Raw genomic sequence first — 69,470 nt, forward strand, 5'->3', positions numbered from 1 at the left:
AACACAAGTGAGGAGGGGCAGAGTGGGAGGGAGAAAGGATCTGAAGCAGATTCCACACTGAGCACAGAGCCAACACCGGGCTCACTCCCATAACCTTGAGATCATGACCTGAGCTGAAACCAAGAGTTGGATGCTTAAACAATTGAGCCACCCAGGTGCTCTGTGAACATCTTTCTAAATGCACTGACACCATGACTGGTGCTCTGGACATAATGTGAACTCTTGTGGTTGGTAAAGGGCTAAAGTTAATCACACATACATGAGAGGCAGAGACACAGGCAGAGAGAGACTAAGATGAGTTAGCACGACTGTTACCCTCACCTGGGAGTGGAGAGTTCTGTCTGCTGGGGTGGGAAAGTTGCACTTTGTGAGAGCACTGCCCCTGTTAAACATAAATTATGTTCATGAAAACACTTCATTCCCAACTGTTCTCTATAGCTCAGAGGTACTGTTTATGTCACTAGTGAAAAGTATAATGTTCTTGTTGAAACTACTCCAAAAGCATAAGTTATTTTGACAGAGGAAAGATCATACTTCGCAGAAGGTACATTGACCAATACTCCCTGATTTCTCCAAGAAAGATATGTACTAACTAAGGGCTGAAAAGAAGGGTAAGGATTAGAATTTTCCCACATCCATTAAATCATGATGTAAAACATGCCTAATGATATATGTCATCTAAAGTAATGTCATTGTAAGTTTACAGAAATGCTTGTCTAAACGATCCAATATCTGTTTCCAGAATAGTTTTTGTAAGGTACCTGGATGGCTCAGTTGGTTGACCATCTGCCTTCGGCTCGGGTCATGATACTGGGGCCTGGATCAAGCCACACATTGGGTACCCTACACAGTGCGGAGCCTGCTGCTATATCTCCATCTGCCCCTCCTCCAACTCATGCTCTCTCTCTCTCAAGAAATAAAATCCTGGGGGATCCCTGGGTGGCTCAGCGGTTTGAGGCCTGCCTTTGGGCAAGGGCGCAATCCTGGAGTCCTGGGATCGAGTCCCACGTCAGGCTCCCGGCATGGAGCCTGCTTCTCCCTCCTCCTGTCTCTCTCTATCTCTCTCTCTCTCTCTCTCTCTCTCTCTCTCTCTCTATATATATATATATATATATATATATATGAATAAATAAATAATAAATATTTTTTTAAAAAAAGAAATAAAATCCTTTAAAAAAGAATAGTTTTAGGGAACTGGATGGCTCAGTTGGTTAAGCATCTGCCTTCGGCTCACATCATGATCTGGGGGTCCTGTGATTTTTTTCCTTTCTTCGTATATATTTCTTTTTTTTTAAGATTTATTGGGCAGCCCGCGAGGCTCAGTGGTTTAGCGCCGCCTTCAGCCCAGGGCGTGATCCTGGAGACGCGGATCAAGTCCCGCATCAGGCTCCCTGTATGGAGCCTGCTTCTACCTCTGCCTGTGTCTCTGCCTCTCTCTCTCTCTCTCTCTTTCTCTCTGTCTCTCATGAATAAATAAATAAATAAATAAAAGATTTATTTATTTATTCATGAGAGTGTGTACACACACACAGAGAGAGAGAGAGGCAGAAACACAGGAAGAGAGAGAAGCAGGCGTCGTGCAGGAAGCCCAACGTGGGACTCCATCCCGGGACTCCAAGAACATTCCCTGGGTGAAAGGCAGTCGCCAAACTGCTGAGCCACCCAGGGATCCCTGTATTTATTTCTTTCTTGAAGTACAATTTGCCAACATACAGCATAACACCCAGTGCTCATCCCGTCAAGTGCCCCCCCATCAGTGCCCATCACCCAGTCACTCCAACCCCCCCCCCGCCCACCTTCCTTTCCACCACCCCTTGTTCGTTTCCCAGAGTTATGGGTCTCTCATGTTATGTCACCCTCACTGAATAGTTCCCACTCATTTTCTCTCCTTTCCCCTTTATTCCCTTTCACTATTTTTTATATTCCCCAAATGAATGGGACCATATAATGTTTGTCCTTCTCCAATTGACTTACTTCACTCAGCATAATACCCTCTAGTTCCATCCACGTTGAAGCAAATGGTGGGTATTTGTCGTTTCTAATGCCTGAAAATATTCCATTGTATATATAGATCACATCTTCTTTATCCATTCATCTTTTGATGGACATTGACACTCCTTCCACAGTTTGACTATTGTGGACATTGCTGCTATAAACATCGGGGTCCAGGTGTCCTGTCGTTTCACTGCATCGGTATCTTTGGGGTAAATTCCCAGGAGTGCAATTGCTGGGTCATAGGGAAGTTCCATTTTTAACTTTTTGAGAAACCTCCACATAGTTTTCCAGAGTGGCTGCACCAGTTCACATTCCCACCAACAGTGCCAGAGGGTTCCCCTTTCGCCACATCTCTCCAACATTTGTTGTTTCCTGTCTTGTTAATTTTCCCCATTCTCACTGGTGTGAGGTGGTATCTCATTGTGGTTTTGATTTGTATTTCCCTGATGGCCAGTGATGCGGAGCATTTTCTCATGTGCTTGTTGGCCATGTCTATATCTTCCTCTGTGAATTTTCTGTTAATGTCTTTTGCCCATTTCATGATTGGATTGTTTGTTTCTTTGCTGTTGAGTTTAATAAGTTCTTTATAGATCTTGGAAACTAGCCCTTTATCTGATATGTCATTTGCAAATATCTTCTCCCATTCTGTAGGTTGTCTTTTAGTTTTGTTGACTGTTTCTTTTGCTGTGCAGAAGCTTTTATCTTGATTAAGTCCCAATAATTCATTTTTGCTTTTGTTTCCCTTCCCTTCATAGATGTATCTTGTAAGAAGTTGCTGTGGCCAAGTTCAAAAAGGGTGTTGCCTGTGTTCTCCTCTAGGAGTTTGATGGATTCTTGTCTCACATTTAGATCTTTCATCCACTTTGAGTTTATCTTTGGGTATGGTGTAAGAGAATGGTCTAGTTTCATTCTTCTACATGTGGCTGTCTGATTTTCCCAGCACCATTTATTGAAGAGACTGTCCTTTTACCAGTGGATAGCCTTTCCTGCTCTGTCGAATATTAGTTGACCGTAGAGTTGAGGGCCCATTTCTGGATTCTCTATTCTGTTCCATTGACCTAGGTGTCTGTTTTTGTGCCAGTAACACGCTGTCTTGATGATCACAGCTTTGTAGTACAACCTGAAATTCGGCATTGTGATGCCCCTGGCTCTGGTTTCCTTTTTCAATCTTCCCCTTCGGGGAAGAATTCGGGGTCTTCTCTGATTCCACACAAATCTTAAGATGATTTGTTGCAACTCTCTGAAGAAAGTCCATGGTATTTTGATAGGGATTCCATGAAATGTGTATGTTGCCCTTGGTAGCATTGACATTTTCACAATATTAATTCTTCCAATCCATGAGCATGGAATATTTTTCCATCTCTTTGTGTCTTCCTCAATGTCTTACAGAAGTGTTCTGTCGTTTTGAGGGTATAGATCCTTTACCTATTTGGTTAGGTTTATTCCTAGGTATCATACGCTTTGGGGTGCAATTGTAAGTGGGATTGACTCCTTAATTTCTCTTTCCTCAGTCTTATAGTTAGTGTATAGAAATGCCACTGATTTCTGGGCATTGATTTTGTATCCTGCCATACTGCCGAATTGCTGTATGAGTTCTAGCAATCTCGGGATGGAGTCTTTTGGGTTTTCTACGTACAGTATCATGTCACCTGCAAAGAGGGAGAGTTTGACTTCTTCTTTGCCAATTTGATTGCCTTTTATTTCTTTTTGTTGCCTGATTGCTGAGGCTAGGACTTCTAGTACTATGTTGAATAGCAGTGGTGAGAGGGGACATCCCTGTCGTGTTCCTGATCTTAGGGGAAAGGCTCTCAGTGTTTCCCCATTGAGAATGTTATTTGCTGTGGGCTTTTCGTAGATGGCTTTTAAGATGCTGAGGAATATTCCCTCTATTCCTATACTCTTAAGAGTTTTGATCATGAATGGATGCTGTCTTTTGTCAAATGCATTCTCTGCATCTATTGAGAGGATCATATGGTTCTTGTGTTTTCTCTTGTTGATATGATCTATCACGTTAATTGCTTTACGAGTGTTGAACCAGCCTTGCATCCCGGGGATAAATTCCACTTGGTCATGGTGAGTAATCTTCTTAATGTATTGTTGGATCCTATTGGCTAGTATCTTGTTGAGAATTTTTGCATTTGTGTTCATCAGGGATATTGGTCTATAATTCTCCTTTTTGGTGGGGCCTTTGTCTGCTTTTGGAATTAAGGTGATGGTGGCCTCATAGCATGAGTTTGGAAGTATTCCATCCCTTTCTATCTTGTGGAACAACTTTAGTAGAATAGCTATGGTTTCTTCTTTAAAAGTTTGATAGAATTCCCCAGGGAAGCCATCTGCTCCTAGACCTTTGTGTCTTGGGAGGTTTTTGATGACTGCTTCAATTTCCTCCCTGGTTATTGTTCAGGTTTTCTATTTCTTCCTCTTCCAGTTTTGCTGGTTTGTGGTTTTCCAGAAATGCGTCCATTTCTTCTAGATTGCCTAATTTATTGGCGTATAGCTGCTCATAATATGTTTCAAAAATCAGTGGTGTTTCCTGGGTATTGGTTGTGTCTCTCCTTCTTCATTTGTGATTTTATTAATTAGAGTCTTTTCTCTTTGGTTTTTAATAAGGCTGGCTAATGGCTTATCTATCTTATTAATTCTTTCAAGGAACCAACTCCTGGTTTTGTTGATCGGTTCTACAGTTCTTCTGGTCTCTATTTCATTGTGTTCTGCTCGAATCTCTATTAACTTCTTCTGCTTGGTGTAGGTTTTATTTGCTGTTCTTTCTCCAGTTCCTTTCGGTGCAAGGTTAGCTTGTGTATTTGAGTTTTTTCCAATTTTGTGAGGGATGCTTGAATTGTGATGTATTTCTCTCTCAGGACTGCTTTTGCTGTATCCCAAAGATTTTGAATGGTTGTATCTTCATTCTCATTAGTTTCCATGAATCTTTTAAATTCTTCTCTAATTTCCTGGTTGACCCTTTTCTTTTAGCAAGATGCTCTTTAACCTCCACGTGCTTGAATTTCTTCCAAATTTCTTCTTGTGATTGAGTTCAAGTTTCAAAGCATTGTGGTCTGAAAATATGCAGGGGACAATCCCAATCTTTTGGTATTGGTTAAGACCTGATTTGTGACCCAGTATGTGGTCCATTCTGGAGAAAGTTCCATGTGCACTTGAGAAGAATGTGTATTCAGTTGCGTTTGGATGTAATTTCTGTAAATATCTGTGAAATCCATCTGGTCCAGTGTATCATTTAAAGCTCTTGTTTCTTTGGAGATCTTGTGCTTAGAAGATCTGTCATTTGCAGAAAGCGCCGCATTGAAGTCTCCGAGTAAAAGTGTATTATTATCTAAGTATGTGTTTACTTTGGTTATTAGTTGATTGATATACTTGGCAGCTCCCACATTAGGGGCATAAATATTCATGATTGTTAGGTCCTCTTGTTGGATAGATCCTTTAAGTGTGATATAGTGTTCCTCTTCATCTCTTACTACAGTCTTTGGGATAAACTTTAGTTTATCTGACATGAGGATTGCTATACCTGCTTTCTTTTGAGGACCATTTGAATGATAAATGGTTCTCCAACCTTTCATTTTCATGCTGTATGTGTCCTTAGGTCTAAAATGAGTCTCTTGTAGACAGCAAATAGATGGGTCTTGCTTTTTTATCCAGTCTGAAACCCTGCGTCTTTTGATGGGATCATTAAGCCATTCACGTTCAGAGTTACTATTAAAAGATATGAATTTAGTGTCATCATGATACCTATTCAGTCCCTGTTTTTGTGGATTAGTTCTTTGGGCATCCTCTTTCTTTTACAGAGTCCCCCTTAGTATTTCTTGCAGAGCTGGTTTGGTGGTCACATATTCTTTCAGTTTCTGCCTATCTTGGAAGCTCTTTATCTCTCCTTTTATTCTGAATGAGAGCCTTGCTGGATAAAGGATTCTTGGCTGCATGTCATTCTCATTTAAGACCCTGAATATATCCTGCCAGCCCTCTCTGGCCTTTCAGGTCTCTGTGGAGAGGTCTGCTGTTAATCTAATAGTTCTCTTCATATAAGTTAGGGATCTTTTGTCTCTTGCTGCTTTAAGGATTTTCTCTTTATGTTTGGAGTTTGCAAGTTTCACTATTACATGTCGAGGTTTTGAACTTTTTTTGTTGTTGTTGTTTTTGGTTTTAGGGGAGGAATCTCTCTATCTCCTGGATCTGAATGCCTGTTTCTCTCCCTAAATTAGGGAAGTTCTCACCTATGAGTTGTTCAAATATGCTTTCTGGTCCTTTGTCCTTCTAGGCGCCCTCTGGAACCCCAATTAAACATCAATTTTTCTTCTGAGGCTGTCATTTATTTCCCTTAAGCTTTCCTCATGGTCTTTTAATTGTTTTTCTCTTTTTCCTAAGCTTCCTTCCTTGCCATCAACTTGTTTTCTATACCACTCACTCTTTCTTTAACTTAATTAACCCTCATCATGGGGGCAAATCACATTTCATAATAGTCGATTTTGTCCCTCAAAAGAGTAGTGGACCTCCAGTTTTGATTGCATCTCATTTAATTGATTTTTAATTTCCACCTGATTAGATCTAAATTCTGCAGTCATGAAGTCTCTTGAATCCTTTATGCTTTTTTCTAGAGCCACCAGTAGGTTTATAATTATGATTCTGAATTGGTTTTCTGATATCAAATTGTAATCCAAATTCTGTAGCTCTGTGGCAGAGAGTACTGTTTTTGATTCTTTCTTTTGTGGTGACTTCTTCTTTCTAGTCATTTTGCTCAGTGCCTAGTGGCTAAAAACGAGCTGTATTTGTTAGAAGCAGAAACTCTTCTCTCTGTAGCATTCCAGCTGTTCTTTCTTTAAATGTCAGGTCAAATCGTATGTTTTCAGGATGATTTGAAAGTTATCTATGTAAGTTGGTGGGGACAGGTGACTTGGGGACTCTACTCTCTGCCATATGCCCCGCCCCCACCTCTCTTTCTCTTTCTCTGTCTTTCTGTTTCTCTCTGTCTCTTGCTCTCTCTTAAATAAATAAATAAATAAATAAATAAATAAATAAATAAATAAATCTTTAAGCAGATGCATAGGTAGCAGCAGCAGCAAAAGCATATTTTTAAAGATTTTATTTATTTATTCATGAAACACACACACACACAGAGGCAGAGACACAGGCAGAGGGAGAAGCAAGCTCCATGCAGGGAGCCTGATGTGGGACTCCATCCTGGGTCTCCAGGGTCACACCCTTGGCTGAAGGCAATTAACTGCTGAGCCACCCAGGCTGCCCAGCAAAAGCATTTGGTAGGGTCCTCACAAGCCAAATATTTTTAAGAATGTGAAGTCATCATGCCACATAACAGCTCTTCATCCATATAAGCCCCTGCCTGATGGGTATATGTATTGCAGGGCATTATTCTTCCCATTGAGTGCTCTATAGAATTGCAGCCAAGGCCCAGTTAAGACACAAAACCAATGGGCACAAGGCAAGTGATATTGCCTGGGTCTAGCATCTGTCAGGCTTATATTGGACTTGAGACACACAATGCAATCTGGGAAACACAGATATATCCAGAAGGAGACAATGACTTAGGGTCATTTTAAGGAGGACCCCAATCTCATAATTCGACCCCTAAATGCTAACTGTTGAAATTTCCAAATTAGGAAAAATTTGGTTTGCATGTCAAGAAAGGAAATAGCACGCATGCTCCAAGAGTGTATTGATGGGTTTATCACACACACACTGAGGCTTTCTGGGATCAGGGCAGAATTCCCAAAATGGGAATTGAAATCTGTCAATAGTCAAACATTACAATGGAGTAAGATAGGGGAACCTGGGTAGCTCAGTGTTTGAGTCTCTGCCTTCAGTTCAGGTGACCCCAATACCTGGGGTCCTGGGATTGAGTCCCACATTAGGTTTGCTGCAGGGAGCCTGCCTATCCCTCTGCCTATGTCTCTGCCTTTCTTTCTGTGTTTCTCATGAATGAATAAATAAAGCCTTTTAAAAAATGGAGTAAGACACTTCATTTCAGATATTTTCTTGACAAACTCTGAAGTGGGAGTGCCTAGGGTTACACATTACAGATGAGAAAATAAGGCTTAGAGAAGTCAACACAGATGTTGTAAGTATCAACAATGGGATTTGGACACACATTTACTTTTTGTTAGTGACTGTGATATTGACTCATGCAAAGTAAAGTGGGGAACGTATGAACTAACATCAAGCTGATTTCCAAATTAAGGGAGCAGAGTATTCTTATCACGTCTGGATTCTTATAAATTAATGATGAATGCCACACCAATTATATGCAGTATATGATTACCCTTTAAATTTCAGGATGTTGCTGCTAGTATATTAACCCTGATTCCAATTGCACATAAATCTCACTTTTATGTCAGTGCCTCATATTGCATTAATAGTAATGTATGTTATTGCCTGAGGACTCACATGTACCTCTCTTCCACTGGAGATGAAGCAACACTGGAGATGAAGTCTGAAGTTTGGTGTGTATGTAAGCTATGGGATCTCGTAGTCTTGTACCTGACTCGGGGTAATGACTCCCTGGGCACCATCAGTTATCACTAGCATCAGTGCTTTAGGCTAGTGCTTCACCTGCCATACTGGTACCCATCTGGGTCACCGACAGACCTCAGGATTCCCACTCCTCATCACTGGAATTGAGCTCATGCATGGCTTCAAGGGTAGTTTCCTAGCATGCTGAGTTGTCCTGGCTAAGGTTCTCAATGGCAGATGTTGGAAGAACTTTCAGAATATTCTCTTGAGTGAACTCTAATAACTGTAGCCAAGGATGTGTCTGTTAGCCATGGTGTAGTGACCAGCTTGAGACCCAGGAGCCCTGTGTCTTTTGATACTGTGAGGATCATGAGCTTTGCCTTACCCCAAGACCTCTTCTTTGTAATTGGATGGAGAGGAATGGGACAGTGTCCTTAGGGAGTGAACTTTGCAGAAATTGAATATACATCCAACTGAGACTGCTTAAATCAGAGTTGACTGGGACATCTGGGTGGCTGTTGGTTGAATGTCCGACTCTTGATTTTGGCTAAGGTCATGATCTCAGGGTCCTGGGATTGAGTGCTGCATCTGGGTCCACACTCAGCAGGGAGTGTGCTAAGGCTTCCCTCTCCCCCTCTCCCTCTGCCCCTCCCCACGTATGTGTTCTCTCTCTGTAAATAAATAAATCTTTTTAAAAAATCAAAGAATTGACCAAGATGAATGCTGTAGCCTGAACACTCCCTACATGCTGGACACTGTTCTGAGTGCTTTCATGTTACTTTGTTAATCTTCACAAATCCCTAATGGAGGAGGTCTGGTTGTCATCCACACTTTCAAAGGGGAAACTGTGGATCAGAGAAGCTAAAGGACTTGTCCAAGGTCACACAAACTTGGATTGGAAATCAAACTGCCTGTCCCCCGAGCTTATGCTCCTAACCACTTCATGTAGCAGCATTTTACTTCTGTGACCGAGCATCAATCCTTGCAACTATGACCCAGCAGGATTGGGGTCCATCAGGTCAATTTATTTTGTGACAGCAGATAAAGATGCGACATTAGCTAGCTGTGCTTGACTTAGACCACAGGAGCTATTCTGAGTAGCCACATTTCCTCCAGGAGTAACAATAGGTCTGGAAAAAAGAGCAAAGGAGAAAACAAAAATTTCCTTTCCTTTTGTCCTCCTCTTTTTTCTAAGTCCCAGAGCCTGATTGGTTAAGTGCCCAGAGGAGTCATGGTGACTCACAATGGTTCTCAGACTTTGTGACCACATGTAATGGCAAGATATGGGCACTGGTTACCACCACCTGGGTGACTTCTAGGTCAGGGCTAAATATGGTGTGTTGGAGAGAGGCACTGGAAGAGGTGGAAGCTGGTACAGATACTTGAGTACCATCTCCAGACCTGCTCTTTGCATGATCGACTGTCTTGTCCCAGACCTCTTCGTGAAATGATGCGAAATCTCTCCATTAGCACTTTCTCTGTGGGGTTCACCGAAATGTCCTAACAGTGTTCATTGCATTTCAACAGGTCTACTGGGCAATGGTCAGTGACTCTGACCTTGAGATCCAATCACCCAGTGAAAGCTGAAAAGGAACTCAGTCCCAGGTAGGATTCTCCACTCTTCCCCAAACTCTGGATCATGTTGTGGCTGTGACTCTTAGAGTTCTGCTTTCTTTATGTACCAGTTCACATAAAGGGCATGGATAATTGCAGGAATTTCATCTGAGTAGTCTGATGGCCGTATCATTTTGAAAAATATTTTATTTATTATTCACGAGAGAGAGAGAGAGAGGCAGAGACACAGGTAGAGGGAGAAGCAGGCTCCATGAAGGGAGCCTGATGTGGGACTCGATCCTGGGACTCAAGGATCATGCCCTGGGCCCAAGGCAGGGGCTAAAGTGCTGAGCCACCCAGGGACGCCCTGATGGCTGTATCATTGACATTAAAGTATGACCCACGTGGGTGCCATCTAGAGGTAGGATATGGATTTTCACAGGATATTGGAGGACTGATGGGGAAGATGTTTTGTTTGCTATGGCACTACTCTTTTGAGGGACAAAATAGACTATTATGAGATGTGATTTGTCCCCACATTGGCTGCTCCACTCAGTCTCACATAACAACTGAGGACACTGAGGCACAGATGCCTGGAAGATGGCGCCAGTCACACACTCCTTTTCTTGAGTGTCAGGGAATGCTCAGTCATCCAGATCTCTTCCCATCTCAGATAGAAACATGTAAAACCACAAAGGTACTGTGTTCTGTTATCAAAAGAGATAAACGGGTGAGAATTGTTTCCTTGGCTTTCACGAGGATCAAGCGGAATCATCCTGAAGGGGTGGAAGGATGGGGCTCTGAAGCCAGACAAGTTGGGTTCATATCATAGTTGTGTCACATGCTAGCTTATGTGACCTTGGGCCAGTGACATACCATCCCTGGGCCTCAGTTCCCTGCCCTGGATAAATGGGCATGACAGCGGCACCCACCATAGATGTGAGAAGTTAAACAAGCTGTTGTGTAGGAGACCAGAGAGTGGGTGTCAGCACGTCATCTCTCCCTCCTGAGTAAAGCTTCTTAAAGCTACAGACAAGGGTGGAGAATCTTTCCTGGCTAGGTAAGCTCTCTTACCTTGAACTGCATTTACAGGTTGGTTCCCTGTTCCTTTGATTTGGGGTTTGGTACTTTTCTTCTGAACTCCAGTGCCTTTCCCTTGGAGGAGACAGGCAGAGCAAATGAATGTGGGCCAACCTGCCTGGGTGTTGGCACCTCTCTCTGTCTCAAATGTATGCTTCTGAGGAATCTTGTTTTACTTAAAGTATTTTGCAGAATTCACTTACACATATTTTTGCATTCTTGTTGGAGAAAATACAAGAATTACATTTATAGAGATCAATTCATAAGGCCCTCATTTACTCTGCTCCACCATTTTACACTCGTTACACCAGAAGAACCAACATTAGCAGTTTGCTGTAAACTTTTCAGATCTTCTTTTTTTAAAAAAATATTTAAATTTCAATTAATTAACATTTATTATTGGTTTCAGAGGTAGAGATCAGTAATTCATCAGTTTTATATAATATCCAATGCTCGTCAAATCATATGCCCTCCTTAATGTTCAACACCCAGTTACCCCCTCCACCGACCCCCTCCCCTCTAGTGACCCTCAGTTTGTTTTCTATGATTAAGAGTCTCTTATGGTTTGCCTCCCTCTCTGATTTCATCTTTTTTATTTTTTCCTCTCTTTCTCTATGATCCTCTGTTTTGTTTCATAAATTCTACATATAAGTGAGATCATGTGATAATTATCTTTTTCTGATTGACTTATTTCACTTAGCATAATATTCTCTACTTCCATCCATGTTTCAAATGGCAAGATTTCATTTTTAAAGGCTGAGTAATATTTCATACATACACACACACACACACACACACACACACTTCTTTATCCATTTATCTGTTGATGGACATCTGGGCTCTTTCCATAGTTTGGCTATTGTGGACATTGCTGCTATAAACATTGGGATGCAAGTGCCCTTCGGATCACTACATTTGTATTTTTGGGGAAAATATCCAGTAGTGCAATTGCTGGGCTGTAGGGTAGCTCTATTTTCAACTTTTTGAGGAACCTCCATACAGTTTTCCAGAGTGGCTATACCAGCTTGCATTCTCACCAACAGTATAAAAGTGTTCCCCTTTCTCTGCATCCTCAGCAATATCTGTCGTTTCCTGACATGTTAATTTTAGCCATTCTGACTGTAGTGAGGTGGTTCCATACAAATTTTAGGATTTTTTGGTCCAACTCTGTCAAATACATTGATGGTATTTTGATGGGAATTGCGTTGAATGTATAGATCACTCTAGGTAACATAGACATTTTAACAATTTTGTTTTTTAAAGACTTTATTTATTTATGAGAGGCAGAGAGAGAAAGAGAGAGAGAGAGAGAGAGGCAGAGACACAGGCAGAGGGAGAAGCAGGCTCCATGCAGCGAGCCTGATGTGGGACTCGATCCTGGGTCTCCAGGATCACGCCGTGGGCTGAAGGCAGCACTAAACTGCTGAGCCACCTGGATGCCCAACAGTTTTGTTCTTATAAATCCATGAGCATGGAACTTTTTCCTATTTCTTTGTGTCTTCCTCAATTCCTTTCATGAGTGTTCTATAGTTTTCTGAGACAGAAACTTTGCCTCTTTGGTTAGGTTTACTCCTATGTATCTTAAGGTTTTGGGTGCAATTGTAAATGTGTTTGACTCCTCAATTTCTCTTTCTTTTGTCTCATTGTTAGTGTTAATGCAACTGATTTCTGTGCATTGATTTTATACCCTGCAACATTGCTGAATTCCTGTATGAGTTCTAGCACTTTGGGAGTGGAGTATTTTGGATTTTCTATATAGAGTATCATGTCATCTGCAAAGAGTTTGACTTCTTTGCCAATTCAGATGCCTTTTATTTCTTTTTGTTGTCTGATTGGTGAGGCTAGGGCTGTGTTGAACAGCAGTGGTGATAGTGGACATTCCTGCTGTGTTCCTGACCTTAGGGGAAGCTCTCAGTTTTTCCCCATTGAAAATGATATCCGCTGTTGGCTTTTTGTAAATGGCTTTTCTGATACTAATGTATGTTCCCTCTATCCCTACACTATGAAGAGTTTCAATCAAGAAAGGATGTGATGCTTTGTCAAATGATTTTTCTGCATCTGTTTCAACTGCATCTGTTGAGAGGATCATATGATTCTTGTCCTTTCTTTTACTAATGTAGTGTATCACATTGATTTGTGGATGTTGAACTACGCTTATAGCCCAGGAATAAATCTCACCTGGTCGAGGTGAATAATCCATTTAATGTACTGTTGGATCCTATTAGCTAGTATTTTGGTGAGATTTTTGCATCTATGTTCATCAGGGATATTGGTCTGTAGTTCTTCTTTTTGGTGGGGTCTTTGATTTGATGATCAAGGTAATGCTGGCCTCATTGGAAGAGTTTGGAAGTTTTCCTTCCATTTCTGTTTTTTGAAATAGCTTCAGAAGAATAGGTATTAATTCTTTTTTAAATGGTAGAATTCTGGGAAGCCATCTGGCCCTGGGCTTTTGTTTGTTGGGAGATTTTTGATAACTGCTTCAATATCCTTGCTGGTTATGGGTCTGTTCAGGTTTTCTCTTTCTTCCTGTTTCAGTTTTGATAGCTTATATGTCTCTAGGAATTCATCCATTTCTTCCAGATTGCCTATTGTTGGCATATAGTTGCTCATGATATGTTCTTTTAATTGTATTTCTTCAATGTTGGTTGTGATCTCTCCTCTTTCATTCATGATTTTTTTTATTTGGGACTTTTCTCTTTTCTTTTTGATAAGTCTGGTCAGGGGTTTATCAATCTTATTAATTCTTTCAAAGAACCAGTGCTTAGTTTCATTCATCTTTTCTATTGTTCTTTTGGTTTCTATTTCATTGATTTCTGCTCCAATCATTATTTCTCTGCTCCTGCTGAGTTTAGGCTTTATTTGCTGTTCTTTTCCAGCTCCTTTAGGCATAAAGTTAGGTTGTGTATCTGAGACCTTTCTTGTTTCTTGAGAAAGCCTTGTAATGCTATAGGCTTCCCCCTTAGGACTGCCTTTGCTGCATCCCAAAGGTTTTGAATAGTTGTGTTTTCATTTTCATTTGTTTCCATGAATTTTTTTAAATTTTTTATTTGTTTATGATAGGCACACAGTGAGAGAGAGAGAGAGAGAGAGAGAGAGAGAGAGAGAGAGAGAGAGGCAGAGCACAGGCAGTGGGAGAAGCAGGCTCCATGCACCGGGAGCCCGACGTGGGATTCGATCCCGGGTCTCCAGGATTGCACCCTGGGCCAAAGGCAGGCGCCAAACCACTGCGCCACCCAGGGATCCCTGTTTCCATGAATTATTAAAATTCTTCTTTAATTTCCTGGTTGACCCACTAATTCTTTAGGAGGATGCTCTTTAGCCTCCATGTATTTGAGTTCTTTCCAAATTTCCTTTTGTGATTGAGTTCCAGTTTCAAAGCTTTGTGGTCCAAAAATATGCAGAGAATGATACCAATTTTTTGGTACTGGTTGAGACCTGATTTGTGACCCGCTATGTGATCTATTCTAGAGAACTTTCATGAGCACTTGAGAAGAATGTGTATTGTGTTTCTTTAGTATGGAATGTTCTGAATATGTCTGTGAAGTCCATCTGGTCCAGTGTCATTCAAAGCCCTTGTTTCCTTGTTGATATTCTGCTTAGTTGATCTGTCCATTGGAGTGAGTGGAGTGTTAAAGTCCCCTACTATTATTGTATTATTATTGATGTTTCTTTAATTTTGTTATTAATTGGTTTATATAATCAGCTGCTCCCAAGTTAGGAACACAAGTATTTGTAATTCTTAGATCTTCTTGTTGGAAAGATCCTTTAAGTATGATATAGTGTCCCTCTTCATCCTGTACTACAGTCTTTGGTTTAATATCTAATTTGTCTGGGATCCCTGGGTGGCGCAGTGGTTTAGCGCCTGCCTTTGGCCCAGGGCACGATCCTGGAGACCTGGGATCGAATCCCACGTCGGGCTCCCGGTGCATGAAGCCTGCTTCTCCCTCTGCCTATGTCTCTGCCTCTCTCTCTCTCTCTGTGTGACTATCATAAATAAATAAAAATTAAAAAAAAAGATTTAAAAAAATATCTAATTTGTCTAATATGTCTAATATGAGGATTGCTATTCCAATTTTCTTTTGAGGTCCATTAGCACAATAAATGGTTCTCCACCCCCTCACTTTCAATCTGGAGGTATCTTTGGGTCTAAAATGAGTTTGCAGACAGCATATTGATGAGTCTTGCTCTTTTATCCAATCTGATATGTTGTGTCTTTTGATTGGGGCATTTTGCCCATTTACATTCATGGTAACTATTGAAATATATGAATTTAGTGCCACTGTATTACCTATAAAGTCACTGTTTCTGTATATTGTCTCTTTTCCTTCTTGGCCTATGTTACTTTTGGGCTCTCTCTCCATTTAAAGGATCCCAGTTAATATTTCATGTAGGGTTGGTTTAGGGATCACAAATTTTTTTAGTTTCTGTTTGTCCTGGAAGCTTTTTAAAAAAGATTTTATTTATTCATTTGAGAGAGAAGGAGGGAGAGCAGAGGGAAGGGCAGAAGCAGAGGGATGAGCAGGCTCCCCCAATGAGCAGGGAGCCTGATGCATGGGTCTTAATCCCAGAACTCTGGGATCAAGACCTGAGCCTAAGGCAGATGCTTAATTGACTGAGCCATCCAGGCACTCCTGTCCTGGGAGCTTTTTTATCTCTCCTATTTTGAGTGACATCCTAGCTGGATAAAGTACTCTTCACTGCATATTTTTCTCACTTAGCACACTGTATATATCATGCCAGTCCTTTCTGGCCCACCAGGTCTCTGGGGTACGTCTCCTGCCAGTCTAATGTTTCTACCCTTGTAGGTTATGGATCCCTTGTCTAAGCTGTTTTCAAGATTTTCTATTTGTGTCTGAGATTTGCAAGTTTCACTAGTATATGTCGGGGTGTTGACCTATTTTTATTTATTTTTTAAAATTCTTTTATTTATTCATGAGAAACACACAGAGAGAGAAGCAGAGACACAGGCAGAAGGAGAAGCAGGCTCCATGCAGGGAGTCTGATGTGGGACTCAATCCCAGGACTCTGAGATCACATGCTGAGCCACAGGCAGATGCTCAACCACTGAGACACCCAAGCATCTCCTTTTTACTGATTTTGAATGAGGTTCTCTGCCTCCTGGACCTGGATGCCTGTTTCTTTCCCTGGATTAGGGAAGTTTTCTGCTATAATTTGCTCCAATATACCTTTTGCCCCTCCTCCTTCTTCTTCTTTAGGATCCCAATTATTCTAGTATTTTTTTACTTTATGGTATCACTTATCTCCCAAATTCTCCCCTTGTGAGCCAGTAGTTCTTTTTTTTTAAACTTTATTTTTGTTTATTTATTTATGATAGTCACACAGAGAGAGAGAGAGAGAGAGAGGCAGAGACATAGGCAGAGGGAGAAGCAGACTCCATGCACCAGGAGCCCGGCGTGGGATTCGATCCCGGGTCTCCAGGATCATGCCCTGGGCCAAAGGCAGGCGCCAAACCGCTGCGCCACCCAGGGATCCCGAGCCAGTAGTTCTTTATCTCTCTTTTTCTCAGCTTCTTTATACTCCATTGTTTTGTCTTCTATATCACTAATTCTCTCTTCTGCCTCATTTATCCTAGCAGTTAGTCTCCATTTTTTTAAAGATTTTATTCATTTATTCATGAAAGACAGAGACAGAGAGAGAGAGAGAGAGAGAGAGAGAGGCAGAGACACAGGCAGAGGGAGAAGCAGGCTCCATGCAGGGAGCCCAATGTGGGACTTGATCCCAGGACTCCAGGATCATGCCCTGGGCCAAAGGCAGGCACCAAACTGCTTAGCCACCAGGGATCCTTTTTATTGCATCTCATTAATAGCCTTTTGGTTTCAACTTGATTATATTTTAGTTCTTTAATTTCTCCAGAAAAGGATTCTCTAGTGTCTTCCATGTTTTTTCAAGACCACCTAATATTTCAGATCTTGTTCGTTGTTTTTACTTTTATCTGTATAGATGACCCTGTGAAGAAAAAACAGAGGGCATAAGATACATACTGTTTTTCAAGTTTCTTTCTTAAGTTACCACTTCTTGGAGATCATTTCCATGTTGGTGCATAGAGGATCCCTTTTACCCTTCTTTAAAAATTTTATTTATTTATTTGAGTGAGAAAGAGAGATAATGAGAAAGGGGGAGGGGCAAAAGGAGAAACAGACTCCCTGCTGAGTGGGAACCCAATGTGGGGCTCAATGTGGGGCTCGATTCCAGGATCCTGGGATCATGACCTGAGCTGAAGGCAGATGCCCAAGCGACTGAGCCATCCAGGGGCCTCCCTCTTACCCTTTTAAATAGCTGAATCTTATTTCATATTATTGAGATATAGAGCTTATTTACATAAGGAAATTTGAAAAATTGCCTGTGTCTTCTTAAGTCAATGTCTCTGGAATAGCCAAGTCATTCACTTAGATGTTTTACCAAAAACTAAGGTTAGATATGAATTAAAGACATAAAAAAAGATATTGCATACTTCTCCAAGAATAAAATATGAAATAATGGAAATAACATATCCAGTTCACACTGGCCACAAAACACATGTGAATTTCATATCTTATTTTAATTTTTTATATTATATATTTTTATTGGAGTTCAAATTTCATATTTTATTATTTAATTTTATATTTTAAGATTTTATTTATTGTGAGAGAGTATGTGTAGGAGGAGGGGCAAAGGGAGAGGGAGAGGGACAAGTAGACTCCCCACTGAGTGGGAGTCTGATGTGAGGCTCAATACTAGGACCCTGAGATCATAACCTAATCTGAAAACAGATGCTTAACTGACTGAGCCACCTAGGTGCCCCATTTTTTTTAATAGAGGGAAATATGCACGAAACTTTTTTATGAGTCAACTGTTTTGATGCTAAAAATACCATTTCTTGGGGATGCCTGGGTGGTTCGGTTGGTTGAGAGTCTGCCTCTTGGTTTCAGCTTGGGTTATGATCTCAGGGTCGTGGGATTGAGCCCAGCTTAGGGCTCTGCGCTCAGTGTGTCTGCTTGTCCCTCTCCCTCAGCTCTTCCTCCTGCTCTCTATCTCTCTCTCTCTCACTCTCTCAAAGAAATAAACAAAATATTTTTTAAAAATACCATTTCTTGCTGGAGTGGAACATTAATTACTGTGATCTTATAATTTTTTTTTGCAAAACAAATCCATGAATTCAGTGCAAGCACAGTCATGAACTGTACTAGGTTTTATTTTGCCATGAAATAAAATGAGCTGATTAGTCAATTAAATGATGGAGAACATATGTGGGAGTAGCTGTTGATGGTGAGCTTGCCATAAAAGAGATGAAAATCAACACTATAAGCTTAGCAATTAAAATAGGAATTGAAAATATGGCAGTGGAGCAGAATAGATTCTGACAGAATGGGAGATATGACAAGGTTGGTATTTCCAAACAGATTGTGCCCCAAAGCAACATTCTCTGACCATGCTGGAAAATGTGTGTGGTGAGGAGGTGGCAGGGGGAAGAGGCCCTGGGCCCAACTGGATCAACTGGGTTTCATCATCTTTTTCAGACTTCCTTGGTTGTATTCCTTCCAAAGCCATCTGTAGCATCAGCCAGTCATGGAGAAAGGATGCTCTGAAGTCAGTCCCAGCACACCCATACCGAGCATCAAGAGGAAGGCAGATGAATACTTAAAATCCATTTTGTCCTCCAAAAACGTGCTGAGCTTTCTACTTGGTAGGCAACTAGGGAGCCACAAAAATGATCTGGATCTGTCAAAGTGGCTATGGATGCTGACACGAGCCACACCAGGGTGGAGGTGACCTTTGCCAAAAAACCACATAACTTACCTGCTTACGCCTGCCAGCAATTTTGGAAAATGCATAAAAAAGGCTTAGAATAACAAACTCTTGCCTTGCTTCAGCTGTTAAAATAAAAGCTGCATTTTCACTTCTATGGTTTGATACGTTTTTATGCCCAAGCAGCTTTCTTGGGTTAGTTAAACCAAACAGGGAATTCCATTCAATGGAATGCAATGGAACCAATGCTAGAATTGTATGCAGGAGCTCTCAGTCTGGGAGGCTGGAAGATCACACGGCAAGTCACAATTCTTCCACCTTTAGCCTGAAACAAAAGCAAGGGGGCAGTGATGTGGAATTGGTCCCCCACCCCCACCCCCCCGGAACCTAGACTCCTCTCCCTAGGCATTTGAGGAGACACCCACTGTGTCTCCCTGGAAAACCTAGCTGCTACCCTGGTGAAAGTTTAAGAACGGGCCTCAAGCAGTGTGGGAAGTTTAGGATACCCATATTTTTTATTCTGAGGCTCATGAGAATATCATTTAGAAATTACAGCGTTATGTCTTTGTTGGCTCTATTTCATATAAAAAAATCAGAGCACAAGGCATTTTAACATGGGAACGTCACACTTTAACAGCTCCAACCAGTCTTTAGGGTAAACTTGCTTTAAGCTTATGTGCTCCTTGCTTGCTGACCTAGGTCCTTTGGTCTGTAGTGGAACTAACCTACTTTCCTTGAGATTTGCAGAATACTGGCCTTGAGGACTGGAGTTCCGGACTTTCCCAGAAGATAAGGCCTAACCGCCTTTGAAAACTGCCCCCAACTGATGCCAGCAAGTCTGTTCAAGGACATGTCAACATGTGGCTAACCACCTGGGCACCTGCTTCTCCTGTGCCCCCTTTTCCTGAGCCCTGTCTTTTAAAACCCTCAGGCCGGGATCCCTGGGTGGCGCAGCGGTTTGGCGCCTGCCTTTGGCCCGGGGCGCGATCTTGGAGACCCAGGATTGAATCCCACGTCGGGCTCCCAGCATGGAGCTTGCTTCTCCCTCTGCCTGTGTCTCTGCCTCTCTGTCTCTCTCTGTGTGACTATCATGAATAAATAAATTAAAAAAAAAAAAAAAAAAACCCTCAGGCCCCTCCAGACGTGGAAGATGGTCTATGAAACCTATGCCCACCATTCTCCCAGGTTGGTGGCTTTATGAACAAAGCAACCTTTCCTTTCCTACTATCACTTGTCTCTTGAGTATTGATTTTTCACTGGTGAGCAGCTGAACCTGAGTTGGGAAGCAGTTCTCTGTCCAGGACCAATACCCGCAAAGCCTTCTGAAGGTAAGGGCCCTTCTCACTGCCCTCAAGCCCTTCTCATTGCCCTCAAGCCCTTCTCACTGCCCTCAAGCCATTGCTGGCCAGGTCTTCTTCGGCCGGGTGCACTTTGTGGTGGCTGGCAGCGGAGAACTTATGGGACTGAGGGCCCCAGCCCCTCTCGGCAGGACGGGAGGGGGGGCCAGCTCCCCAGGCAGAGCCCTCCAGGAGCCTGCGGAGCGCGACTATCCCTGGGGGAAGTGAGCACAGTAGCGAGGACATGGGGGGGGCGCGTGGGGAAGCCGGGGAAGACACCACAAGGTTGAGCGGGGATTGTCCCCATGCCCCCCCCAACCCTCCGCCTGTCGGAGATGCTACCCTGCTACTTCCCTGCCCCTCCTGCCGGCACCTCAGGGCGCCGGCTCCTTCCTGCCCATCGGTTAGGTGGGACAAATCCGGCCCTCCGCATCCTATCCCCTGGTTCACGGGCCTGTCCCCTCGCTATGCTGGGGGCCATTGCAATGTGCCCTCTGGTGCTCGGCAGCATGGGCGTGCTACTGTGCACACAGGTCCCCAACCCGGCGCAGCAGCTGGCACCACCTACCGCTTATCTCCCAGGGGTGGCTGATGTCCATTGACACAAAAATTGTAAAACTGTTGATGAGGCACAATTTATCTATTTACTTTCTTTTGTTGGTTGTACTTTTGGAATTGTGCTTTTGTATGTAAAAAACCAGGACCAAATCTAAGGTCATAATTCACCTCTGTTTTTTTTTTTTCTAAATGTTTTATAGTTTTAGGACCTACATTTAGGTCTTTGATCCTTTCTGAGTTAAGTTTTGTATATGATGTGAGGTAAGAGGCCCATTTTATCCTTTTGCATGTGCCTACCCAGTTGTCCCAGGATCATTTGTTAAAAAAAGATGTTCTTTTCTTCACTGAACTGTGTTGGTGTCTTTGGCTAAAATCAGTTGATTATTCAAAGATCCAGCATATGTAATGAACCCTTACAACTGAATAACAACAAGTCAATATCCCAACTTAAAAATTAGTGAGGGAGGGGCACCTGGGTGGCTCAGTGGTTGAGCTTCTGCCTTCTGCTCAGGTCGTGATCCCAGGATCCTAGGGTCGAGTCTGCATCTGCATCTGGCCCCCTGTAGAGAGCCTACTTCTCCCTCTGCCTATGTCTCTGCCTCTCTCTCTCTCTGTATCCCTCATGAATGGATGAATAATATCTTTTTTAAAAATAAAAATAAAAATTGATGAAGGACTTGTATAGAAATTTCTCAAAGGAAATATGCAAATTGCCAACAAGCACGTGAAAAGATGTTCAACATCATTAGTTACTAGGCAAATGCAAATCAAAACCACAATGAGGTACCATTTCACACTCACGAGGCTAACCAAAACCAAAACCAAAACCAAAACCAAAACCAAAATAAAACAAAACAAAAGAGTAATTAACACATGCTGGAGAGGATATGGAGAAACTGGAACCCTCACATGTTGCAGGAATGTAAAATGGTGTAGAACTTTGCAAAACATCCCAGCAGTTCCTCACAAAAGTAAACAGAATTACCAATGACCTATCATATACCCAAGAGAAATAAATACATATGTCTACACATACACTTGGAGACGAATGTGAATCTTACCTTTATTCATAATAGCCAAATCGAAGAAACAAACCATATGTCCAACAAATGATTATTGGATAAACAAATTGTATATCCATATAATGGAATATTTGGCCATGCAATTGGATGATGTAGCAATACATGCTACAACATGGATGAACCTCAAAAACATTGTGCTAAGTGAAATAAGCTAGAAACAAAAGGCCACATTTTATATGCTTCCATTTGTAGGATAGGAAAATCTATAAAATATCCTTGTCTTGTTTCTGATTATGGGGGGAAAGCATTTAGTCTTTCACCATCAAGTATATTAACTGTAGGCTTTTTATAGATAGTCTTTACCAGGTTGAGGAATGAATTGAGGATATTGATGTTTACTGGAAGATTTCTCAAATTTCTTTCTGGTGCCAAATGAATATTTTTCATTAGAAACCATTGTGCGATGCTGTTGAATTTACCTAAGCCATACTCTCTGCACATGGACTGTGTATCATCATCAGGCAAGGGGTAACCTTAACATTTTTCTCTGGCAGAAGAAATGTACATAATCCACTCTTAGTAAGAAATAATATTATCAGAAAGAAATGAGGCTTCCTTTCAAGAAAGGAAGGGAATTTTCATTAAAATCACTTGCAAGTTAGATTGAAGGCCAAAAAATGTTTCAAAATATATGCATTTTTCCCCGTTCAACTGTTCTTGCTATTCTTGAGCTCCTGACATTCAGTGTTAGGAATTCTTTTATTGCTAAGAAATTTGCTAGTAGGTCTTCCTGTAATATATGTTAAGACTTAGCTATTTCAACTGCCTGTGAAATGTTTGGATAAGTTGTAACCCTTAAACCAGTAGTGGTGATTTTGCACATTCTAAAATTGTATGTTGATAGAGTGATTCAACAGTAATTTTTCTAACCTCTTCTTAAAAGGCTGATGAATCTAAAACCTCAAATTTCTGATTATGATGTACAGAGATCCACACATTCCTTTACTACTGCAGTAAAATATTTTAGATAAAGTGACTTTCTGAAAAAAAATCAAACATTGCAGTGATTTTTGTTGTTATAAACTTCCACTTCCCTGACCTAGGTCTGGTACTAGGGCTTTGTTTTCATTGTCATATAAATGTGCTACTGATTCTCTCTACCTAGGAGCCTTCTGCCATCCTCTCCTGCTACTGGTGCCACAGGGAGGTGTGGCTCTCCCTCGGGGTCAACCCATGTATCACAGATACTCTTTTGTGGCCCTGGGATCTTTATTGTCCCCAGCATCAACCTCACTTTTCTATAAAACCAGTTGAAATCTGTTCTGGTTTCTTTTGTGGGACTATTAGAGCATAAAAGTATGTATATGATGTAAAAATAGTAATATAGAAAACTGAGCTGTGCCTTCAGGAAGGGGCTTGGACCTGCTGTTTGAAATACAGCTACAAGAGAATGGGAGGTCATCAGTCCTGCCTTCCTGTCGCAGGCTATATTCCCTGAAAGTCCTGCCAGTGTTAGCTCACACTGACCCCAGGGCCAGAGACTTAGAAGAAAGGAAATATGCTCACTTTATCTGTGCACCATCGGCACACATGCATGTATGCACCAGGCTCTGTGCTGAGTGCTTGACGGGTGATGTTCCGGGTAACGCTGCCATCTCATGCAAGCAGCAGAGGATAGGTCGGCCTGTGAAGGTTGCCAGCAGGGGCGCAAGATTGGAGGCTGGATGAAGAGTTCTCCCATAGGATATTTTCTAGTGCCTCTTGAGTATCTGGGCTCCTCACTGTTCTAGGCTCAAGGCACAATGCCTCAGGGAAAAACACCATGTGGTGATGACAGGGGAAGATCTGCCTGGGGGAGGTGACAGGGTGGAGGAGAGGTGACAACCGGAAGCGTGGGTCTAATACAATAAAAAAGAGCCTAACTTCTGATGTGTTGATAGCAAATAGAACTACGTGTGACTGGGAAACTCCAGATGGAGGAAAAAAGATGGGTAAGCAGAAACGGATCTGAGGTCCAGAGGAAAATGAGGTAAAAAAAATCAAAACCCCAACTGGTGTGTGCTCTGCTCCAAAGACAAGCAGCAAATCCTCCCTCCACCACCAGCAGACAGACTTCAGACAAGCCCAGCGCCAGTTAGTGGGTATCTGGATCCCTCTCCATATCTGGTGCTCTGTGAAGGGGCTGGGATTGACTTTGGGTACTCCAGTAGCTGAAGAGTGACCGTGGAAGGGTGCATGGGTGGCTCAGTCAGTGAAGTGTCTGCCTTTGGCTCAGGTCATGATCCCAGAGTCCCAGGATTGAGCCCTGTATCAGGCTCCGTGCTCAGTGGAGAGTCTGCTTTTCCTTCTTCGTCTGTTCCTACTCTCTATCTCAAACAAATAAAATCTTAACAAAAAAAGAAAGAAAAGTGATGTGATGTGGAGACAGTGGAGACCGTCCCAGTGAAAGGAAACAGAAGCTAACTGTGACCCCTTGCTGAATCAGTGGCAATATTTTCACAGTTGTGACTCACTTCCTGTACATGATGCATGAAAGCAAATGGAAGGGTTGTTCTTTCTTCCCTGTTTTGATGTAGTTCTGATTATAAGGTACATGGGTCTTGTTTCATGAGGTCTTTGGATCCCTGGGTGAGCATGAACCATGATTTTTTTAAAAAGTCTTTCCCCAACTTTGGACAGTGCACAGTGTATACTCTCCACCAAACTCCATTGATTATTCATTTGTCATAGTCGATTATGGCATCCCTTGAAGAGAAACAAATGGGTATTCTACAAAATTCTTACTTGAGCTTATTTTTTTAATATTTTATTTTTATTTATTCATGAAAGACACACAGAGAGGCAGAGAAATAAATAGAGGGAGAAGCAGGTTCCTCATGTATGGAGCCCGATGTGGGACTCGATCCCAGGACCTGGGTTCATGACCCAAACCAAAGGCAGATGCTCAACCACTGAGCCACCCAGGTGCCCCACTTGAGGTCTTTAAATGGAAGAGCTCCTGGTGGAGGGCACTCAAGTCTAATCTCAATCGATTGATAGCCCCTCAATTGACTCCCAGATGTGAGCCAGTTTATAGATCTGGAACCCCTTGAATGAAGGGGAGGCCGGGTCCCCTGAAGAAAAATTTCACTACACTGCCAGAGATATATACTCTTGATCTTTCTGTCAGCCTTCCCCCAAAGGGACTTATGGCCTATTATCAGGGTGACTTGCATTAGGGGAAAGGAAGTAACCAGCCTTTTGTGGGGGGAGAAACGAACACTGCTTCTGAGCTGACATGAATTCCAAGGGGCTCAAAGTATTGCTGTGGCTCACCAGTCAGAGTGAAGCTCATGGAGATCAGGTGATCAATGGAGTTGTAGCTCAGTACTGACTCACGGTGGGCCCTTTAAGTCCCCAAACTTACCCTATGGTTATTTCCCCAGTTCCAGACTATAACTAGAACACATATACTCAGGAACTGGCAGAATATCCACATTAGTTCCCTGACCTGTGGAGTGACAGCTATTATTGTAAGAAAGGCCAAGCGGAAACCACTAGAACTTTCTTTACTTAGGCCAATAGTAATCCGAAAGCAATGCTTCATTCATCCAGGAATTTCAGAGAGTAGTGCCACCATCAAGGACCTGAAACATGCAGGAGTGGTGATTCCTACTACACGACAACTCACCTGGCATATATTTTTTCTTTTTCAAATCTTTATTTCTTTATTTAAATTCTAGTTAGTCATCTTGGATATTTAACCTGTGTAGAACACAAATACATCTCAGGGCTCTTGAGTGGTGCAGTTATTTAAGTGCTCCACTCTTGGTTCAGGCTTGGGTGGTGACCTCAGGGTCGTGATCTCAAGGTCAAGAGATCAAGCCCCCCTTGGAGCTCTGTGATGGGCTCAGTGCTCAGCGTGGAGACTTCTTGAGATTCTCTCTCCTCTCTCTCTCTCTCTCTCTCTCTCTCTCTCTCAAACTACATAAATAAATATTTAAAAAAAGAAAAGCAGATATATCTTGGAGGACAACAGTGCTTTATTGTAAACTTAAGGAGGTCGGGATTCAGGTTACACCCACTGTTTCAGATGTGATGTCATTGCTTGAGTGAATTAGCACAGCCTGTGGTAGCTGGTATGCAGCTCTTGATCTGGCAAATGTCTTTTCCTCCCACTCAATAACTGTTAGTAAAGACTACCAGAAGCCTTTGATGTCACCAGGCAAGGCCAGCAATACATCTTCATTGTCCTACCTCAGGGATTTCTCAACTGTCTAATCCTGTGTCCTAATTTAATTCCTGGAAACTTGATAGACTTTCCCTTCCACAGGATTATCACAAAGGACTATTACATTGATGATGCTAGGATGATTGGACCTAGTAAGCAAGAAGTAGCAACTACTCTAGACTTCAGGGCTTCCCTGAGTGATCACTGGCTCCAGCTAGAAGATCAGGGACCTTCATGCTGTTCCCTAAGGGAAAGTTTCCTTCAGAAGCATTTCTGTTCCTAGCCCATTGTTTCTGACCATAAGTCAACCTGCCATCACTTATCATCATAAAAGGGCCCAATAGCAAGAGAGATTATTACAGGAATCTGAGGGCCAACTTTCAATAGAGGAACACAGTTTGGAGGGCACCTGGATGGCTCAATCAATTAAGCTTCCGCCTTCCACAGGTCATGATCCTGGAGTCCTGGGATCAGGCCCTGCATCAGGCTCCCTGCTCAGTGGGAAGTCTGCTTCTTCCTCCCCCTCTGCTCCTTCCTGCTGCTTCTTCTCTCTCTCTCTCAAATAAAAAAAAATTTAAAAAAATAAACTACAGGGGTTTTTGAGTGTGAGTCTGTGATTGTGGAGGGGGTGGGGAAACCTCCTTCCCACTGCCACCTTTTCACATAGATCCTCCCAAGTACTGCATTCCCACTTATCCTCTCCACCTCTTTGGGGTGCTCCCCTTCTTCACTGCAACTTAAGCAAACCTAGGAGTGGGGTCCAGGGAGTGTGGCCTCAAAGTCTCAGTGCTGAGTTTGGGACAGATAGGGCTAGGCAGGGAAAGATAAGGAGAGGCCCCAGAGTCAGGCTCCTATAAATCCCAAGGACACTGAGATGCAACAAAAACAGAAGATAATTAAGAAGATCTGGCCATCTGGCCCTAAATGTTAGGGAACATCGTCCTTTGATGGCTACAAAGTAATCACAGAGACCCAGCAGACCCAAAACCAGCCATCTGCCATTCATTAGAGATGGCACAAGAAATCACAAGGCCATAAACTCCCTAGAAGGCCTCTCTATAAAAGGCCAAACAAAAAACCTTCAGTCCCAACTCTGTCCCTACCCCTCTCACTTCTGAGAACTTTCTCTGTATCTTTGCTTAAAAAAACTTCTATCACTTTACTCACTCTTCTTTGTCCACGAGATTCATTCTTCACTCCGAGAGACAAAAACCAAACATTCCTGCAACAGTGCCAAAATGTTTCCCTGAGCTCAGTGTTAAGTGAGACCGAGCTCTGCGGATAGGACGAGATCGCTGACCCCAAGGTAACAACCGCAAACCTTGAGTGTGTTTGCTCAGAGACCAGGTCTCCCTGTGTTGCCCAGGCTGGAGTACAAAGGCTCTGGACAGGCACGAACCCACTTCTGGTGCCCAGGCCAATTCTGACCTGCTCCATTTGCAACCTGGGCACAAGTCCACCTCTCCTCAGGCAGCCTGGAGGTCTCCTGCTTCGGGGAGGTTAGCCCAAGTGAAGGCAAACTTGGGAACGAACGTAGCCCGCACAGCCGACCAGCAGAGCGCACGCCAGCCCAGAACTCCTGGGCTAGGGCAGTCCTCCCGCCTCCGCCCCCGGCATCTCTGCATCTCTGCCGAGCAGCTGGGACCAGAGGCGCGGCCGCCACACCAGGAACGCTCAGCTGGAAGCACTAACTATCCACCACCAGCAGTGTCATCACACGGATGTGCTGATCCTCTTTGAGTCCTCCAAACCACCCCAGGAGCCGGTAGGCCCAAGGGGGAACAGTAACTTGCGCAGAGTTACACCATTAGTGGGCAGCCAGCAGAGCCAGCATGCAAACCCTTGGGATCCCAGTGGAGCGCACCCTGACGACCTCAGCAGGAACAGCGCCTCCCCGCGGAGACAGGTGCGCCCGGGGAAAACCTGCAGGATCCAAGTGGCAAAGGAAACCACAAAAGGTCACTTGCCCAAGTCAGGTCTCCCGGGACAATCAAGAATGTGAATGGGCAAGTAAGAGTCCATGGGCTCTCAGTCTTTCAGGCAACCCAGACCAGATAGGAGCCCGCGCTTACTCTCTCTCTGACCTAGTCCCTCGCCCCCAAGCTCTGCCTAGACTCTGCGAGAGGCACAGCTTCCTCGCAGCTCTGCAGAAGCAGCTTCTGCATGCGGCTGTGGATCTCCTGGGCCAGGAGGGCCAGGAACTGCTCGGACGCCAAGGGACCTAGGACCTGTTCCAGGGTGCGCATCTCAGGCCGAAGCCTTTGACCGCTGGAAAAGCTCCAGGAGCTGCCTGATGGTTTCCTGGGGCCCAGTGGCAGAAGCCACAAGGGCAGGCGAGAGGCCACCAGGCTGCGCCTTCAGGGTGGGGTGGGCTGTGGTGGGCTGTGGTGGGGTAGGGTCAGCTCCTGGCGGCAGGCACAGCAACTCCGGGGCTGTTACACTCAGGAGGCTTTGGCTCCTAGGAGCCCGGGCTGGACGCCAGGGTCAGGTTCCTAGGCCTTGTGACCCTGAAACCAGCTGTGACCACCATCCAAGGTGCCGGACGCCCCGGGTGGACGACATTAAACAGCAGGTGCATGACCGCCGTGCCCCGGGCTCCCAGTCCATCAGCCTGAGTCCAGCCCCAGCAGAACTGTGTCCAGGGCTGTGGCCTCTGTGGATTCTGGGTGGTGGGGTTCCTGCACACTCTCCACCTGCTTCTGTGCGGGGTTGGGAGGCACAATCGCAGGTGGCTGTCTCCTCTCTGTCCGGGACCCACGCATGACTTGGTCCTGTTCCCACCACAGACATAGCAGCAGGCCTAAAGTCTGGCATCCGAACACCAAGGGTGCCAGCTGGGGAGCAAGGTTTGCATGATGTGGCCTCAGTGACAGCATCGCCTCTGGCCTGGCGCCAGCTCAGCCAGGGAGGAAAATGTGACCCCATTGGAGGGCTTGGCCCGTGAGGGATCATTTGGAAGACAAGAGGCAGGGCGGGGGGGAGAACCCCAACACCCCCCAACACCCAGGAGCCCTCTTCTAGTGGCCAGGGCTGAGAGAAGCACACTGGGTAGGGAGATCAAAGCTCAGGTGTTGAACGGAAAAAACTAGAAAGGTACCTGAAGGTCACTGGTACCCGCCAGACCGAGACCAGAGTCATAAGCCCAGGAAAGCTTATGAAAATGCGAATTGTCCAGCTCAGGCGAGATGCTGTGCATCGGGGTGTCAGGGTGTCGGCAAGGGGCCCAGAGATGTGCAGTGTTACGTGCAGGGCCTCCCAGGAAATTCTCTCTGCACTGAGAGGTTTGAGATTCAGTGACCCAGTTGAAGGGGATCCCCACCCCTCCGGTTCCTCTGGGGTGGATGAGAGAGAAGCCTCGGTAGGATCAGGAACAAGGGACGTCCCACCCAAGCCCCTGGGCTTTGGAAGCGCTTCTGACCGGAAAAGGGAAAGCTTCCAAAGTGGCAGGAGGCCCCTAGGAGGCCAAGGAAGTGGCGGCCACTCCCACGTCAGCATGCTCTGCGGCCCAGACAGCGGGACGGGAGTTTCTGGGCCTGCCGGGAAATGTAGTCTACAGGGCGGGCGCGCGCCTGCGTTCTGCGCAGCTGCCCCGGGGAGCCTGGGAGAGCCGTGGGCGCCGAGGCGGTGAGTCCCTGAGCGGCCAGAGGGCGTGGCCGTCCCTGGGGCGCGGGCGCGGGCGCGGGCGGCGGGGCTCCCATCCCGCTAGGGCTACGCCAACTGGCCGCCACCAGCCCTGACCTGGCGGCGGGCGCGTGGACGAAGGACACGCGGCGGGCCCCTGTCCGGCCCGGGTCGCCGCCGCTGCTCCCTGCGACCCGGTCGGGCCTTCCCGCGGTTGTCCGGGGTCCTGAGCGCCCGTCAGGACGCTGGGACATCCTGGTGGGGAGTGCGCTGGGGCCGCACCCACACCCCAGGCAGCCGATTTGTAACCGGCTTTTAGAAGTTCCCGCGACGTGTCGCCCTAGCCTTTCTGCAAGTGCCCGCTTTGCATGCACCCTGGTTATCCGTGGGCCGTGAGAGCGCGGGCTCGCTCAGGCGGCTTTGGAGAGAAGCTGTGAGCGCAGGGGTGCAGTGAGGTTGCTCTGCGGGAGGGCGGATGGAGGGACCGCGGGACAATCAGGGCCCTAGTGGACGTGCTGGAGGGTTGGGGCCCGTGTGTGGAGGGCTGCCAGCTCTGAGGCCCAGCACAGTCAGGGCGGGTCCACAGCCCAAGGCAGCCCGCTTCCTGGATGCCTTCCAGCGGGGAGGGTTCAGTGCCTGGGGGTAGGGGGGACGGGGGAAGCTTTCTAGGAATGAGTCTTTGGGAGCAATAAATTGGCTTGAGCGGTTCTCCTGTGCCAGGCCACGCAGCTGCAGTTCACTTCCATGCAGTTGAATCTACTACTACAGGAAAGCTTTATGAAATCAATTCTATGATTATTTCCCTGTTACAGACAGAAGCACTGGATGTCAGGGTCACAAAGCCAGCAGGTTATCACATGTGGATGGATCTGCTGCTAAAGTACAGGTTAGCATGGAGTTAAAGTATATAGGGTCACAATGTACATTTGGGATGACTAAGTAGGAAGATCATGAGTATTTCTTGTGCTACTGCAGGGAAGAGTACAGGTACATGAGGCATCTGGGCAAATATGTAGAGAGAGGATCCATAGCATAGGGTGAGTAGTGGTATTGAGATCTGCATTTGACCTCATCTGTGACCTCAGAGATTGCACTAAGAACATTTTGATAGTTTTAGACATGACCGTTGCAGAGATCTGTTCATTTTAGCCTCGTCACCATAACCCTCTGGCATATACTGTGTGACCTGGGACAAGTTATTCAGTGCTTCTGAGCCACAAATCTCAGTCCCCTCCTCTGTACTCAGGGCATAATACTAGCCCCCACCTCCTAGATTTGGGTGACGGCTATGGGACCTGACCTATGCAGGAGGCTTAGAGCAGTACCTGGACACAGCAGGAGGAACATGAAGTGTCCTTCATTCTTCACCCAGAAAAGATGGCCGGTAGCCCACGCTGTTGTGGTGTATTTTTCTCCAGAGGAAGCCCCGCGTGCCCTACCAGGAGGAGGTTCAGGCTGATGCTGGCTGAAGTACACACCCCTTGAGTAGAGAGGAATGAAGGCTTGTGGATTTGCAGCCTTTGGAGGCATGGCTGCAGCTAATATATCTGCATCTGAAGGTGACCGAGGGTCACTCAGAGCCACTTGGACTTTTAGGGTTGTTAGCCAGTGCTCCTTCCCCCATTTCTTTTGTGGCCTGTGTATATTCAGAAACACAAGACAGCTTGTATTAGACTGGGGCTGGGGTTATAGGCCAGCACATCTGTGGATCAATGGAATTCTGGAGCCAAACTGTCCAGTAGAACTGTCTACAATGAAATCTATGCAGCACTTGAAATGTGCTCCATAGATTTGAATGAGAAACTGAATGTGTAATTGCAATGAATTTAAACTGAAACTGCCACATGGGACTTCTTGCTACCATATTGTGTAGCAGAATTTTAGAGGGTCCATATTTGGTCTAGAACATTTTGTAAATTTTTGGAAAATAGATGCGGATTTAGGTGTGTATGTGTATTTTTCTAGGAAGTGATTCCATGGCCTTCATTAAATTCTCAAAATCACCAAAGAAGATTAAGTTCTGCTGCTTTAGGGCTTGGTGGAAAGTAAGCAAGTTAGGGGAAGTAAGTATATCCTCTGGTAACAACTGCTGTTCCTTCTTTCTTGCTTTGCCCTGTCCTTAGCTGTGGGTAGCTCCCCTTGACGCCTGCACAAAGAAACCTATTGGAATCTGAGACTTCTAGCCCCAGAGAAATTGCACACCGCCAGAACAGGGCGATGGCTGTGGCCCTGGGTTGTGCAATCCAGGCCTCCTTGAATCAGGGCTCCGTGTTTCAAGACTATGATGCTGACTGTGAAGTCTTCCGCCAGCGCTTCAGGCAGTTCCAGTACAAAGAAGCAGCCGGGCCTCATGAAGCTTTCAACAAACTCTGGGAGCTTTGTTGTCAATGGCTGAAGCCAAAGATGCGTTCTAAGGAGCAAATATTGGAGCTGCTAGTGTTGGAGCAGTTCCTAACCATCCTGCCCACGGAGATAGAGACCTGGGTGAGGGAACATTGTCCAGAGAATAGAGAAAGAGTTGTGTCACTGATAGAAGACTTACAGAGAGAACTTGAGATACCAGAGCAGCAGGTGAGAAAAGAGTTTGGGATCATGGTAATTAGACAAAGAGAAATAGCAGAGACATCTGATCCTAGATCAGACATTTCATTTTGAGCCCCATGCTTTCCTAGAAGTGGTTTTCATTTTTCTCTTCTGCTGTAATTAGCATATATGGCTCAGTGATTCTCAACTATTAAACCCAACTCGTATTCTATAACAAATATTTGGTACTGCCTCTTCTATCCTGAAATGAAATTTATGTGTAATATAACCAATTTACATATACAAAATAAAAAACATTACTGTAAGGGTTCTGTGATCCATGGGCCAAATGCAGCTTATGGCCTGTTTTATGCAGCCATTATCTAATAATGCTTATTTATTATCTTTGTAAAGAGTTGTTAATACAAGAACTGTATGCAGTAGACCAACATGCCCCACAAAGCGTAAATTATTTATTATCTGACTTCCTATAAGAAAATGTTGCCAATCCGAGTCAAGTGGAGCCTAGAAAGGATATAAAGGAAAGTGAACGTAGTTTGTCATAATCAAATAAGCATATGAACACACACGTTGGGGCTTGACTACACTGGAAAACCTCATGAGGTTGTTGATGCCCCCATCTATGCACAGACTTACTGTGAAGGCAACAGCCACCAGCACTGCTGGTCCTGTAATTTTCCCAAATGGCAACAAGTTAGTAAATCTGAACAATAAGTGATAGAGTGGTTGTTTGGTTTCCAAACTAGGGCTTTCCTGGGAGATTTAAATCATGCTAAATTATGCAAAAATATTTTGTGCTTATCTGTACAACAGAGTGAGGTGCTTGACAGGTTCTTTTTACCTAGATGGAAGTTTGAGGGGCAAGTACAAAGTTGGTAGGGACTTGAAACATTTTAGCACTATGAATGATTGATACATACTCCCATCTCCACCTGCTAACTTCTTTCTTTTTTTAGAAGATTTTATTTATTTATTTGAGAGAGAGAGAGGGAGAGAGAACTCGAGCAGGGAGAAGAGAGAGAAGCAGGCTCCCCATTGAGCGGGGAGCGTGACGTCGGGCTCAATCCCAGGGCTCCAGGACCATGACCTGAGCCGAAGGCAGATGCTTAATAGACTGAGCCACCCAGGCGCCTCTTCACCTGCTGAATTCTGATAGCTGCCTGTCATCATGCCACATCACCCTTTGGTGGCAGCGCACCGCCTCCTGCTCAGAGGCACCTGGCACAGGGCAGAACCTTTGGCAAAAGGGAGAAAGGGCTTCTAGTTGGGCCTTAGGAACCCAGGATTGCGTGTTGATGCATCTGTGCAGTTAGCCTGCCGGATCTAGAGTTTTCCCAATTTCCCTGCCTCCCCTTCCCAGGATAGAATGACTTTATGGTTTTCCCTTCCTTTCTCTGTCTTCTGGGTTTGGCTTGCTATATAAGATTTTACCTGCCTGTAGCCCAATTGTGCACTGCCCAGTGTGGTGTGTGGTAGCCACCAGCCAAGTGTGGCTCTTGGGCACTAGAAATGTAGCTAGTCCAAATTGAGATGTGCTGTAAGTATAAAACAGTCATCACATTCAGAAGACTGAGTATGAACGATGAAGTAGGCGAAATATCTCATTAATACTTATTTATATTGATTACACTCTAAAATTGTGGTGCTTTAGCTATATTGGGTGAAATAGTGCATGTCATTAAGATTGACTTAACCTATTCTTTTTCTGTATGGGTACTGGAAACTTAACATGACATGGCTGGCTCACATTGTTGCTACTGGGCAGTGCTGGTCTAGACTCGAGATTGATGGGTTCTGCCGTTTTCCCCAGATCGATAGGCAGGAAATGCTCTTGGAGGAGCTGGCACCAGTGGGAACGGCACATGTAGCGCCCAACATCCACCTGGAGTCACCCTCACTGCAAGTGATGGGACCTGCCCCAGAAGCCCCAGTGGCAGAGGCCTGGATCCCACAGGCGGGGCTGCAGGAGTTGGACTATGGTGCCGCTGAGGATTGCCAGCCCTTCCTGGACCCTGGTAAGGCAAGGGTATGAGTTCCCTTTTGTGGTTTGTATGTTGAGAGCTCCAGAGCATCCTGGGTTTGGGGTCGTGTTAGAAACGTTGGTCACTGGATGGAAAGGAGTGCTGTGGTGAAGAGCAGGAGGAGGGATACCTTTCTGGGAACAGTTAGGAACAAAGCTCGGGACAGCAGATGGGATTCAGAACCCCTTAAGCTATGACCCTGCTCAGGAAGCCTATTTTCCTCTTTTCATTTTTTTTATTTTTGTAAAATACACATAACATGAGGTTTAGAATTTAATCATTTTTAAAAAGATTTTATTTATTTATTTATTAGAGAGAGAGCATAAGCAGGGGAGGAGCAGAGGGAGAAGCCGACTCTTCACTGTGCAGGGAGCCCAAAGCAAGGCTCGATCTTGGGACTCCAGGATCATGACCTTAGCTGAAGGCAGACTCTTCATTGACTGAGCCCCCCAGGTGCCCCAACATCTTAATCATTTTGACCTGTATAGTTCAATGGCATTGACTACATTCATAATGTGACACCATTCCTACCATCCATTTCCATATCTATTTTCATTTTGTAAACTGAAACCCCATGCTCATTTAAACAAGAACTTTCCATCTCCCTAGCCCCTGGAGACTACCATTCAACTTTCTGTCTCTATAAATTGGACTCCTCTATGTACCTCATGTAAATGGAATCATACAGTATTTGTTGTTTTGTGACTGGCTTATTACACTTAGGAGAATGTCCTTAAGGTTTTTCCATTTGTAGTGTGTGTCAGTATTCCTATCCAACTAAAGGCTAACTAATATGCCAACGTATGTATTACCAAATTTGGCTTATCTGTTTTACCTAAACATATGCTTGGTTTGCTTCTATGTTTTAGTGATTGTAAGTAATATTTGTATGAACACAGAGGTGCAGATATCTTTTTGAGACCCCACTTTTACTTTTTTTGGGCCATATAAGCAGAGGTGGAATTGCTGAATCATATGGTAATTCTATTTTTTTAATTGAGGAACAGCCACGCTGGTTTCCACAGGAACTGTACCATTTTACATGCCCACCAACAATGTATAACTTTTCCAGTTTCTCCACATTCACTAACACTTGTTACTTTCTCTTTTGTGATAGTAGCATTCCTAATAGGCGTGAGGTGGCATCTCACAGTAGTTTGGATTTGCATTTCCCAAATGATTAAGGATATTGAACATGTGCTTATTGGCCTTTTGGATATCATCTTTGGAGAATGTCTGTTTACATCCTTTACACATTTCAAAATTCATGTTGCTTTTTGTCTTTGGATTTTAGAGTTCTCTATATATGATTGGCAAATATTTTCCCATTTGTGGGTTGCCTTTTTACTCTCTTTAAGCTGCCTTTTAATGGATAAATTTTAAATTTTTTTCATGAAGTACTCTGTATCCATTTTTTTGTTGTTGTTGCCTATACTTTAGGTGTCACATCCAAGAAATCATTGACAAATCCAATGTCAAGATGCTTTTCCTCTGAGAGTTTTTTTTAAGATTTTATTTATTTATTCATGAGAGACATAGAGAGAGAGAGGCAAAGACATAGGCAGAGGGAGAAGCACGCTCCCTGCAAGGAGCGTGTTGTGGGACTTGATCCCAGACCTGGGAGCATGCCCTGAGCAGAAGGCAGATGCTAAACCGCTGAGTCACCCAGACATCCCTCCTCTGAGAGTTTTATAATTTTAGGTCTTTGATCCATTCTGTGTTAATTTTTGCATGCACTGTGATGTAAGGTTCTAACTTCATTCATTTGCATATGCATAATCCACTTTTTCCAGCACCATTTGTTGAAAAGAGTATTGTTTTTCCATTGAATGACCTTGGTATCATGGTTAACAATCATTTCACTATATATATGAAAGTTTACTTATGGGCTATGTATTCTATGCCATTGGTCTATATATACCTGTCTTTATGCCAGTACCGAACTATTTTGATTACTGTTACTTTTTAGTAAGTTTTATTTTATTTATTTATTTTTTTTTTTAAATTTTTATTTATTTATGGTAGTCACACAGAGAGAGAGAGAGAGAGAGGCAGAGACACAGGCAGAGGGAGAAGCAGGCTCCATGCACCGGGAGCCTGACGTGGGACTCGATCCCGGGTCTCCAGGATCGCGCCCTGGGCCAAAGGCAGGCGCCAAACCGCTGCGCCACCCAGGGTTCCCTTTTTTAGTAAGTTTTAAAATCAGGAAGTGTGAGACCTCTAGCTTTTCTCTTCCTTTCCAAGATTTTTTTTTTTTTTTGTCTATTTGGGTAACCCTGGAGATTATATATGAATTTTAGGTATGGATTTTTCTATTAATTTTTTTTAGAGAGCAAGCAAGTGTTGGGGGCAGAGGGAGAAGGAGAGAGAATTATAGGCAGGCTCCATGCCCAGAGCAGAGCCTGATGTGGGGCTTGATCTCACAACCTTGAGATCATGACCTGAGCAGAAATTAAGAGTTGGACACTTAACTGACTGAGCCAGCTGGTTGCCCCAGGGATTTTCTGTTCATGAAAAAAGTATCATTGGGGTTTTGACAGAGATTGTATTGAATCTGTAGATCACTTTTGGTAGTATTGACATCTTAACAATATCAAGTCTTCTAATCCATGAACATGGGATGTGTATTCCTATATTTATATCTTCTTTAATTTCTTTTGCCGATGTCTTGTAATTTTTATTTTAAGTCTTTCACGTACTTATTTAATTCCTAATTATTTTATTTTTTTCAATGTTATTGTAAGTGGAATTGTTTTCATAGTTTCCAGAATTGTTCATTGTTAGTGTATAGAAATGGAACTAAGTTTTGCATGTTCACTTTGCATCCTGGTACTTTGCTGAATTCATTTATGAATTCTATCAGTTTGTTAGCGGAGTCTTCAAGGTTTCTACATATTAGGTCATCTAATCTGCTAATAGAGATCACTTTACTTCATCCTTTTCAATTTGGATGCCATTTATTTCTTTTTCTTGCCTAATCGCTCTGACTAGGACTTCCAGTACTGTGTTGAATAGAGTGGGCAAATAGGCATCCTTGCCTTCTACCTAACCTTAGAGGAAAAGCTTTCAGTCTTTCACCGTTGAGTATGAAGTTCCCTCTGAGTTTTTCATATATGGCTTTTGTTATGTGGAGGTAATTTCCTTCTGTTCTATTTTGTTGAGTGTTCTTTTATCATGAAAATGTGTTGAATTTTGCTTTTTCCACATCATTTGAGATTATACTGTTTTTTTTCCCTCATTCTGTTAATGTGGCATATTACATTGACTGATTTTCATATGTTGAAAAATCTTTGCATTCCAGGATCATATATCACATGACTAGGGGTGGTAGAAGGGGAGGAGGGCGGAGGGGTGGGAGTGAATGGGTGACGGGCACTGGGGGTTATTCTGTATGTTGGTAAATTGAACACCAATAAAAAATAAATTAAAAAAATATCACATGATCATGGTGTATTATCCATTTAATATGCTGCTGAATTCAATTTGCCAATATCTTGTTCAAGTTTATTTTTCTATCAGTGTTCATAAGGGAATTGGTATGTAGTTTTTCTTATAATGTCTTTTCTGGCTTTGGTATCAGGGTAATGTTGGCCTCAGAGAATGAGTTAGGAAGTGTCTCCTTCCCTTCATTTTTTTTTTTTTTGGAAAAGTTTGAGAATGATTTGTATTAGTTCTTCTTTATATGTTTGATAGAATCTACCAGTGAAGCCATCAGGCTTTTCTTTGTCAGGAGATTTTTGATTGCTGCTTCAATCTCCTTACTGGTTAGAGGGCTATTCAGGTTTTTCTATTTCTTTATGTTTTAGTCTTGGTAAGTTTTATGTTTCTGGAAATTTATCTCTTTCATCTAGGTTATCCAATTTGTTTGTGTACAATTGTTCATAGTACTTTTAAAATTATTTTATCTATGTAGACGCATTGATAATATCACCACTTTAATTTTTTAAAATCTTTATTTAAATTCAATGCAGATAATAACATATACTGTATTATTAGTTTCAGAAGTAGATTTTAATGATTCATCAGTTGTAAATAACACTCGGTGCTCATTTCATCATGTGCCCTCCTTCATATGTCACCAAGTTGTCCCTACCCCCTCCCCTGCTCCCCTCCACCAACACTCTGTTTCTTAGAGTTCAATGTCTCTTATGGTTTGCCTCCCTCTCGATTTTCATCTTATTTGTCCTCTTTAATTTTAACAATTTGAGCCTTCTTTCTCTTTTTCTTAGTTCATCTATTTAAAGGTTTGTCAAGTTGATTAATTAAAAAAAAACAATTTTTGGTTTCACTGATTTTTCCCTATTATCTTTCTAGTCTTTATTTTGTTTATCTCTGCCTATTCTTTTTTGTTTCCTCCCTTCTACTAGCTTTGGGTTTAGTTTTTCTTCTTTTCTCATTTATTAAATTGTAAAGTTTTGTTATTGTTTTGGGATTATTTTTGTTTACTAATGGAAGTGCTTATAGCTATAAATTATCTACTTAGCACTGCATTCATTGTATCTCTAAGTTTTGGTGTTGTGTTTTCATTTTTGTTTATATCTAAGTATTTTGTAACTTTCTTTGTGATTTGTTCTTGCCATCCATTGGTTATTTAAGAGGTTTTATTCAATTTTCACAAATTTGTCAGTTTTCCAGTTTTCCTTCTCTTGTTTCTAACTTCATCCCACCATGGTTGGAATAAGTACTTTGAATGATATATATGTTTTTAAATATATTGGAACTAACTTGTGGCCTAACATATGGTCTGTATCCCATAGACTGTCTCATGTACACTTGAGAAGAATCTGATATTTTTATTCTTAGTGGGTGTTAAGTGGTATCTAATGGAAGTTTTCATTTACATTTCTTTAAAGACTAATGGTGTTAGTCTTTATTTAGTCAATAAGCCAATCTTTTCATTGGCTTATTGGTCATTTGTATATCTTCATACAATGATATGGAGAAATGCCTATTTAGGTTTTTTCCTATTTTAAAATTGGATTATATGTATTACTATTATTGAGTTGTGGATGATCTTGGTATATTCTAGATAAAAATTTGTTACTAGATATATGACTTGTAAAAATACTTTCATGTTCTGTGGTTTGTCTTTTCACTTCCTTTTTTTTTAAAGATTTTATTTATTTGAGAGAGAGTGAGGGAAGGAAAGCACAAGCAGGGGTAGAGGGAGAAGGAGAAGCAGATTTCCTTGCTGACTGAGCAGAGAGCTCGGTCTGGGGCTCGATCCCCAAACCCTAGGATCATAACCTGAGTCAAAGGCAGAACTTTAACCAACTGAGCTACTCAGGCACTCCTAGATACCTTTTCTTTCTTTCTTTCTTTCTTTCTTTCTTTCTTTCTTTCTTTCTTTCTTTCTTTCTTTCTTTCTTCTTCTTCTTCTTCTTTCTTTCTTTCTTTCTTTCTTTCTTTCTTTCTTTCTTTCTTTCTTCTTTCCTTTCTTTCATTTCTTTCCTTTTTTTTCCTTCCTCTCTCTCTCTCTCTCTCTCTCTCTTTATGTCTTGCTAATATTGCTAATATTATTTTAGTAAGGCTAATATTTAAGAAAATAATGTGACCCTTTAAATAGCATCCTACATTTAGATTTAAAATCAGCAATTTCCATCCCACACTTTACTGAAGACCACTATACTTTGCTAGAGCTGAGGAAAGCTAGGAGGGGTCGTGGAAAGAGAATGCATGCCACACCAGCTCTCAGTGGAGAGAGGGATGGTAGGACACAGGGGATAGTAGTGAAGAATCTTGTCTAGTTGTTCTTTGTTTTTTAGAGAGGGAGAGAAAGAATCTTAACCAAGCTCCACACTCAGTGCAGAGTGCAATGTGGGGCTCGATCTCACACCTGAGGTCATGACCTGAGCTGAAATCAAGAGTCGAGTGCTTGACCAGCTGAGCCCCCTGTGCACCCCGTTGTCCTGGTTGTTCTTAGATTGACAATGAGAAACACTTTGAGAGTTTGGGTTAATTTCAAGAGAGTCCACTTCTAGATTTGGCTTGAAACAAACACTGCTTTTGCTTGTTGCCAATTTCATCATTTTCCATTTTAATGTGAAAATCTCAATGGAAATTATTCTAGTATACAGTTTCATAACCCATGCTTTTAGCTCTCTCTTCATTTGGTGCTCAGTAGCAGCATTTCTCAGTTAATATGCCAAAACTTTATGAAGATTTACTTCCTATTTTGGCTCTAACCTGAATAATCAAACATTGAAATAGATACAGAGATCATTTAGTGCATTGATTTCTTTTTTTTAAGATTTTATTTACTTATTCATGAGAGACACAGAGAGAGAGGCAGAGACATAGGCAGAGGCAGAAGCAGGCTCCCTGAGGGGAGTCTGATGTGGGACTCAGTCCCAGGACCCCAAGATCATGACCTGAGCAGAAGGGAGAGGCTCAGTCACTCAGCCACCCAGGTGCCCCTAGTGCATTGATTTCAACACAGAATAGATTCACTCTCCTTCCATAGATTCAAGGAGAGTATCCTTGAATTTCATGTTTTATTCTTATCTTTAAAAAATAGACTCTCGTAAGAGGTCCGGGTGGAGTAGTTCTGATTAGGGAGGAAGTAGATATTAGGCAGCCACATGTCCAATATATCATCAGGGAAAAACCTTGATGATGTCATCTATTCTTCTCATCTTTCTTGTGGCTAGGATATCCAATACCAAAGCTTGACGTGAGCTTTCCATTGGAGCCTCGGGAAGAGGTGTGGGTGAAGGAACTACAAGATTCCAAAGAAATGAAGCAGTTACTTGATTCCAAGATTGGTAAGTAATTGTTTACTGATACCACAGAGAAAAGAAAAGAAAAATTCAACCTGATCAGGATAAAGAGTTTGGGATTCTCCTTGGGAATTTCTGTATTCCTACTGGTGCCTAAATACAACTCTTCACTTTAGCTCATGGTTTTTTCTTTTTTTTTTTTTTAATGTGGGACACAGTGATAGCAGCCATTTCTGTTTCTTCCCTCAGGTTTTGAGATTGGGATAGAAAACGAAGAAGATACTTCAAAACAGAAAAAACTGGAGAACATGTATCCATTCATTGTCACTCTAGAGGGGAATGCTCTCCACGGTCCCATTTTGCAAAAGGACTATGTACAGTTAGAAAATCAATGGGAGAGCCCCCCAGAGGATTTGCAGGCAGATTTAACAAAACTGATAGATCCCCAGAACCCCCCTGCTGGAGAGAAGCCTGAGAATCCCAACGTGGAAGAACCTCTCAACCCCAGGCCCCAGAAGAAAAAGAGTCCAGGAGAAAAACCTCACCGATGCCCTCAGTGTGGAAAATGTTTCGCTCGGAAGTCACAACTTACAGGGCACCAGAGAATTCATTCAGGGGAGGAACCTCATAAGTGTCCCGAGTGTGGAAAAAGATTCCTTCGTAGTTCAGACCTTTATAGACACCAACGGCTGCACACAGGGGAGAGGCCCTATGAATGCACTGTGTGTAAGAAGCGATTCACTCGGCGCTCACACCTCATAGGGCACCAGAGAACCCATTCTGAAGAAGAGACTTACAAATGCCTTGAGTGTGGGAAAAGCTTTTGTCATGGATCAAGTCTCAAAAGACATCTGAAAACTCATTCTGGGGAAAAACCTCACCGATGTCACAGTTGTGGTAAAAGTTTTAGTAGACTGACAGCTCTGACTTTACATCAGAGAACTCACACAGAAGAGAGACCTTTTAAATGCAATTATTGTGGGAAAAGCTTTAGACAGAGACCAAGCCTTGTTATTCATTTAAGAATTCATACAGGGGAAAAGCCATACAAGTGCAGTCATTGTTCTAAAAGCTTCAGGCAGAGGGCAGGCCTTATTATGCACCAAGTCACTCACTTTAGAGGACTTCTTTAAGGATTATCCAAGGAAACAGGCTTCTGCAGAAATTGATGCTAACTAAAAAAACAAAAAATCTTAACCTACAGCAGCCTGTTTGTCTTCGCAGAATCTTTTCATTTGAACTTATGAGAACAGGTTTTAAAAACGATTTTAAAACCCTATCTTCCAAAGTATATGAATTCTAGAGTGTCTGTCTACTCTTGCAATGTTCTCAGATTTGATCTTTTCCTGTCTCTGATATTTTTCTCATTACAGTGAAATGTTTTGTGTCCCAGGCCAAACCTATCATAGATATAAAGCATATCATTGATGACAATCCTTTTCAGGGTAGGGTTAATATGATGAATAATCATGTCTATCAACATATCCACTATAGCAGCACTGTAATTATTCTGCTGTCATTATTAAAAGTGATTATATTAGTTCAAAGCTTTGTGTCCTACGTAGCAAGGAAGGAGACAGTGTATTTTGTCAAATAATAAAAATGTGTCAGGAACACATTTGCCTGGTAAGAACTGGGTTATTTCCACTGAAAGTTTTTTATGTTTAAGGAAATTAAGATTTTAACCTTTACTAATGAATTGTATGGAGTTTGTTAGTCTGTGTAGTTGGTGGTCTAGGCTGATGCTGCTTAGATCTGAGTACTAATTTGATGATTTATTTTGTTCACAGAACAAGTAAGCTCTTTGTGGAAGAATCCATTTGACAGTTGATGTCATACAAGTAGAATCAGATTTAATTTAGATTGACTGAGGAACCAGCATCTGTTGCTTTTTACTCTCCTTTGGTTTTCATCCCTGTGTCTCTCAGTGCTTTTAAGACTTTCCCCATTCTTTACTTCAGTGTCCCCCTAACTATGTGTTGTAGAGCCCTTAGTTCTACAAGAAATTTTACAAATGACTTAGGGAATCCTTGCTGTCTTCACTTTCTAGATTCAGAGTGCACATCAGCATGTAAGAATCTCTGAGAGACCCTCCAGTAAAGGTGGAAAAAAAGCACCTCTTTTGGCTCAATGTTTTGCCTACCTAGTTGACCCCAGAACCCTTTCTCATGTACACTCACTAATAACCCACGGAAGTGGTATTCTGCAAATATTCCTTGGAATACCTTATCTTTAACAAATGTATCTATAGCTATCAATATAATCTTCTTGCTCCCAAGCCTAGTTATCTCCAGTTGTTTCAAGGGTGTTATGAAAAATTTTCTACATATATACCTTTTTTATTTAATACACAGACACATCAATCTGTGGAGATGAGCATCACTAATTGAGATAATTTATATGTCACTCGGTGATTCTCAGCCTCTTTGAATTTTACTTATAATCACACACACTTATTGCTACTTATATAAACATTCTCATGTAATCGTGGTCATGACTCAAAGTCCCATAGCAAGGGAAGAACTCTGTCAGTTATAACTGTTAACACCTGAAAATATTCATTCAGCCTAGTTCCTTGTTATAAAATACAAGAGGTAGGACATTCAAGCATTTTCCCTTTATGAAGATACCAGTCATTCTTTCCCCAAACTAGAATTAGGAAGATTATATATATATATATATATATATATATATATATATATATATATATTATATAATATATATATTTTCTATTCCATTGAAGTTCTTGTAAGTGATGTTGAATATAAATATTTCGAGGGCAACTATGTGCCCACCTTGTCCTGTTCTAGGCTTAATGGAAATCAGTAAAGACATTAATCCATGAGTCAGGTTCATAAGGAGTTTATAATATTGTTAGTTAAACAAGAGTTGGGAAACACATGGAGAACCATGCAAGAGAGTTTGGAATTAGTGCCAAATCATATCAAGTGCTAGAGCCAGGGTGTGTCCTTAATTCTCGTCATCCGGGTCCCTGTATGATGCTGCTATAAGTGTGGGGTTAAAGTTGAGATCCCAGTAGCAATAAACATGTAACATGGGAGGAGTCTGAATGTAGAGATGAACAATACAGAATGTAATGGCTTCTCTTTTCTCTCTTGTGGACTTGCATATAAACCAGGACAGTGCCTTAGAATGAATGTGCCCAACTGCTCTGTATCTATGCAATATTTTAATAAAGTGGAAATGTGTATGTTCTTCCTGCTTCAGTCACATTAATAATGGTTTGCACAACTCAGAACCACTTCTTTGAGCTGTGGCAACAAGCACCACAATTGACTCCTGCTCCCACCCAAAGTTGCAATCACTTTACTCTCTGCACCCATGGTACTGGATTTATTCATCATTTTGATAATTTAATACAGTCAGTTTTAGCTGGCAGGCTCAGTTGCCATCATAATATGAGCCACATCCTCCCTCTCATCTATAGCATAAATGTACAACTGAATTTTGCAGGATATTATCCATTTCTTTGTTCTGGTATCCTGTATATAGCAGGCACTAAGAAATATTTGTGGCATTGAATCAAGAAATATGTGAAATAGTTCTTGGAAACATATACTGGTGGATGTCCCTAGTGGATCCTAGTGGATGTGCCTAGTTATATTTCTGAATGTTTCCAAAAGGTAATGGCAAAATACAGTACCTACCTCCTAAAGCACTTATGAAGGGCAAAGCCCCAGCATCCACCTCGTAAGTGCTGTGAAGGTTAAATGAAATGTGTTGTTCCGGCCTTACACAGTGTAAACTTTCAATAAATATTCAGGATATTGCCTCTTCATTCTCTGCTTTTTAATGATAAAAAGCATTTAAGTTATGGATTTTCCTCTAAATATGGTTTTAGTCACCTTCTATAGTTGTATATATAATGTCTCTATTAGGCTTTTCTGGAGAAACAGAACTAATGGTGTGTGTGTGTGTGTGTGTGTGTGTGTAGAGAGAGAGAGAGAGAGAGAGAGAGAGAATGATTACAGGAAGTGGCTCATACAGTTGCGAAGATAAGTAGCATAACCTGCTGTCTGCTAGCTGGAGAGCCAGGATAGCTGGTGGTATATAATTCAGTTCTAGTTGGAACACAGAACTCAAGCCTGATGGCATAACTCCCAGTTCAATGTGGAAGACTTGAGAATTGAGGTAGGGGGGTTGCATGTATAAGTCCCAGAGTCTTAAAATCAGAGAACCAGGAGCTTTAATGTTCAAGATCAGGAAAGGATGGACATCCTAGCTCAAGAAGAGAGCAAGGGAGTTTGCTCTTCCACCTTTTTGTTCTATTCAGGCCCTCAAGATTGGATGCTGCCCACTCCACCTGGTGAGAGCAGATTGCTTTGCTTAGTCACTGAGTCAAATGCTAGTGATCTTTTTTAACACCCTTCTGACAAGCCCAGGAATAATGTTTTACCAGCTATCTGGGCATCTCCTAGTGCAGTCAATTGGCACATTAAATTAACTACCACAGTGTTATTACTGATGATTTCAAAATTACTTGTTTTGCAGTTTTTGTTATAATTCCTCTTTGATCCAAAGCAATATGATATTGCCATTTTCTTTTTACTTTTCATTTTGCCACAATGTGATTAGAAAATAGCTTCATTCTATTTCTGCTTTCAAAGTTCATTTAGGGTGCTCCGCATCACTTGCCATCAAGGAAATACAAATCAACACCACAATGAGATACCACTTCACACCAGCAAGAATGGTGAAAATTAACAAGACAGGAAATAACAAATGTTGGAGAGGATGTGGAGAAAGGGGAACCCTCTTGCACTGTTGGTGGGAATGTGAACTGGGCATAGCCATTCTGGAAAACTGTGTGGAGGTTCCTCAAAGAGTTAAAGATAGAACTGCCCTATGACCCAGCAATTGCGCTGCTGGAGATTTACCCCAAAGATACAGATGCAGTGAAAGACTGAGACACCTGCACCCCGATGTTTAGAGAAGCAATGTCCACAATAGCCAAACTATAGAAGGAGCCTCGGTGTCCGTTGAAAGATGAATGGCTAAAGAAGATGTGGTCTATCTATACAATGGAATATTAGCCATTAGAAATGACAAATACCCACCACTTGCTTCGACGTGGATGGAACTGGAGGGTATTATGCTGAGTGAAGTCAATCAGAGATGGACAAACATTATATGGTCTCATTTATTCGGGGAATATAAAAAATAGTGAAGGGGATTAAAGGGGAAAGGAGAGAAAATGAGTGGGAGATATTAGACAGGGTGACAGAACATGAGAAACTCCTAACTCTGGGAAACGAACAAGGGGTGGTGGAATGGGAGGTGGGTGGAGGGTGGGGGTGAGTGGGTGACAGGTACTGAGGTGGGCACTTGATGGGATGAGCACTGGGTATTATACTATATGTTGCAAATCAAACTCCAACAAAAAAATATACCAAAGAAAGGCAAGGCAAAAAATAAGTAAAATAAAATAAAATAAAATAAAATAAAATAAAATAAAATAAAATAAATAAAGTTCATTTAGGGGAAAAATAAAGTTCATTTAGGTTATTTAAAAAAATACTTATTTGAGAGAGATTGTGCATGCATGCAAGGGGTAGGAAGGGCAGAGGGAGAGGAGAAGCAGATTCTCCGCTGAGTGTGGAGCTATATGTGGGGGCTCCATCCCATGACCCTGAGATCATGACCTGAGCTGAAACCAAGAGTCAGATGCCTTAACTGACTGAGCCACCCAGGTGCCCTCATTAAGGTTTTTTTTTTCCCAAGAGTTATAGGTGATAAGATTTGTTAAGTATTCTAAAGCCCTAGAAAATAAGGATTCTAGATGTAAGGTACACACTTAGAATAGTGTCTTGGGCCTCTCAATTACTTCGATGTCTTCAGGGGTGTCCTTGGTGCTTGCGAAGGGGCAGTGACAGAAGAGATTGGGTTGCTACCCATTCTGCCTCCCAGCATTTTGTACTCCCTGTTCTCTTGGTAAGAGGATTTTTTGGGAATCCACTCTGGGTGTTATATAGCAATAGTTAACAGCTGTCCATCTATCAAAGGTGGCAGTAAAAACAGGAGGCCAAAGGACCTAGGAGAGACCCAGCCTCTCCACTCCAAGCTGACAGAGCTGTCCCCTGGATTCTGTAGTGGTCTGTCCCCCCGAAAGTAGAAAGAACCTGCACTGGGTGCCTTGAGGTGAGAATCCAGGCAATAAGGAAACATGTAGGTGAATCAGCCCTGGGCAGCTCACCAGCAGGTCAGGGAGGGGAGACATTGCACTTGGCCCTCTTGCACTTGCCATCACATGACATTTGGAAGAGAAGCAGTGGTGGCCGCCTCCAGAAAGTTGCAGGAGCTTTCTTCCTAAAATCTCCTGTCACTTCTAGCCTACGGATATGGGCTGGATAATCTCATAAATCACCAAAGCTCACACATAAGCCCTGAGCAGCCTGTGCTTCTTTTCTAGTCTTCTGTAACAGATATGCAATGGATGGGAAGACAGCTCATCTCCTTGTCTCTCTGTAACATTAATAATCAATGTACTCAGTTCCCCAGTTCTGGAATTTTAACTATTGAGATTGAAGGGTGGTGGTGGACTCTTTTCTCGCCATAATGATGGATAAGTTAGTCTCTATCTAGCCTTTTCCATCTAGCTTGACCTGAGGATCCAAAGATATTAAAATATGATTTCTCTTTCCTCTCAATGAATGAAACTCATCACAATCCCCAATATACAGGAAACACTGATATGTAAAATCGAAATTTTATCTCCAAGGATTACCTGGAAACCTGATTCATCTATTAGAGAACCAGTTTACATTAGAAAGATACATAAACTACTGAGTCACTAAAGAATCCCTCTAGATTTTTGTTCGAACTAAAAAATATGAGTAGTCCATGTTGATTTTATGCAATTCAGCATTACACCCGGAATTTCCCTTAGACAGAGCAATAGTGGATTCCATCCACAGCCCTCCCTCTCCTGGACACTCCTAGTACCTCTTCATCTTTCAACATAGCCCACATTTTTTAAAAATAACTTTTTAAAAAGATTTTATTTATTTATTTATTTATTTATTTATTTATTTATTTGAGAGAGAGAGAGAGAGAGAGAGAGATTGGTTGGTGGGGGGTGGAGGAGCAGAGAGAGGGACAAGCAGACTCTGAGCCCCGATGGGAGGATGAGATCAAGACCTGAGTCGAAATCAAGAGCCAGACGTTCAACCAACTGAGCCCTCCAGGCACCTCAACATGGCCTGCGTTTGAAGGGCTGTGTGCCAGAGAAGAATGTCTAGAATGAATAATACTCTGTCCCTCATACCAGACTTTTTTACAGCCCTTAAACTACTCACTTCATCATAATCCCTTTCAAAACAAAATTCCTTTTCTCTCAGGTTTACTGAAGGCCCTGTTCTGATTCCTACCTCAACTGACCCACATTTTACGCATCTAGAGAAGTCAAAAGTGTGAAACAGAGAAACCAAACCACTCCTCTGAATGCAACTTCCACCTTATCCTTCCACCACTCCAGCTGCTAAAGAGCTATAAGAAGTTAAATGAATCTGTTGTGTCCACAACACCTTCCTGGAGAGTGATGAAGTCAAGCCAGGGCACTCCTTCCATCCACTTTGGTGATCTTCGAGTTCCTTTCAGACCTCCTTCTCAATGCACTGCATTATGATAATGGAATCTCCAAACTTTGGAGTCTGATTTTCACCTCAGAGGGCTTGTATTAACTTCCTCATGCCCCTATGCCTCTCTAAAGGCCCCTGAGGTTACAAGCATCAGTGAGCCATTCGGTTAATTGAGCTATTGTACCAAGACCATACCTTGTACACAAGGGGAGAGGTCACCCATATTTGTACAGGTGGCCCTGAAAATTCAATTCTTCTGTGTGATGCCAGAAAGCCTCCTAGTACAAGTAATTTGCTCGTAGTAAATGTGCATATTGCTCCAGGAGGTAGTCCTTAGTACGGAGAACTTCATTTGCCCTCAAGAAAATGGCTCACTTGCTTTTTCTCCTCTGCTAAAAGCCATTAGCATTGAGCTGTTGGTAGTCTGAACCTATTTGTCATGTTGGTCTTCTCAGAGGGGCACTTGCATTGCCTCAGAGGGGTATTGCTTACCAGAACTTTATCTGGGAAGCTTTAGCCCTCTGCATTTCACTTTACAAAACTCATTCAAGGTTTCGCTTTCCTTGCCTGCACCTGATAATGTGATGATATTGTTCCCCCAAGGAGTAAACAATACATGGTTTCAAGTGGGGTTAGAGGATTTGAGTGTCTTTTTTTTTTAGAAGGGGAGAGAGAGAGAGGCAGAGGGAGAGGGAGACAGAATCTTAAGCAGGTTCCCCACCCAGCATGAGACCCAACACAGGGTTCAATCTCAGGACCCTGAGATCATGACCTGAGCTGAAATCAAGAGTTGGGTGCTTAGCCGACTGAGCCACCCAGGCAACATGTCTTACTTTTTAAAATTTTTTAATTTAAATTTTAGTTATCATACAGTGCAATATTGATTTCTGGAGTATCTCAGTTTTGATTTGAAACCACATAACATAAACTTGTACAGAGGTGGCCTGCTTCTTGATCATGGCCCAAAGGTTCCTGGGATAGTTATACTGGATTGGAGCCCTGTGTGATTCAGGAGATTTAATAATTCTGCTGATATCAAGTGTGTGCCATCTGTAGCCTCTTCCTGACTTTGAGGCTACCTATAGGTATGTATGCTGGTGGACACTGAGGAATAGCAGGGTCCCTTAGCCAGCCTGGACACCTGGCCTGGGACAGCACTGGCCACCCAGTTTTTACTGCAGGAGCCCATTAAGATTCCAGCCTGGAAAAGGGTAAGGTTCACTATAAGTCGCAGCACTAAGCTAGCTGACCTTGGGATAAGTTTAAGTTAAAAGTGACATACAAGGACACCTGGACACCTGGGTGGCTCAGCGGTTGAGTGTCTGCCTTCCGCTCAGGGCACTATCCCAGGGTTTCGGGATCGGGTCCCACATAGGGCTCTCTGCATGGGGCCTCCTTCTCCCTCTGCCTATGTCTCTGCCTTCTCTCTGTGTCTCTCATGAATAAATAAATAAAATCTTTTTTAAAAAGTGACATACATACAATGATGTTTGGTGGAGTAAGCTTAAGTTTTACTGTGAGACGACAATAAGAATGATGATACTTCCTGGAGCTGCTACTGGTCAGGAGACAAGGAACATTAAGACCAAGACTCAATTAATGGGGATGTCCAATGTGTGACAATAGCATAAGAACGACTGCTACAGGTCCAGGCCTTGGTGAGGTGGGGGCGGGAGGAGTGCGCCTGCGCATTAGAGCTGCCTGGGGAGGCGGGGTTGGGGAGTGGAGTCCTGCTCCCACGGGTAGGTGGGCTGGTCTCATCTCCACCTCCTCTGTCTGTACTCAGTGACCAGGTCCCCTATACAGAAATCACATCGCACTGGATAATTGAATGAAACGGGGACAAGTAAAGCATTGATTACAAATGTCTTAACGATGAGCAAAAGTGGCAGGAAAAATTATATTAAGACAAGTGATACTGGAAGCAATTGAATCTCAGAAGGATGGAACATTCTGTGCAACAGATTCTAGTGGCAGAGAGTGAATTTGCACATATGCAGAATTCAGAATGATCAAAATTCAAGCCCTACTTCAGCTTGCATTTCTGCAGCTGGATCAGGCACTGGACAAGTCTCCCCAGTTGTAAGTCTAGTGCGTGCAGTTACCTTCAGGCCCAACTGTAGGTGACCAGGGAGCCACTGAGACACCACAGCATTTGGTTATTCCATCTACAAATACAAACTGTTCAGGTGGTAGGCAGAGACAGAGGAGTCTTCAGAATCGGAAGTTGTAACCAAGCCCCATAAATGTAGAGAAATCCTTTCCCAAAGACCCTTTATATATAGAAAAAGACTGAATTAACTTTTCTCTGATGTGCCTAGTGTTCCCAAGATTGAAGAAGAAAATCAGAGGAATGAAGAATTCCACTTAACATTGCTATCATGGCAATAGTGGCTATCATGTGTCAGGCTAGCACAGGGTACTGGGGCAGGTGCACAGTCCTGTATGATGCAGTACTAGCTTTGAGTCTTCTTGGCTCTCATGGAAGCAACATGGGTTTGGCATGAAATTATTCCATTTAAAAATGTATCATGAATACTTAACCTGTGTATCAACATGAAATGTGAATGTTAAAATGAGAAATTCATACTGAGAGCTGTCAATAGACTTTTGAAAAGTAAAAATTTTTATTACTGACTATAGAAGAAAATCTGGGGTAAAAATAAACAAGGGAAAGTTTTTCCTATTTATATGTATTTTTAATATTGAAGTATAGACATAAAATGTGATATTAGTTTCAGGTGTACAATGTAGTAAATTGACAGTTCTATACATGACTCAATGCTCTCTATAAGTGTGGTCACCAAACAATGTTATTACAATATTATTGACTATATTCCTTATGCTGTACTTTTCATTCCCCTGCCTTATTTATTTTATAACTGGAAGTTTGTGTCTCTTATTCCCTTTCATCTATTTTACCCATTCCCCCCACCCTCCTCTCCTCTGGCAACCACCAGTATGCTCTCTGTATTTAAGAGGCTGTTTTCATTTGTTTGTTTTGTTTCAGATTCCACATGTAAGCAAAATCATATGGTATTTGTCTTTCTCTGTCTGATGCATTTCATTTAGCATAATATCCTTTAGGTTCATCCATGTTGTCACAAATGGCAACATCTCATTCTTTTTTATGGTTGAGTAATATTCCATTTTGTGTGTTTGCATATGTGTGTGTGTGTACCATATCTTTATCCATTCATCTCTTCGTAGATATTTGATTTTCTTCTATACTTTGGCTACTGTAAATAATGCTGCAATAAACATAGGGAGGCATGTACCTTTCAAATTAGTGGGGATTTTTAAAAGATTTATTTATTTATTCATGAGACACACACACACATACAGAGAGAGAGAGAGAGAGAGAGGCAGAGACATAGGCAGAGGGAGAAGCAGGCTTTTCTCAGGAGCCCAATGTGGGACTCGATCCTGAATCCCGGGATCACGACTTGAGCCGAAGGCAGCTGCCCAACCGCTGAGCCACCCAGGCATCCCATCAAATTTGTGTTTTTGTTTTCTTTGGGTAAATGACCAGTAGTGGAAGTACTAGATCACATGATATTTCTATTTTTAGTTTTTTGAGGAACCTCCATACTGTTTTCTACAGTGGCAGCACCAATCTACATTCCCACCAACAGTGCAAAAGGATTCTCTTTTCTCTAAGATTCTCGCCAACACTTATTATTGCTTGTCTTTTTGATACTGATCATTCTGACAAGTGTGAGGTGATATCTCATCATGGTTTTGATTTACATTTCTCTGATGATGAGTGATGTTGAGCCTCTTTTCATGTGTCCATTGGCCATCTGTTTGTCTTCTTTGGAAAAAAATCTCTATTCACTCCCTCTGCCCATTTTTTTACATTTTTTAATTTAAATTCAATTTGCTAACACATAGTATAACATCTGTCCATTTTTTAATTAGGCTGGTTTTTTGAAGTTGAGTTGTATAAGTTCCTTATATATTTTGGATATTAACCCCTTATCAGATGCATCATTTGCAAATATCTTCTCCCATTCAGTAGGTTGCCTTGTTGTTTTGTTGATGGCTTCCTTTGCTGGGCAAAAGCTTCTTATTTTAGTGTAGTCTTCGTAGTTTATGTTTGCTCTGATTCCTTTGCTCGAGAGAGAGATCCATAAATATGTTGCTAAGGCTAATGTTCAAGAGGTGACTACCTGATTTCTTTTAGGGGTCTTATGGTTTCAGGTGTCACATTTAGGTCTTCAATCCATTTTGAGATTATTTTTGTTTATGATGTAAGAAAGTAGTCTATTTATATGTTTATATCTATCTCCTGTAAAAATTTAAAACATGTTTTTATTGTCTTTATGATGCATGCAAGCATGATAAGATACAAATGTTTGTATTTTATTCTTGTTGGGTTTTGCTACCAACAACTACATATTATACTTACTAACCTAATATAAGTACATTTGTTTTCTAAATATATTTTAAAGATTTAATCTTATTTATTTATTTGAGAGAGAGAGAGAGAAAGAGAGAGAGAAAGGTAGTGGAGGGGCAGAGGAAGAGGGGAAAAAGGATCCTAAGCAGACTCCACTCTGAGCACAGAGCCCAACACAGTGCTCGATTTCACGACCCTGAGATCACAGCCCAAGCTGAAACCAAGAGTAGGACGCTTAACCGCCTGCACAACCCAAGTGTCCTATTTTCTAAATATATTTTAAATGTTATTCTGTTTTCACTACTTTCTACTGAATTAATCTGTGTTGCAGGATTTTTTTTTTCTAAGAGAGAATGGAAATTTTTATTTTTAAACCATGGCAATTTAGTAGACTATTTTATTTTAAATATTAAGCACCAAACAGTCACAATTACTTTTTAAAATGACTTCCATGAATTAGATTAATGTTCAGAGTGAGACAGCTACTTGGAATGAAGTGAGGGTTCAGTGTTTGATAACAGGCTTATCGGCCTGACTGGTGGAATAATCGTAAGGTGCAGTATTACCACTGCAAGTGACCACTGGAGTGAAATTAAGATTCAGGTCGAAAGCAGAAGCATGAAGATGACTTGTTCCTTATATGACAAAAGCAGGCAACTTTCACTGGGATAAAGGTTACGGTTCAGTGTGAGATATCAAGCAGGAAGATGAACACTGGAAAAAAAAGTATGTCCTCAGTGTGAAGAATCCTGATGATGTCTGCGGGAATGTTAAGACTCATTGGGCAACAAAACCAATTAGATGGCTGCTCAAGAAAGGATTGTTTCAATTTAACACAAGGCTAATGGCAAATGCAAGAGTGAATTTACTCCTCAATGTGAGACAAAGAGCAGCAAGCTGATTGCTGGGTGAGGTTAGGTTTGGTGTGCAACGGCAAGAAAGAAGATCACTGGGGGAATAAAGTTTAGTGGAACACAACAACCATGAACTTGATGGCTGGAGTAAGGCAAAAACTTTGAACATGACCACAAGCTAGAAGGTCACTGCACAGATAGGATAACGTTCAGTGTGACCCAACAACCAAGAAGATGGCTGATGGATTACAGTTATTGTTCAGTGGGAGTCCACAAACCCAAAGATGACCACTGTGGTAAGGGTTAAGGTAAGTGTCATAAGATCAGACACTTTCAGGATCATGATTGCTTGAATAAGGTTACAGTTGAGCAAGACACAACAGTGTAATGATGGCCACAGGCATTAGATTAAAGCTCCTCCTGAGATAGCCAGCATGATAGGGACTGCCAGAGCAAAGTTAAGATGCAGTATGACACCAGAATATGTGAAGATGACCAGTGGAAGAATGTTTTGCCTCACAAGAGATACCAAGCATTCAGTTGACTGCTGGAGTAAAGTGAATATAAAGTCTGCAATAAGAGCATGAAGAGGACATTGAAATAAGTTTGAGGTTCAGTGACTGGCAACAAGAATGAAGATGAGTGCTGGAGTACAGTTAAAATTCACCAAGCCAACACAAACAAGGAGAGTACTGATGGGGACAGGCTAAAGTTCAATGTGACCCAACAAACATTAACGTTAGTAGAATAAGGTTAGGTTTAAAGTGCATCAACAACCTAGAATATTAGTGATGGAATAGGTTAAGATTCAGTGGGCACAGGGGAGCCTGGGTGGTGCAGTCAGTTAAGCATCTGACGCTTGGTTTTGGCTTGGGTCGTAATCTCAGGGTTGTGGGATTGAGACCCTCATTGGGCTCGTGCTCAGTGCAGAGTCTCCTTAGGACTTTATCTCTCTCTCTTCCTCTCCCTCTCTCCCTGCTCTCTCTTTCTCTCCCTCAAATAAAAAGAAATAAATCTTTTTTTTTTAAAGACAACTTAAAAAAAAAACCAGCTACAAAGTAGATGCCTGTTGGAATAAGGGCAACATTCAGCTGAGACAACCTGCATGAAGATGAAGAGGATTGCAGGGGTAGTATCAGCGTTCAGTGTCAGATAATAACTAGGACGATAACCAGCAGAATAAGTTGAAGTTGTGTGTGTCTGTGATCACAGCATGTTGATGAAGGCTGAAATAAGGCAATTTATTCAGTTTGAGACAACAGGCCTGAAGACAACTACTTCAGAGTGTCACATTCCCTGGGGGCCAAGAACAAAGATGACCATCGCAATAAGGTTAAGTTTCAGTGGGAGACAAACAGCATAGTGTTGACTCCTGAATAACAAGCTTCAGTGTGAAATAGCAAAAGTGATGGGAAGGGATGCCGTAAGGAGAAGTTTCAGGGTAATGTGACAGGCACGAAGATGGCTGCTGGAATAATCATCTTCTCTGTGAAAAGGGAGATAAAAGTAGTTGCATATCCCTTGAGGTTTTGAGAAGATTGAGACAGATGAAGAACTGAGTACAGGTGTTGGTCCTAGTTAGGCTTTGAGTCATCGGGGTACCAGCTGTTTGCTGGTTACCATCACCTCTGCTGCCAGCGGCACTGTCACCACCATCAAAATGGTCATTTCCAGCATGTTAGTATCTTTTTCTTTTTTAAAAAAATATTTTTTCTTTCTTTTTTTTTTTTTTTAGATTTTTTTTTGAGAGAAAGAGAGAGAGCATGTGCGAGTGTGGGGAGGGGTAGAGGTAGAGAGAGAATCTGAAGCAGGGTCCATGCTCAGCACAGAACCCAACACGGGGCTCGATCCCAGGACCCTGAGATCATGACCTGAGCTGAAATTAAGAGTCAGAGGCCTAACCTACTGAGCCATCCAGAAGCCAGTAGTGCCTCTTTCAAAAGGACCATTGCTGCATGGGTTCCGATATTGGCTGGTTTAACAGGAGCCTTTTTGTTTTCGGGAAAGAATACACACAGCTACATTTTCCCGCAAGGCTGATGTCTCCCATCTGTGGTTGGAATCTAGGCTCCAGAAAACCAACCCAGTCACTAGGAAGATTGAAGGTGGCACTCAAGGTGGCAAGCACAGGCCTGAAATTTCCAGCAGGGGTCAGAGGAGAGAAGTGCCTTTCCCTCACCTATATTTTTTTTTAAACAGGGCTTGTTTTCTGTTGTTGGCATATAGCCTCACTTCACGAGGATCCTGAGAAAGGCAGCCACTCAGCAGCCAAGGGGGAATAGTGAAAACAAGAGATTGGGCTTGTTGGGTCAATAGTTCATTCATTCATTCATTCATTCATTGGGATCCACACCCAACATGGAGCTCGAACTCTCGACCCTAAGATCAAGAGTCACACGCTCCACCTATTGGGCAAGCCAGGTGCCCCATAGATGATACATTTAGAGAATGGATAAAGTTACTCTCCAAGTAGGAGGCCACAGAACAGTTCCTCTGTGTGCTGGGAACAGTCCTGTTCTCTCTGCCACTTTCCAACCAGGCTTCCAGCTGGCATCTCTTACTCTGCCCCCTCTAGTAAAGTCCTTGCCCACACATCAATTACTCTGTCATCAGATGGAGAAGGGTTCAAGCAAGGTATCACTCTGTGAGGAGAGCTCTAGCAGAAATCCACAGGTCTTCTCTTTAGTAATCTGTCAGTTACTAGACTCCTCTGTGCCACTTTATGCAATAGCACAGTAGAGACTTTCTACCCTCTCTAGCTATGGAGTTAGGGAAGCTTAACTACAAATATACTAAATTGCTAACAGTGGATATAATTCCAGGTAGGTGGACTTTTGGTTATTTTATTTTATTTATTTTTACTTTTTTAAAAGTATACTCCACACCCAGCATGAATCCCAAAGCAGGGATCCCTGGGTGGCGCAGCGGTTTAGCGCCTGCCTTTGGCCCAGGGCGCGATCCTGGAGACCCGGGATCTAATCCCATGTCGGGCTCCCGGTGCATGGAGCCTGCTTCTCCCTCTGCCTGTGTCTCTGCCTCTCTCTCTCTCTCTCTCTCTCTCTCTCTATGTGTGACTATCATAAATAAATAAAAAATTAAAAAAAAAAGAATCCCAAAGCAGAGCTCGAACTCACAACTGTGAGATTAAGACCTTCGCCAAGATCAAGAGTTGGACACTTAACCCACTCAGCCACCCAGGTGCCCTGATTGTTGGTGATTTAAAATCCCATTATACACTTCTGAAATCTCTACACCTTCCACATAAGCACATAATACATCTATTGTTTGAAAACTCATTTCAAAAAGAACAAAAATGGAGTGCGTCCAGCCTTTTTGGGCATCGTGCTTTCTCATCACTTACTAGCAAAAATGCCTCCTACACAGGTAGTCCACAGGGTATAAGTAAATGGCCTTGCCTTAAAGTTTCAGTGAACTGGTGCGGCCACTCTGGAAAACTGTGTGGAGGTTCCTCAAAGACTTAAAAATAGATCTGCCCTATGACCCAGCAATTGCACTGCTGGGGATTTACCCCAAAGATACAGATGCAGTGAAACACCGGAACACCTGCACTCCAATGTTTATAGCAGCAAGGTCCACAATAGCCAAACTGTGGAAGGAGCCTTGGTGCCCACCAAAAGATGAATGCATAAAGAAGATGTGGTCTATGTATACAGTGGAATATTCCTCAGCGATTAGAAATGACAAATACCCACCATTTGCTTCGACGTGGACGGAATTGGAGGGTATTATGCTGAGTGAAATAAGTCAGTCAGAGAAGGACAAACATTATATGGTCTCATTCATTTGGGGAATATAAAAATTAATGAAAGGGAATAAAGGGAAAGGAGAGAAGATGAGTGAAAGTATCAGTGAGGGTGACAAAACATGAGAGACACCTAACTCTGGGAAACGAACAAGGGGTAGTGGAAAGGGAGGTGGGTGGGGGGTTGGGGTGACTTGGTGATGGGCACTGAGGGGGGCACTTGATGGGATGAACACTGGGTTTTATGCTATATGTTGGCAAACTGAACTCCAATGAAAAAAGAAAAATTATGTAAAATGATGAGCTTAGATTAATAACCTTTAATGTCCTTCAGCCCCAAATTTCTAAGATTTTTTTTAAGTTTTATTTTTTTAATTATTTTTTAATTTATTTTTTATTGGTGTTCAATTTGCCAACATATAGAATAATTTCTAAGATTTTATCATGGGCTGATGCCTTGGATTATGAAAACATTGTCTTCTGCCATGATAAAAAATACTTAAATGCTTCTAGAACTATGGTGGATACTCATACTGCCCTATCGTTGTTTTGTTCTTTATAAAAGTAACTTTCTTCTTTATTAATAAAAGTAGGTTGTGGAAAGGAATGTGTGGGGGGATGGGGTAACTGAGTGAAGGGCTTAAGAAGGGCACTTGATATGATGAGAACTGGATGTTATGCTATATGTTGGCAAATTGAATTTAAACAAAAACAATTTAAAAAAAAAAAAAGTATACTGCATAATTTCCAAAAAAAAAGTTTCAGTGATAATTCATTCTCTTGTGATTAAGGATAATAACAAGAAGAAAGACAACACACTTAATCCAGTACTTTGTTTGCTGTGGAATATATCACCCCTAATTTATAGCAAATAATCTCACCAATGAGGAAACATCCACTGAACAGAATTCACATGAGAGAAAATACAAAAGCTTTCATAGGAGTCAACTGCTCAAGAATGATCTAAGAAGCCATACTTCACCATATATTTGGAAGAGAGTAAACTTCCCTTTCCCTGGGGGAGTGGTTTTCCCAATTTTGGAGATTTCCACCAATTAGAGTTCCCCTTCCTGGACTCCTTTGCCCTTTTTTACTTTATTTATTTTTTAAATAATGTATTTACTTATTTTAGAGAGAGAGCACGAGCAAGAGCACATGGGAGCTGGAGGAGGAGCAGAGGGAGAGGGACAAGCAGACTCGACTCCTCACTAAGCATGGAGCCTGACACCAGGCTTGATTTCACAACCCTGAGGTCATGATCTGAGCCAAAATCAAGAGTCGGACACTCCACCGGCTGAACCATCCAGGCACCCCTGCCCTCAATTAAATGTCAATTCTCAGTGGAATTGCTCATTAAACCAAATAACTCAGAGAGGCCTTCCCCCAGCATACAATAAAGGCACTCAAGATGACTGGGTTTCTTTTTTTTTTTAAGATTTATTTATTTATTTATGAGAGAGAGGGAGAGAGAAAGAGGCAGAGACACAGGAGGAGGGAGAAGCCGGGAGCCTGATGCGGGTCTCAATCCCGGGACTCCAGGATCGCGCCCTGGGTCAAAGGCAGGCGCTAAACTGCTGAGCCACCCAGGGATACCCGATGACTGGGTTTCTAAGGAGAAAGAGGTTTTATAGATATGTTTCTACAGCACCTGGGTGGCACAGTCAGTTAAACATTTGCCTTCAGCTTCGGTCATGATCTCAGGGTCTTGGGATGGAGCCCTGAGTAGGGCTTCCTGCTCAGCAAGGAGTCTGCTTCTCTCCCTCTGTTCTTTCTCTCTCTCTCTCAAATAAATAAAATCTTTATAAGTAAATAAAACTCTTTTTAAAAATAGGTAACCATTTATTTTTTAAAAAAGATATATTTCTCTTTTTCAGCTTTCTTGCTCTAGCAAATAAGCATCTGGTCAAGAAGCAATTATAAATCTGGGTGGTGACTGGCCCTTGGTCACCATCAAGTCACCTGGTAAAAGAACTTGGCCGCCATGGTTCAAATAAGTGGTTTAGGGTTTAACTTCTAAATATGTAAGGCCTCAGCTTTTCACAGGTAGAAAATAACAATGATCCCCACCTTCCTAGGTTTTCACATTATTTAATCACTTATGGTAATAAATCTAAAGGCTTTTCAGTGTCAGCAGGTTCTACAAAAGTGAGGTTGGGTGTTAGATTTCTAATCAAACAGAAATTTCGAAATTTGAATCTTAGGTGTGGGGCTGGCCTCATGAATATGCATCCCGTGCATTCAAACAAAGCCCTGGGGCTTGGTTGGAAGCTTTGCTATTGGTACCTTGAAATTCCTAATAATTTTTGAACAAGATACTTCTCATTTTCATTTTGCACTAAGGCCCTGCAAATTATGTAGCTTTTCCTGACATGAGATGCATGATGCCACTCTGGTAACCAAACCTGTTCATATAGAAAAACAGAGTAACTAGAGATTTCTGCTGAGAATAAAAGTAAAAAATCTCTTTGAGAACATTTTCTAATAGGTCATATTTATATTTGGCCATCTCCGCCCCCCACACTTCAGTCTCAAATTGTCTTTACCTGATCTTCATTGATTTAATCACTGCCCAGAAAAGAAGGGACCTTGTATAAGAAGGGAAAGAGCAGAAAGCTTTCTGCCACTGCCAGTTAACAGGCACCATGGCCTCCAGTGTTCCCATCCTGGATAGTCCTCCAAGGTGCTGGGTGCTGAGCCACATCAGCCTCCATATAAAGGGGCTGAGTCGACCAGGACAGAATGTGGCTCAGAGCAAGGAAAAGCCCAGGGTCTTGGACCACCTCTTGTTTCAGAGCAAGATTATAGAAACATGGTTTCCAAAGGGAAGTCCATTTAATCCCTGAGGAAACTTGCTGGCCCTGGGAAAAGAAACAAACAATGAAAGGACATGATGACCAAGTCTAAAGAGCTTGGATTGGGAGTGGGGGTGGGAAGGGAGATGGGGGGAGGAAGGAGGAGAGTGGAAGAAGATCGGAGTAGGAAGAAATGCTCAACCAGGCACCATTCATGTGTTGCCCCCCAAATATGGATTAAGGACAGGGGTTACTGATTCCTTGACTATCTCCTGCGAGCTGGGGCACTTTACAAAGATAATCATACTTGGTCCTCACAACATTCCTCACAGCAAAGTGTGATTCCCATTTTATGGCTGAGGAAATTCTCGCATGAAACTGAGGTTTGCTGAGAATGAGCCATGGGGTTTCCAGACTCAGACCCTGGGAGACTTGTGAATAAGACACGGTTTATGGTTCTGGCAATGTCCACAAAGCAAAAAAAATGATATATCAAAAGTGAAGATTTGAGTGATACTAATGTACTTATTATTTTGATGGTTGGCTTATGTCTCTGTGACCCCCAGCACATGCCTACACCACACCACTTCTGCAGGGAGAGACTGGGTAGACTGCTGCTCCCTGCTCTCCACTTGGTCCACAGGCCCCATCTTTTCTCTTTTTCCTGGATGGAGCTGGCTTTAAAGAACATTCAGATCCACATTCTCACCTGCAATAAAGGCACTTGAACAGCACTCCCACAATCCTATGCAGCCCACCTTCCTGCTGCTTCCTGCTATGGCAAAGCTTTCTGAAAAAGGGAGAAAAATCAAGATAAACACTTGGGTGTTTAAAAGGTGACATTTAGGTTTATTTTTAAATGAAAACCACTTAATAAAGTCAAGATATCTATGACAGAGTAACCCACAGTGCACAGAAGAAGACAAATAAGGACTGGAAAAAGATGTCACCACCAAGTCAAAGAGCAGGTTGTAGAAATGCCCAGTAGTGACTCTACCACTGCTGGTAGTTCCTCTGTCTAGAGACTCAGAGAAGGAATATCAACACCATCTTTAATGATGGCACAGGGGACAGCAGAGGGAGGCAGCCCTCTGCCCAACACCCCTCACTTCCCACTACATAGAGATGTACTTACTTGTCTGGCTGGTCTTGACAGTTCTGGTTCCACTCTCCTGACCTTACAATCCCCTAGGCTGACAAGTGCTGGACTTTTTCCATCAACTGTTCCTGAAAAAGTTGATCATCGGACATACTATGTTCATAGGACTATCTCCATACGCTGTATGCCCAGGAAGGCTGCCAGTCCCAGACTGCATTACCCTCCTTCACCCTCGAGCTGGTAGTTGGGTTGGGCCAATGGTAAGCAACTTCATGAAATCCAAGGATAGGAGGAGACAGGCCAAAGTATTTTTATTCCCTACCACAACTCTGACTAGTCATTTTGTCTCTGGCAGTTGGCGATGTCCATCCACAATTGTAGCTTCTGGCAAGTGGCCCTTCCTCCTATGAATCTATTGTGGCAGAAACAACACCGGTGGTTGCTTAGGTGCGGGAGATAGGAAAGCATTAGAAGAAGAAATTACAAAGGAACACAAGGAGACTCGAGGGTGATGGATGCATTCACTTGAGCACAGTGATGGTTTCAAGAGGATATATATATATATGACAAAACTGATTAAATTAAGTATTTTAAATATGCTCCATATATTGTATGTCAGTTATACCTCAATAATGGTGTCTGGTAAATGAAATGAACATTGTCTCTTATCTCATGCCATACACAAAACTTATTACTTTTTTTAAGCCAGAGCAGGAAAGTTCTCTGCCTGTGCACAGACACTTCTGGCAGCTCCACCCTCCCACTTTCTGTGAGCCAGAAATACCCAGCCACCACTCCAGCTGAATGGAGGAAGACCAAAAATTATTCTAAAATGGTAATAGATCGGGCTGCCTGGGGGGTCAGTTAAGCGACCCACTCGGTTTTTGCTGAGGTCATGATCTCGGGATCGTGAGATAGAGTCCCACGTTGGGCTCTGCACTCAGCATGGAGTCTATTCGAGATTCTCTCTCCCTCTCCCTCTGCCTCCACTCATGCTCTCTCTCTCTCTCAAATAAATATATTTAATAAAATAATAAAGTAGGTAATAGATCAAAGTGAAACACCAAGACTATAAAACTTCTAAAGTCAAGGATAGGGGAAGATCTCTGTAACTTTGGGATGACCACAGATTTCTTACACAGGACCAAAACCCATGAACCCAAAAGAAAACACTGATAAATTAAATTTTATCAAAATGTAAAACTCCTGGTATTTGTAGAGAGTAAGATGGAGTCACTCCTGTCAAGCAGGGGCCTATGCCAAGCAATGATGTGGCAGCTAAGACAAGGTATCACCGAGACCAGCATCAGCTGATGATACACTCATAACTGACAACCAACAGCAGCAGAGGAGGTCTGTGGGGGCCCAAGACTGGTCACATCCCTTTAAAAAGAGAGGATTTGGGCAGCAAACTGTCAGACTCCTCAGACCCTGACCCCTCTACATCTGACCACTTCGAAAACACAGCTGCCACTGAAGGCTCTGCCTGATTGATCTGGGAACAGACCTGAGATCATTCACTCCTGGAACATCAGAAGGAGTAAGTGCTGAGAGCTGACCCAGCCCGAACCAAGGCCTTAACTGCACACCCATAGACTGACTTCTCTTTGGGTTCCTTAACTTCCTACTCTCTGTTCTATCCTGTTTGTCATGTGCTTTGCCTTGTGCTTTGCTTTGTATGCTGTGTAAGAAGCCAAGTTAAACACGTGATGAAATGTCATTGGGTTTGAGATCCTAAACCAGTTTTATTTATTTATTGATTTTATTTTATTTATTTATTCATGAGAGACACACACAGAGAGGCAGAGACATAGCCAGACAGAGAAGCAGGCTCCCTACAGGGAGCCCAATGCAGGACTCAACCCCAGTACCATGGGATCATGACCTGACCCAAAGGCAGACATTCAATCACTGAGCAACCCAGGCATCCCTCTAAACCTTTTTTATGATTATGTTGATGTTGCTCAAATACTGAATAAAGGGAACACTGTGGAAAGACACAAGCCATGTGTGTGCCTCCATAGCATGCGCAGGACAGAAATACCTTGCAAAAATTAAAAGGCTGGCTGCAGCCTGGGACAAAATACTTGCAAAACATATATCCCAGAAAGGCCTGGTGCCTAAAATATATAAAGGCCTCTCACAACTCCATAATAGACAACCTAACTTTTAAAAGAGGGTAAAAGATTTGGACGGATGCTTTATAAGAAAATAGATATTGAATAGCAAACAAGCATGTGAAAAGATACTGAGCATCATTGGTCATAAGGGAAACACACAAGAAAACCACAGTGAAATATCAGTACGTACTCATGAGGATGGCTAAAATTAAAAAGACTCACACTAGCAAGTGTTGCTAATGAATGTAAGTCAATCAGTCCAGCCCACATTCAAGGCTGTGGGTGGCCCAAGGGAGTGAATACCAAAAGTGTGTGATGACAGAACACAGGCCAGGGATGGCCTGGGCATGGGTGTGGAGAGAAGGAGTGTCTGGGAACAGCACAAGGGAACTTTCTGTTGTGTTGGAATGTTCTTTTTCTTAAGATTTTATTTATTGGGGGATCCCTGGGTGGCGCAGTGGTTTAGCGCCTGCCTTTGGCCCAGGGCGCGATCCTGGAGACCCGGGATCGAATCCCACGTCGGGCTCCCGGTGCATGGAGCCTGCTTCTCCCTCTGCCTGTGTCTCTGCCTCTCTCTCTCTCTCTCTGTGACTATCATAAATAAATAAAAATTTAAAAAAAAAAGATTTTATTTATTGGGATGCCTGGGTGGCTCAGCAGCTAAGCATCTGCCTTCAGCTCAGGGCATGATCCTGGAATCCTGGGATCAAATCTCACATCAGGCTCCCTGTGTGGAGCCTGATTCCCCCTCTGCCTGTGTCTCTGCCTCTCTCTGTGCGTCTCACATGAATAAGTAAATAAAATATTAAAAAAAAAAGGCAGACGCTCAACCGGTGAGCCACTCAGGTGCCCTGTGATCTATATCTTGATTGTAGTGATGACTGCACAGATGTATAACTTGAACAGAACTCCTCAAAATAATAGATTTGCATTTCATTGTATGTTGATGGCACCTCAAACATAGAAAAACTGAAAGGTGGAAGTAGGGCTGCCTGAGAACCTTGGAACTTGAGGAATGACATGGCAGTGAGTTCCCCGGATTGCCCCTTGCCTGCCACATATGTCTCATGAGGTGCTGGAGTTTCCTGCAATCCAGAACCTCCAACAAATAAAAATTGCAAGAAAAGCTTGCTCCCCCATGCCCAAGGCTGGGAAAAGGGTGGCCTAACAGAATAGGATAACTTTTTTTAAAAAATATTTTATTTATTTATTTGAGAGAGTACGAGAATAGGGAGGGGAGGGAGAAGCAGACTCCCACTGAACGGAAAGCCTGACGTGGAACTTGATCCCAAGACCCCGGATCATGACCTGAGTTGAAGACGAATGCTTAACAGACTGAGTCACCTAGCACCCCAATATGGCACCTTTTGGACAACACTCATCTTCCTCTTTGCAATTTCAGCAGGGTGGGTGAGGAGCTGACCTTCATTCCCCACATCGCGACCCCCCTCCTAAGAGAAGAGAGAAGAGAAGAGAGGAGAGTCCCCTAAAATCAGAAAGGAAATGATAACACAAGGAGGATGGGACTCCAGGCCAGAAGAGAGGCCAGTGGAGTGAGAAAACGTCGTAGTAAATAGAGTAGAATCACAATCTCCTCTTGAGTTTTTAAGATCTTGCTTTACAGGGGTCCCTGGGTGGCGCAGCGGTTTGGCGCCTGCCTTTGGCCCAGGGCGCGATCCTGGAGACCCGGAATCGAATCCCACGTCGGGCTCCCGGTGCAAGGAGTCTGCTTCTCCCTCTGCCTATGTCTCTGCCTCTCTCTCTGTGTGTGACTATCATAAATAAATAAATTAAAAAAAAAAAGATCTTGCTTTACAGGGATGCCTGGTTGGCTCAGTGGTTGAGCGCCCACCTTCAGCTCAGGGTATGATCCTGGGTCCTGGGCATCAAGTCCCACGTTGAGCTCCCCGTGGGGGGTCTGCTTCTCCCTCTGTCTATGTCTTTGCCTCTCTCTCTGTCTCTCATGAATAAATAAATAATATCTTTAAAAAAAGATCCTGTTTTATAGTTAAAGCAAAAGCTCTAACATCATCTGATGTGGGTTCCATGTACATAATGGAAATAGTTAAGCTATTTCTTTTTTTAAAGGAGTAGAATAAAGGGACCTAAATGGAAAAAAAGTTTCTCTACTTCACTCCATGGGTTTAAGTGCTGATACCAGTAAACTGTGACAGGTACACATGTATATTGCATTGAAAAACTATAAAATAAACAGTAAAACTATAAAATAAATTTTTAAAACTGATACAAAGTTATACAGAGAGATATACTAAAACCACAATAAATAAATAAAATTCCTAAATTCCTCAAACGTGCTCAAGTATCCTACAGGAAGATAAGAAAAGACAAAGAGGAATGAAAAACAAAATGAACAAGCAGAAAACAATATGGTAGACTAAGCTCTAACATATCAATAATTACTTTAAATATAAATGGCTTAAGAAGGATAATCAAAAGAAAATAAGTTGATTTTGCAAACATCACCCAACTCTGTGCTGTCTACAAGAACATCACTTCAAATTTTACATTAGATTTATTCATTTTAAGCATAATTTTATGCTTCTTATAAAAAATATATTTCCAAATAAACTCCAAAATAAAATTACTTAATTTTATAATGAACATAAACATGAGTGAACCTAGAAGCAAATGAGCCTGGAATTGTAAAGGATTATTCAGTGACACCCGGGTGACTCGTGGTTGAGTGTCTGTCTTTGGTCCAGGTGATCCCTGGGTCCTGGGATCGAGTCCCATCTTGGACTCCCATGTGGGGAGCCTGCTTCTCCCTCTGCCTATGTATCTGATTCTCTCTGTGTCTCTCATGAATGAATAAATAAAATCTTTTAAGAAAAAAGGATCGTTCAGGCCACTGAAGCTTAATGGTTCCATCAAGGAAAACTTAATTTAATAATGTTTCTGACCAAAAATTTATTTCCAGGTGGTTCTAGGACACTTAAAATAACAGGAGCCTCATTACTTCTCAAGGCTGTCCATTTCTTATGTTGGCCAAGAACAGTTTCAGCTGATTGGCCTAAATTCTAAACCATGGAATAGTAAAGCAGTACTTTAATCCCTTTTGAACATGGCAGATCTTCAAATATTTTTTCAAAAGATTTTATTTTTAAGTAATCTCTACACCCAACGTGGGACTCCAACTTACAACTCCTGAGATCAAGAGTTGCCTGCTCTACCGACTGAGCCAGCCAGGTGCCCTGACTTTCAAGTTTTTAAAAGAGCTGTCACATCTCCTTTATAAGTCTTTGTTCTCTAAACTATGAACGTTTCTTTCAATAATTCATCACAAGACATGGATCTAGTTCTTTTATCACCCACACTGGCTTCCTCTGGAGACATGGCAGAGTAATGCTCTTCTTAAAATCATAAAATAAATCCAAAAAGATTTAAAAGAATTGAAAGCATACAGAGTTTGATTTCTGATCACAATGGTATCAAACTAGAATTTAATCACAAAAAATTAACCAGAAAATATCCAAACCAGAAAATATCCAAACATGTGGAAAATAAACAGCACAATTCTAATGAATTCCACAAAATTTCTATGTAATAATCAGGAGCATGTGGAAACTGAAATTAAAAACAAAGTATCAAAAAACCCACAAAATATCATTTATAATTGCTTCAAAAAAAGGGAATATGGGATGCCTGAGTGGCTCAGTTTGTTAAGCATCTGCCTTTGGCTCAGGTCATGATCCCGGGGTCCTGGGATGGAGCCCCACGTGGGCTCCCTGCTCAGTGGGGAGCCTGCTTCTCCCTCTGCCCCTTCCCCACAATACTCGTGTGCTCTCTCTCTCTCTCTCTCTCTCAAATGGATAAGTAAAATCTTAAAAAAAAAGAAAAGGAATACTTAGGAATCCATTTATTAAACACATATCGGATCAAACACAGAAAACTACAAATTTGATGAAAAGAATAAAACATTTAAATAAATAAATAAAGAGACACACTGTGTTCATGGATTGGAATACTAAAAACAGAAATGATGTCAATTCTCCCAGAAAGTGGTCTTTGAGCTTAACACTATTTCTAGCATAGGTTTTCTAAGCCAATAGACAAATATATATGGAGAAACACAAGCCCTAGAATTGCTAAAGAAATTTTGAAAAAGAAAAAGGAAGTGGGGGAAATCACTCTACCTGATTATTAACACAAACTAAAGAGATACCACAATCCAGACAGTATAGTAGAAAGGAAAGGATAGACACATAGACCAATGCACCAGAATTGGATGCAATCCACAGAGATGTGCTCAACTGATTTTTGACAAGTTGTGAAAGAAATTCACTGAAGGAAGGATAGCCTTCCCGACAAATTGTGCTCTAGCAATTTGACATTCTTGTCAAAAAATGGAACCTGGACCTACACCTCCAAACCTGACACAAAAATTAACTCAAAACGGACCACAGATTTAAATGGGAAATAAAAGTTTGAAATTTTAAAAAGAGGGGCACCTGGGTGACTCAGCCGTTGAGCATCTGCCTTTGGCTCAGGTTGTGATCCCTGGGTCCTGGGATCGAGTCCCACATCAGGATCCCTGCAGAGAACCTGTTTCTTCCTATGCTTGTCTCTACCTCTCTCTATGTGTCTCTCATGAATAAATAAATAAAATCTTTTAAAAAAAATTAAAAAGAAAACACAGGAGAAAATCTATGGGACCTAAGGCCTGGTAAAAAAGAGTTTTTATATCTGCATAAATCATTTGAAACTCATCAAAATTTTAATATTTAGCTCTGAGAAAGCAGAATGAAAAGACAACCTGAAGACTGGGAGGAAAATATTTGCAAACCATGTGTTTGACAAAGGGCTCATATGTAGAATATATAAAGAACTCACAAAACTTAAAAAACAAACAGCTCAATTAGAAAATGACAAAAGACATCTCACTGAAGAGGATATACAGATAGAAAATAAGTACATTAAAAGATTTTCAACATCATTAGCCATTAGGGAAATACAAATTAAAACTACAATGAAAGGGTGCCTCGGTGACTTCGTCTGTTAAGTGTTTACCTTCGGCTCAGGCCATGATCTCAGAGTTCTGGGATTGAGCCCCACATCAGGCTCCCTGCTCAGCAGAGAGTCTACTTCTCTCTCTCCCTCTCTGCCTCTGCCCCCAACTTATGCTCGCTCTCCCTTTTAAATAAATAAATAACATCTTTAAAAAACTACAATGAAATATCACTCCATCAGAATGGCAAAAATAAAAGTACAATGATAACTAACACCTGGTGCTGACGAAGATGCAGAAAAACTGGATATATTCATAAATTGCTGATGGGAATGTAAAACATTATAGCCACTCTGGAAAAAAAGTTTAGCAGAGTCACAAAACTAAACGTGCCCTACAACCCAGAAATTGAATTTTGGAGAATTTATCCAGATAAAAGATTTTGTTCGCATAAAAACCTATAAACAAATACTCATGGTAGCTTTATTCATGATAGCAAAAACTGGAAACAACCTTGATGTCCTTCATGGGTGAATGGCACACAAACTATGATGCCATCATACCAAAGAATACTACTTGGCAATAAAAAGAAATAAACTATAGGGGCTCCTGTGTGCCTCAGTCAGTTGAGCACTGGACTCTTGGTTTTAGCTCAGGTCATGATCTCATGCATGCTCCAAGAAGGGCTCTGCACTCAGCTGGAAGTCTGCCTGAGATTCTCTCCCTCTGCCCCTTCCTCTGTACATGCACCCACGTTCTCTCTCTCAAATAAATAAATAAATCCTTAAACTATAACTTTTTATTTAAAAAAAAAGAAATGAACCATATGCTATATATATATATGCTATAGTTCCACTGTGGCGGTGGATGCATGGACCTACATATCTGATAAAGTTGCATAGAGCGAAACATACACATGCACACACGTGCACACATGCACAAGTAAATTGGGGGAAATTTGAACAAGAGAGATAGATGCATCAATATCCTGA

The 69,470-nt window shown here is 42.3% G+C and overlaps 1 protein-coding gene and 1 long non-coding RNA gene across 4 annotated transcripts; both read left to right on the forward strand.

Moving 5' to 3' along the window:
• The first annotated feature begins 9,649 nt into the window (after positions 1-9,649).
• On the forward strand, positions 9,650-19,007 carry LOC119868521. The gene is made up of 2 exons (XR_005386451.1): positions 9,650-10,077; positions 18,624-19,007. It is a non-coding gene; the product is annotated as an uncharacterized LOC119868521 (long non-coding RNA).
• A 10,491-nt stretch (positions 19,008-29,498) lies between these two features.
• ZNF449 (zinc finger protein 449) lies at positions 29,499-44,100 on the forward strand. Of its 3 annotated transcripts, XM_038588377.1 has the most exons (6): positions 29,583-29,603; positions 30,413-30,486; positions 31,724-32,171; positions 33,955-34,159; positions 40,816-40,929; positions 41,134-44,100. In XM_038588377.1, exons 3-6 carry the CDS (start codon positions 31,818-31,820, stop codon positions 42,015-42,017), a joined length of 1,557 nt encoding a protein of 518 aa, XP_038444305.1. In that variant the 5' UTR covers positions 29,583-29,603; positions 30,413-30,486; positions 31,724-31,817; the 3' UTR covers positions 42,018-44,100. The 3 variants fall into 3 exon arrangements, with proteins under 3 accessions (XP_038444304.1, XP_038444305.1, XP_038444306.1); XM_038588376.1 differs by lacking the exon at positions 30,413-30,486 and having other exon boundaries at positions 29,499-29,603; XM_038588378.1 differs by lacking the exons at positions 29,583-29,603; positions 30,413-30,486 and adding an exon at positions 29,811-30,033.
• Positions 44,101-69,470: the final 25,370 nt, after the last annotated feature.

The sequence above is a fragment of the Canis lupus genome, chromosome X (genome assembly GCF_011100685.1).
Source record: "Canis lupus familiaris isolate Mischka breed German Shepherd chromosome X, alternate assembly UU_Cfam_GSD_1.0, whole genome shotgun sequence".
NCBI classification, from domain to species: Eukaryota; Metazoa; Chordata; class Mammalia; order Carnivora; family Canidae; genus Canis; species Canis lupus.

Coding starts and splice junctions, on each gene's coding strand:
- ZNF449 (XM_038588376.1), top strand. CDS start 31,818: ATGGCTGTGGCCCTGGGTTGTGCAATCCAGGCCTCCTTGAATCAGGGC. Junction 32,172..33,954: donor TTGAGATACCAGAGCAGCAG/GTGAGAAAAGAG, acceptor CGTTTTCCCCAG/ATCGATAGGCAGGAAATGCT. Junction 40,930..41,133: donor GTTACTTGATTCCAAGATTG/GTAAGTAATTGT, acceptor TTCTTCCCTCAG/GTTTTGAGATTGGGATAGAA.